General features: G+C 38.3%; 2 protein-coding genes across 2 annotated transcripts; one reads left to right on the plus strand and one right to left on the minus strand.

The window, feature by feature from the left end:
• Positions 1 to 14056: 14056 nt before the first annotated feature.
• On the minus strand, positions 14057 to 27833 carry LOC149138641 (amino acid permease 4-like). The gene is made up of 4 exons (XM_089450434.1): positions 27666 to 27833; positions 27476 to 27569; positions 27212 to 27358; positions 14057 to 14123 (listed from the first exon to the last, which is right to left on the minus strand). Exons 1-4 carry the CDS (start codon positions 27787 to 27789, stop codon positions 14057 to 14059), a joined length of 432 nt encoding a protein of 143 aa, XP_089306560.1. The 5' UTR covers positions 27790 to 27833.
• A 542-nt stretch (positions 27834 to 28375) lies between these two features.
• On the plus strand, positions 28376 to 29734 carry LOC149138642 (putative disease resistance protein At5g63020). Its single transcript, XM_089450435.1, has one exon. It carries the CDS (start codon positions 28376 to 28378, stop codon positions 29732 to 29734), a length of 1359 nt encoding a protein of 452 aa, XP_089306561.1.
• Positions 29735 to 72089: the final 42355 nt, after the last annotated feature.

Genomic DNA, 72089 nt, shown 5'->3' on the forward strand with positions numbered 1-72089 from the left:
GATACAATTAGTTCCTTCCTCAAAATGGCCAAAATTTTGGATCTCAGTATCTTTCAGATGTTGGCATCTCCTTCTAGGAAAAAGGACACAATATTTTTCATGCTTGTTTTGACACGATCTGGATGAGACGATGTAATGTTGGTGTAAAAGTTCTGGAATATATTAAAGATTAAGTTGTTATATTCCAGATTCAGCATGAATGTGCCAAAGCTAAATCTGTCATGAATTTTAAGATTCTATGCTGCTTCTGAAAGGTAGGAAGCATGATGTTGTTCAACCCTTGAAGGGCTTCTACTATCAACTGCAATATCTCCTTCATGATATCATTATTGTAAGGTAGTAACGGTGTTTTAAAAAATATGATCCTGGTGAGACAAGAAGAAACTATGAGCCTGGTTTATTCACAAGGAGTCTCCCATATTTTTTGTTGTATTAATGCATGCATGGATGGTTTGAGAGCCCAACTGAGTTTCTTCCTTTCTAGCTGCCCCACCCTGGAAAAACATGTGTCTAATTCCTCCAACTTATGAAGGTCTATGACTTACTTTGTTTGTTGCAATTCAGATCCAAGTGTGAAGAGAGTAGACCCTCTTCCTTGGCCTTCCTTCACTTCCCATAGATGTTTTGATTGCAGAATGACATAGACTCTTTTCAAGAATGGTTTGTTTCTTTGACCATTAATGTAGTCTAAAGAGGTATTGTTGCATAAAGGACCATATATTCTTACTATTTCATCAAGAAGTTTCTAGGTGTTTTCTAAGGTCTCTTCAAGAGGACCCATATTCTCCCATACCAAAGAAAAAACATATGCAAGAATACACTAATTCATCATAGGGAGATAACATCAACATCCTATCCATCATACCTTCCCAAAAATTTCCATTCAACAAATTGGGATCAAGGATATTATAGTCATGGACTTGAAAGATAATAGCTAGAGCTAATGATTTTTCCACTTTTATATTTTATACACACAATCAAGCTCCTCTTTTATTATTATTATTATGATCTTCTACGATCAAACTCTACTTATTAAACCCTTATATCTCCACCAAATTTGTGTGGCCAACAACATTTTTGGCTTGTATTCCAGGCCCATTCATTCAAACCTTTGAACTGATATTGTGGCGGACTACGCTTTAGAAACGAGGGATTGCGAGGTCGTAGACCCTTTTAATTGTAATAACCTCAAACAACTATTTAAAAAAACATGTGTATGTGCTCTATGGGTATTAGATCTGCAGCTCCTTCGGCCTTGGCCCTCCGTTCTTTGGACTATGTCTTGAGACGGGGAGAATGGCGATGTGAACTCAATAACCTCCACTACGATAGAACCAGACTCGAGTAATGATCCCTGACGTAGTTGCAACATGCCGATATTTGACAGAGAGGATGGTCTCTCATGCCAAACCAGGCAATACTACTGGCGACCCTTACAATGATAGAGTCAATTCATTTCTTGGCGATGGCTCCTCAGCGAATGCCACTCTATGTCGTGACAACAGCTTGATCACAGCTTGACCTGGTATGGCCTATCGACCCTGTGCCTCTCGCTGTGGGGGTTTATGGCTCTTCAGCCCAACTCCAAATGTTAATAAAATAAAATTTGCAGCGTTAATTTTCCAACGTGTCCACTGTATCTGCAATAACCACAACTCTCTATTGGTGTGTGGAGCGTTATGGCTTATCCTCCGTTCAGATCTAGCCTGACGACCTTAACCACAAATTGATCTCGGCAGCGACAACCTCTCTGATGTCCCCATGACCGTGTAGCTCTAATGCTCCTTACGCTTTCTGCTACCCAATGAAACGGGGCTGTGAAGGTGACGCGCTTTCAGTAGAATTCCTCGACCTTGCTGTATGGCTCCCTCGCATCACAAGATTCTTGCAACGTTTGACAACTCCTCTCGATCCGACGACTTTAATTCATAGCACGAATCGTTAATACTGCAGTTCGTCGTAGCTTTGATCAACGATTCCCTCTACTCGACGTCTTCTAATGGCCTCACGACCTTCTAAAGAGCGCTTCCTCTCCTGATGATATATCAGTACCTCTCGGCCCTCCAGAAGACTGAGATCTGCTCCCTTTGATCAAGGCTCTGCACCGTGTTGTAGTTGGGATCAACAATACCATGAATCTTCAACGAAGCACGTAGAATATACCTGGTGATCTCCCTTCGGTGCGCATGGATCCCCTTGATTAGGGTCAATCTGTGGCTCTATGATCCCCTTCAATAATTTGCAGTGTCTGACTTTCCTGGAATGGAGGTTGGCCTCTACATAATCGATGAGATACTGTTATAATGTATTTATTGGATGAAACACAATCTTTGATGATAATTTCAAAGTGGCCCCAACAATCTCTGCGCCCTGTAACAGTCGCCTATACGGTTGTGTGTGGATTTATGTCTTCATCAAGAACTTCACTCTTTTATTTTATTTCCCAAGACAGGCCTTCACTCGCAATATGGTCAAACCAGAGCGGTCTTGACGTCTTTAGGCTCACGAGCCTTGTATAAAATCCTTTGGGCCTCCAGCAGAAGTTGGGAATGCGGTGTATGGCTACTATCACCTCCAGCCATATGGTTTCATGACTTTTCAACTTCAACGAAATGACCCTTGTGGACTTATAAGGGAGCATGCTTCTCCCTATAATGAAGAGATGATGCCTCAACAATGTTTTATGGCCTCTCAATGATAGCCGCTCACACTGTGAATAGATGGATCAGAGCGTTCACAGTCTCTGTGACTAGTGCAAAAACATTCGGAATTCACAACACTACGGTTAGGTGATCCTGTCCGTCCATGAAATTTGCCCTCTGCAATTTTGTGGCGGGGGTGGTTATGCCTTCCTTGAACCCAATCGACCTCTTTGACTTGTCACAACTGGATCAAACTCGTCTTTAATAATCTACAGATATGCAAGAACCCTTAGAACCCTTGATATCTCAAAGATGATTAACGATAAACCAACTAGGGTGATATCAAATACCACTGAAGATGTAAATGCAGGTCAGGGTGAAAATTAATCCCACGGAAGTCGCTTGCATTAAACCTTTATACTGGTAAAATGCATAACCATGGTAAGATCCATAACAACAATTTTTTTAATGAATGTGACACATTTGAAGTGTTCTCATTAAAATGCTCACAATCAAAACATCGGACACAAGGATCTGAAAATGCAACCTCTTATTTATATTAATAACTAAAACAAAGATGTATGCTCATACAAATGATACTGAAGCCCCTACCAATGGCATGTACGACGGGATCAAGCTAGAATTGGCCACACACCAAGTTCCCAACAAACACACAATAAGACAGACAAACTCACGATGATCCCAATGTCTAGCTCCTAACCCCTGTTATAGGCTTAATGGACTTGCTAGAAACCTTATTTATTATTTTCCCTCGAAGGAAAATACCATGAGCAGATACCATGGGAAAATACGATGGTAAATACTATGGGTAGGTTCCGTCCATTTTGACCATATCCAAAAAAGGGAATATTACATGTATAGTAAACCATAGTGAACTATATTGAACCATAGTGGATGACCATGGTTGACGATGGTGGTGTATAGGGAATGGCAAGGTTGGTTGTGATGACCTATAGTCAATGGCCATGGTTCACCATGGTTGAACTATAGAGAACCATGACAAACAATAATGACATATATAGTTGATAGATGATAGTTATAGTCAAGCCATGGTGAAAATCAAACCGTAGTGATGGTTGAACCATGGTCAACCATGGTTGATCATGGGCATCCATAGTAAACCATAGTGACATAAGATTTACAAAGTTTATAAGCGAAAATGATGGTCAAACTATAGTTAATGAAAGTCAACCATATTCAAACCATGGTTAACCATGAACGACAACCATCATATTGGTAACAATAGTCAAATCATGATCAACCATAGACAAATAATAGTCAAAACATGGTCGACCATAGTCAAACCATATTCAAAGTATGGTTAGTTATTTTCATACATAGTCAACCATGATTGAACATAGTCATACCATGGTCAACTAATGGTCAACCATAATCACGCAATGTTGAACCATAATCAATCATGGTCAACCATCATCAACCATCGTCAAGTCATTGTCAACTATGGTCAACCTTACTCAACCATGAAAAAGCTTGGTTATCTTCAATCAACTTTAGTCAACATAATCAACCATCATCAACAATGGTCAACCATAGTTAAGGTGCTCAACAATAGTAAACTATGGTCACCATGGTTGACTATGATTAACCGTGGTTGACCATAATAAATCTTAATTAGTCATAATCAAGTATGGGCAACTATAGTCAACCATGGACAACCTAGGTTAACCTTGTTCAATTACAATCATCTTTGGTAAACTATAGTCACCATAATCAACCTTTGAAAATTATGGTAAATCCATGGTCAACATGACCAACTATGCTTAGTATGGCTAAACATGGTCAACCTAAGTTACTATGGTTAAACATAAGAAACCATAGTCATCCATTATCAACATGGACAAAGATAATGTATCATTAATTGGTAAAACCATGTTCACCATGGTCAACTTGGTCAAGTAATGTTCACCCATAATTAAACCATGCTTATCCATAGTTATATAGTAGTGGAGGAAATGTCCCACTAGTAGTGATGGTTCACATTTTGGGCAATGGAGGCCAGAGGGTACACCCACTTCTCACCTCATAGGAAGAAATACTTGGCAATAGACCACTGTTGTGAAAGAAAAGACAAAGGAAGAAAAACAAACTAGAACATTGTGGTGAAAGAAAAGGCAGAGGAAGAAAAATGAACTAGAACATGATATTCAGATATGAATTAGAGATTAAAATTTCTAAAATTAAGTCCGCAACAAAATATATATTAGATATTGATTTTAATGAGAAAAAATTACATCCACAAAAAACCAGAGGTTGTTGCTCCCTTTATCCACAATAAAACCAAGATTTGCAAAACTTTACCAAGACTTTATTTCATACACAATAAATACAATAATTTACGCACACCGTGAAAGATGAAAACCTTTACACACCCTTAAAAGCTTATATTAAAACATACATTAACCTTTTACATAAATAGTCACAACACAATGCATTAAACTGTTTAATCAATAGTTTCCCAATCTACATTAATCCAAAGCTCAATTTAACCATGCATTTAATAACTATTTTATATGCTCATTAATATTTTCATAGTTTTAATATACTAACTATAGTTTTTAAAACATACATTAACCTTTTATATAAATAGTCACAACACAATGCATTAAATTGTTTAATCAATAGTTTCCCAATCTACATTAATCCAAATCCAAAGCCCAGTTTAACCATGCATTTAATTATTTTATAGGCTCATTAATATTTTCATAGTTTTAGTTTACTAATTATTCTATACGTGTATTAATATTTTCATGGTTTTAGTTTAGGTTATAGGTGCATTAATATTTTCATGGTTTTAGTTTAGGTTTGTAGAGATGAAAATATATGCACTAGTAAAAAAAAATTACTTTCACCTTGGTTCATCTTGAAATAAAAAATTGCTCTTCAATTTGTTTGTTCTCCAAAAATGGTACTTTATAGACATTAAATGGATAATTATTTGTACATAAAAAATAGTGTATTTATGAATATTAAATAGAGTAATTGAGATTATTTCCAATATATAGTAGCAAGATTGTGATAGAAGCCCCTGCTTAAAATTTGGTATCGGAGCTAGTAACGTCTAGTTCTTGAGGCCGGTATTCTATTCTTAAAACTTATATAGAATGGATTTATTCACGAAATCTGTTTCATTCCGTGAATTAGAAGAGAGAGAATCTTTGGCTGAAGAAAATCCATTAAGAGATATGTTTGCTTCTAGTTCGAGTCGCGTCCTAAATCAGTTTGAACTAGAGTATGAAGAAAGTCAGCCAACTGCCCATTGGGAATTACCTGTTATAGCTCCCTCAGAAGTATATAATGATATATCCATGTTTCATTTAAAAGCTGTTACTAGAATCGGCATAAAAGAGTCTATGAGCCAAATCCAAGAAAACTTAGATGTAATCCAGACTATTCCCCTGTTAAACCCTAGATCTCTACAAGTAGAGGCCAAGAGACTCAATACAAAATATTTGCATTTAGGATGCATAAGAGTAGGAATCAGTTCTCTAGTCCACCAGGGACTAAATACTTTTGTGTTAGCTGCTGTTCGTGATCTAACACACAACAAGTATACTGATTCTTTGATTGGCAGAATTGTTGCTCCACTTTCTAATGGCCTAGTCTATTTTGACTATTTTCCAAATTTCTCTATCTATGTTTTTGATGAAACCGTTGACCAAATCCTCCAGCTCCAAATCCAGACCACTGGTTTCAATATGCACCATAAGAGAAATAATATAGCCATTCACACTAAAGGCTGTTTTTTCCATACCAATACTTTATGTCCAGCCATCTGCCATACACCCAGTAGAGATTCCAAGTCAAGTGTAGTTGTTATGACTGATGCTAAAAATCAGAAAATTGAGCATCGGACAATTCGATGGGAGGACTTGACTTTTCCTGAACACTGGGTTGTACAAAATCCCAAGCCTCTGATTCCGAAAAGAATTAGCTCAGCTAACATTAAAGAAAATCAATCTTCTGCAGTCTTATCTTTTCCTAGAAGATCCACTATCGATCGTCAAGGTATTGAGAAAGCCTGTAAAAGTTCAAAATATTACAGGGATCCTTCTCCTGTAGATACTGCATGTTCCAGTTCTTCCTCCTGTAAACATATTTCCCTTTTTGAGTTTGCACAGATTGTTAACTTTGCTTCTTTAGAAGTCAAATGCTTAGAATGCCATAATCATGTCAATTTGCTTACGCTTGCTGAAACTGCAATTCATGCAAATCATAATCCCAGATCTGGCATAGCTCCTCCATCAACCTCTGTAAATCCATGCCCAAATCCTAAATGCTCAGACATTCCTTTCCCTCATGATCAAGAGTCTGATCATGTCCTCATGATGCATGAGATAGTTACTTTGGAAGATGAAGATCCAAGATTCATTGAGATAATGAGTCCTATGAGACCAGCCAAGCCTAGATATGGTCTAGGTTATCTGGAGCAAGCAAAAGGCCTTATACCACCATGTAGATTTGATCCAGTTCCTGATGATTGCAAAAAGCCTGCTGTAATGGAAATGCATAAATTCTTTTCTCTTATGGATGGGTGTTTAAAGTCTGAAATCAGTGCTAAATGGATGAAAGCAATGCTTAATTGGGATTTGTTTACAAATCCCCAAGCAAAAGAATTTGATCAGACTTATACTCCTCAGGAGAAAAATAAATTAGCTGAAGATTGGAAGCACTATATGGACGTAAATAAGTCATGGATATCCTTTTATTCTTGGAAGGATAATATTGCTCCAATAACTGTTTTAACTGGTTCATCATCATCTACTTCAGCTAGTAAACATGCTTGGACTGCATTAGATGGAACTAAAGTAGAGACTCCTTCAAAATTTCCTCCATTTAAAGGAATTGTTATTGGAGAGAACCAAAATGCAGATAAAGCTATTCCTATGGTACAGAAAGATGACAATGCTTTAGGTATTGATGGCAGAATACAGAAGGCAAGTGAGTAGTTAAACTGGACAAACACAACAGTCAAAGGCCTAGAAATGAATATAGCTAAAGTAGTAGAAGTTAAAGAACAAATTGATACTGTTCAAGTATCAATAAATGATGTAAATAAATGTTTGAATAATGTACAGTATGATTCTTCTATTATCAGATCATATACTAGAGAATCTTTGTCAAAAATAGAAGGAGTAGAAGAAAAACTAGTTGATCATCTGGATTCAACTAAAAATCTTATAACTGGTTTGACAAACAAGGTAGAAAAGTTGAACTTGCCAAAAGAAGAAAAACCAGTTCCAAACTCCTTTCTTTTCAAAAGAAATATAAAGATGCAGGATCCTGATGTTATCACTCAGGTTGTTCCCAAAAGTTGTAAGAAAGGGAATACGGCCGAGGTAACCACAGACCAATCTTTTAGATATAGATTCTAGCCAATCTGCATCCAGAAAGGGCTCTCTCTTTATGATTTAGCTTTGTTTTGATATGTGTTAGGCTAGCTATGAAGTTCAAGGGTTTTGTTTTGAGTTTGGTTGGAAAAGTTCAATAGAACAGTGAGGTAAAACTGAAGAGTTTCAGTCCATTGGGCATGATGGAGTCAAATAAGGATAGCTTCCTGGATTCGGTTTCTAACTAAGGATGGTATCACAGAGCAAGGTACTCAAATATGGAACAATTTAAAGGTTGGAATCAGATGGAATGGAGTCAGATGGATGAAGGGCAGTTAAGAATCCTTCATCATATTGACAGAGGGAAAATGGATGATTACTGTTAAGGAGCAATTAAGAATTCCTTAGCAAATACTCAAGAGGAAAGAATCAGGGGAAACAGGAGCAATTAAGAATTCACTGTTTATTCTAATTCTGAAGAAAACATAAAGAATAATAAAGACTGAAAATAGAGTGCAGTCAAGCAAATTCTGAGTTATTCTTTTTCTTTATTATTGAGATCATGAAACATAGATGATATAGTAAACATAGAAACTGTAAAACACAAGTTAGAAAGGACTTATTGATCCATAAGTTGATTCAAGAATTCTGTAACAAGTCCTAAGCATCAATTCCTCATCCAATAGGCCAGACAAAAATGGTTCCAACAACTTTTTTATTCCAAAAATTCTGTATTATAGCAAAGTTTGAGAATACTCGCCAACCAACCCCAAATACTTCGTTTTTGGGGGTATTTATACAAAATATCAAAATATCTTACAAAATATTTGATGGAGATAATATCTAGTTTTTTGACCTAACGTAATTTACAAGAAAAGTATAAAACCGCTAGGGAAAATATCTGATGTTGCACTGAAGGCTGGCTCATTACTTCTGATCTGCTCTACTTTGAATTCTGCACTGATACTCTTTATGGGTGATCTAACAATCTTTATTACTGAACTGGTATTCTTTGACTTTTGATCTGATCTTCTTTAATGCTCCTCTGATACTCCATGATTGTGTTTTTAATCTCTGCTCATTGCTGTCCGGCAAAAAAAAATAAGACTGCAACGTGTCTTCTAAGTGCTTTTCCTCTGGTAAATCATGTTTCTGACTGTTTCATACTGCCTGTAGCCTGTATCCCTATTTATCTCTGTTTCTTCTTCTGCGAGCTCAGGAATCCCTCTGCTTTGTTTCGAACTGTACAAAGAGGAAGAAAAACTGTAAAATGGAGGGTTGACAGTGAGCGAGCTCGTTGCTGGAGCTTTCGTGGTTGGGAGGCGATCTAAAATTTTGAGAATGCGACGTCGGTCGACATCAAAACCCAGAGCGCTGTTTGTAGCAAAAATTATAACAAAATGACTCTTTTTACCCTATTTTGAACGAAAATGATTTTGGCGGGAAATTTTGGTTCAAAGTACGGATGACGTCAGCATAACGTATGGGACAGATGACGTGGCAATACGGATGATGACATGGCGGTATAACGTCAGCAGAGGACAACTGACGTCAGCGAGGTGTCAGCAGGAGGGCAGTAAGTGGTTTACCCGGGACCGCTTATGGCCTAAAGTGGTTTCAGACCCGGGGGGGGGGCGCGAGCAGCGCGGGAGTGTGACATGCATCCTGGTATAGGCGGGGATACCACTAGTCTCTCAGGAATTAATTATTGGCGATGGGGTGGGGCACGATATAGATCTCGGCCGTAGGATGACGGAGCGGTGAACGAACGGTAGACGTAACATGGAGGTGGTAGGATTTTAATGCACGGGCGCAAAACAAATAAACCCAGGTGTTAATGGTATCAGGCACAAGGTTATTGGTTCGGGGAAATGTTTAAGTTATTAATTAACCAAATGTTAATTAACCCTTTGAATGGCGCGCGATGGGTTATTAATAAATCCCAAATAGATCTATTAATTCCCAAAAATAGTGATATGGCTGTATGTCAACTGGGGCGGGAATATTAATACATGGGGATTATTTTATCTATACATATAGTATGGGGTAGGGGAACAAGTTATAAGGGATTTACATAATAAGTTTAGAGTTAATATGAATTTGAAATGAGAGCGCTAAGTTTAAAACATAAAAAACTTAGGCTAAAGGAAAAAAAAGAGTTTATATGAATGAGAAACATGGCTATTAACCCAAGTAAAGTAGGAATTCACTTAGGTCAATTTATGAAATGAGAAGGGATGATTTTAAAGATATTAAGCGGATCTTGATACCTTTGGAGGAAATTAGTAAATGGTTTGGGGAAAAGGGTGAGGGGAGTTTAGTCATGCCTCGCTTGAGCTGCTCCAAGAGTATCTGCTTTGCACTTGTGATAGAAGTAAATTTAACACTTTGAGGGACAAAATTTATCACAAGTCCGATTCTGCAACATCAAAACTGCCTACCCTGCCTACTTTACCTAGCATTTTTTCTTCTTTACATTTGGGTGCACTTAGACTAACAAACTCTTATTAATTTCTTTTTCTTTGCAAGACAAGCCTATCTAAGTCTGCACTTATTTCTTCCAAGGGCTCATATAAAACAGTTGAGCTCCTTTGCTTCTCTTCCTATCTACATATCTGCCAATTTTAAACAGTTTGGACAGATTTTTATTCTCTATCTCTAAAACAGGAAATTTAAACAGGAACTGACCAAGATTAAGCTGTTTGGCCATTCATTGATTGTGGCATGAAGGAACAAATTGCACACAATGCTTTATTTGCAAAAATGAAGTAGTAGTGGCATTTGGACTTGCACACTTTCCTGGTATTTTTATTTGGGGTTCATTTGTTTTCATTTTTTTTCTTTTGACCATTTTTGTTTTCACCCTTTGATTTTTCTCTTAGGGTATACCCTCTTTACATCTTTTAATTTTTTGATTTTTTCATAATATGGAAACCTTTACAGCAAGGAAAGGATGAACATATTATAGAGCTCAACCAGTCAATTATGAAATATGACACCTATAACTATAGGAGTATAACACCTGTCAAGCCTGTCAATAGGTTCCCTGCACTTTTTGCAAAGGAAGTAGGCACCCCTTCAGAATCTGAGGCTACTGAGAAAATAACCATAACATATTTATTTAAGGGTGAAGAAGAAGAGAAAAAGGAAGAGAAAGATTCTGACACACAAATCTTCCCCATTTATGAACCTCTTGAGCATAGGTTCAACAAATATCCAGCACCTGACATTGAAGGCAAAGGTAAGCTCCCTGAAGCTCATACCTTTTTCCCAGATTCCCACAGGGAATGGAATATAGACAACATGAGTGTTGGCCAAATCAGACAGCTCATAGACATGATGTATACTGAATACAAACTTATGTGTCTAAGAGGAAAAAGTGATATTGATGCTTGCAGGACAATCATTTAGTGCTTTACAGGCACACTTCTCAGGTGGTGGGAAACAGAGTCGAATCCAAAACTCATCGCAAAGATGGAAGAAGAAGTTCTAAAAGATGAGAATGGAGACGTCATACACAATTCAGATGGTTCTACTACCAGTAATATGATAGGAGCATTGACATCAATGATCCTTGAACACTGGTGTGGTAGTGAGACAGAAATTGCAGATAAGAATGAAGTCATTCTTATGAATTTGAAATGTCATAAAATGTCTTAGTTTGAAGACTTCCACAGAGATTGGATGCAGAGAATTTATGAAGTCAAAGACTCAAAGAACTTGTTATGGAAACAAGTTTATCTTGCAGCACTGCCATCCAGGTTTGTTGACTATATCAGATTACAAGAAGTCTTTCAATTGCCATTTGAGTCTTATACATGGGGAGAAATATATGCTCATATCACAAAGACTCTGGTTAGTCTTTGTACCAGCTCCAAAGTCAATAAATCTCTGGAAAAACTTTCCAGATTTCCAGACAAAAAGTCCATCTGTAGCAAATATGGACTTACAGCAGATGATCCTTTGGTAAGAAGAAGAAAGGCAAAGAAGAGGGCAAAAAGAGAATACAAAGAAAAGTTCTATAAAGATTGCAGGAAGTATCCAAAGGATAGAAGAAAATATCCTAAGCAATCTAGAGGTCAAACCTCCAGAGGAAAGAAAGGATATTATAAATATGTTCCTCGAACACATTACTATAACCCCTCAAATATTCATCTGCACACTACAAAACAAGAAAAATGGAATAGCCTTACATGTTGGCTATGCGGAAAGACTGGACATACCTCTTCCAGATGTCCAGAAGGTGAAGATTCAAGAAAGAACAGAGGTAAGAAATCACAAGCCTTTGTTCAAAGAGGCAAGCAAGTAAAACAAGAAGGAAGGGGAACAATGCAATGCATGAAATGTGGTTCCCATACTCATAAGACAGAACACTGCCCCAATGTTGTGATCAGAGAAATAGCTCAGCAACATCAGATTGAAGAATCATCCTATGATTCTTTCAGTTCTTCTTCTGCAGAAGAAATACATGCTCACATGCAGCAATGCTCAGATTCTGATTCTTCAGAATGTCCTTGTTTTGACTCAGAAGAATGTGCCTGCCAAGTTCACTATGATTCTGATTCAGAATTCTTTAGTGAGTCGAGTGAAGCAGAAGAAACTTTCAGGCCACAAAAAGAGAAGGTCCTAATGGCCGCTACTGAAGAAGATGAGCTGAAAATTTTAGCTCAGATCTGCAGCATGGAAGAAGGAGAGATGAAGAACCACCTGACTGAAGCATTCATGGACCAACTCAAGTCCAGAATTGCAAAAGATTCAGGTAAGAAATTACTGTTTATTGATGCTTCATCTGAGAGAAATACTAAATCATACCAAAGGCATCAGGAGAAACCTAACAGAGTCAGATCTCTCACTCTGGGAGAAGTAAGCCATGAGATACACAATCTCAAGTCCAAAATCTCTGCAATAAAATATCAGATTGTAGAATTGAAAAAAGGAAAGCAAGTGGCTGATAAGGAAGAAGAAGGAAAAGAAGATTAGCCATGGGATACTGCTCAATACAACAGTAATAATCAAATTGAAATTGCTGAAGGATTCAAAGATCCAAACTTCGGCTTCAAGGAAATGAGGCTCATGACCATTTCCTATCAGCGACATCATATTAAAGTAAATATCTGTATCAAAGGGGAAGTGTTTGAATTAATTGCACTTCTTGATTCAGGAGCAGATATTAATATTCTCAATATAAAGAACATTCCAACAAGATATTGGGTTGCTGTTGAAAGAAAAGTGGTGGGTTTAAGCAATAAAAAGCTTAACTATGAAGTACCCAAAGCATATCTGTCCTTTGAACATCACTGCATTAATTTAAAATTTGCAGTTGCTGATATACCTGTTGATTGCATTCTTGGAAATGTTTTTCTAGCAGCAGTTGAACCTCATGGTTCAATAAAATTGAAAAATGGAAAATATGGATATTTTATATCGGTTCCCACATCTAAAGGAACCAAAAAGAAAATTGAATTGCCATATATTTCAAATCAAAGGATATCCACAATGGTTCAAACTGTGCAGAATTTAGAGAAGGCTGAAGAAAGACTGTCAGATCTAAAAGATCTGAAATCTACTCTCAGAATTGAAGAACAACTCAAACACCCTCAGATCAAAAGAAAAATTGAAGATCTGAGAAAGCTAATAGAAGAAGAATGCTGCTCTGAGGAACCTAATGCATTTTGGCATAGGAAGCAGCACACAATTGAGCTCCCTTACAAGGAAGGCTATGTTGGTAGGCCTTGTAAAAGCAGAGCCATTCCAATGAGTAAAGAATACAGATATCTCTGTGAGAAAGAGATCAAGTAGCTCCTTAACAGAAATCTTATCAGAGAATCAAACAGTCCTTGGAAGTGTTATGGCTTTTATGTCAATAAAAGGGTCGAACAGATCAGAGGAATACCAAGGTTGGTTATAAATTACAAGCCTCTGAATTCAGTCCTAGCTGATGATACCTATCCTATACCCCACAAAGGTGATTTGATCAGAAGGATAGTAGGAGCCAAGATTTTCTCCAAATTTGATTTGAAGGCAGGATTTTGGCAGGTCGCCATTTCAGAACAAGACAAATTCAAGGCCACCTTCAGTATACCAGCAGGCCACTACGAATGGAACGTAATGCCTTTTGGATTAAAGAATGCACCATCAAAGTTCCAAAAGGTAATGGATAATATTTTTAAGCCTTATTTTGATTGGCTTATTGTGTATATAGATGATGTGTTGATATTTTCCAAGAATATTCAAGATCACTTCAAACATGTAAATATTTTTAGAAATTTGGTAAAGCACAATGGCCTTGTACTCAGTGTTAGCGCTTGAAATTTCACCTCAGGCTGAGAAAGGTAAACTCCAAGGCAACATCAAACCACTTAGCCTCGTAGCTAGCCCTACGGGGCAGGAGAGGGCTCTCTCCGGTCTATCTCAGTAAAGATCTTTAATGGGCGAGATGACTAATAGGGAAACACTGATTTTAGGCTAGTAAGCTGATCAAGAGGTTTAATTTGGGATTTTTAAAGTTTTGGTGAAAAATTGGGGAATGGCAATTTCGGGTGCGGGGATTGGACACAGTTTTCGCAGGGAGTTCTTTGGGGCGAGGTAGGAAACAATATTGATGCCTTTGATAGAGATGGATGGATGAGAATGACCGATGAGGAGTTAAGGAGAGCAAGCAATAACCTTGAATTCCCCTTAAACAGTTGAAAACATTGATATTAAGCAAACTTAAAAGCAGAGCATGACAATCATGAGTTCTACTTTAACACTTCATTTGCCTAATTTGCAGAAGGAAAAGTAAGGAAATGATTCACATAACACACTTACAAGTACAAAGAGAAACACACCATCAATACATGTGACCACAAGAATCCCAAAAAGGACTGCAAAACCCTGGTCTTCCTTTGCCAAAAATTGCAGAGATACAGTGAATAATACAATAAGAGCTTCTCCCTCAAGAGTCCAACCCTCCAACCCCTGAAAATGACTAAGAAAATACATAATATAGGCAAGCTAACACCTTTCCTTGCCTCTAGGGGTCGAGCTCATCCTTCTAGGAGCTGTTTCAACCAATTCTAAACTGAGCACTAAAATCTAGGCAGTCAAAACAACTTGCCTCTATAAGCTAGGAAACCAATTCATTCATTTAATTTTCACCTATCTCATGAATGAATCTTCTAGAAGAGATACATAAGTGTAAAAGTGTCATAAAATTACATCATTTACAACAAGGAGGATAAAAATCAACTCCAAAAAGTCAAACATAGTCAAAACTGCGTTTTGCTGAGCTGTAGGCTGAAATCCTGAGCAATTTGCCTGATGGGTCGCGCGCCATTCCTGAACGGGTCGCACGCCTTTGAGAGCACTTTTGGGGAACTTCTAGGTGTCCAAATGGGGCAAGAGTAGGCTTGTTGGAAAGGTTTGGATGTCTACTTTCCAACCCAAGTGGAATTTCTGATTTTGGTGGTCATTTACCCCTCCAAAATTGCAATCTCCCAAGACTGCTTTCTGTGTGTCAAAAATGTGGTAGAAAGTCATTTTTTGCTTGTTTTTTGACTTTCTGGAGGCCCAAAACTTCATAAAATCTCTTGGAAATGGGTGAGCATGTGTAACTTTTCATGAAAAATCCAAAAATGCTGAGTTTTCCTGGAACGGAGTAGCCAAATGAAAGGGTCGCGCGGGGGGTGAGACCCGTTGAGGGGACAAAACCTGTTTTTTGCCTGAAAAAACCAAAAATGACCCAAAATACTCAAAATTTCTTGGAATTTGTGCTGGGGCTGAGCTATTTAGTGCCATGCTCCTTCAAGGAAGCCTCAGCCAAGATATGGAGGGGATCAGACCTTTTCCTTTGTTTTTGTGCTTTGGCCAGCCGTCTTTGGAGCACCTTCATTTTTGCCTTGCATACGTGCATTCGGGCCTAATAGTGGTTTTTCATGTTCCGGAGCAGGCTCAACTTCTGGTGTTGACTCACGGTCATCACTTTGCTCATAGTCGGTTTCGGTTTCTGACATGTTTTCAAGAGCAAAGTGGCTGAAATGTACTGCTGCTTCTGCTCGAATGACCTGCTGTTTTACCCTGTTTGAAATGCTGCTTCAAGGGGACAAATAACACAAGGGAGATGTTAGGGAAGGGAGACTTCTAAGGGGAATTAGGGAAAATACATGAAAAGGGAATTAAGGGAAGGAATCATGACATATACAACATCATACCATTATCATTTGCAAAGATTTTATGGGAAGTAGGGTTTAAGTTTATATTATTGGATTTTAGGGATATGGGTAGGGTGTTGGGCCTTTGATATTTTTTAGTAGGGAGAATAGGTAAAAATGATAAGGGAGATGGTTGGGATGTAGGGAAAAAGTGAGGGGTAAAGAGGATGACCTTGAAAACAGCAAGACAAACCCTAGCCTTACTAACACTTTGAATTTCTTAAGCAAATATACATTGGATTCATTATTTCAAAATGATGACTTTAAAATACATTCTCATGCTTTTCAAGCTTTGGCAAATAATAATCTTGATGATGGGAGGCCTACTTGCAAGCTTGAAAAATTCCGGGGTCATTTGGCAGCTCACTGGCAAATTTCTATGGAGAAATCCCCCACGGGTCGCGTGCCCTCAACGGGTCGCGCCTATGTAATTTCTGAACTGGAATGGGCAGCCTGACGGGTCGCGCTCGCCCAACGGGTCGCGCGCCAGTCTCAATGGGTCGCGCTTTTGCAGGAGCCTTTTGGAGGCCTTCCCGGTGTCAAAATCAGGTGCAGGATAGCTCGTTGGAAAGGTCTTTGAGTCTACTTTCCAACTCAACTATAATTTTTCAATTTGGAGTTCATTTTCCCTATCAAAAATAAAATCTCTCAAGATTGGTCAAAAAGTGCCAAATGAGGCTGCCTCAAGGAAGAGTGCTGTTGCAGTCAACTTTTGAATGCCTTCCTCAACCCCAAATTGAGTTCATGATAGCTCATTGGAAATATATTTGTGTCTAGTTATCATTTTACCCATCAGGAAAATCATTTGGCCAACCAATCTAGGAGAAAACTTAATTTTCCCAAGGTCACTTCAGAGGTGTCTTTGATTCTCCTGAGGCAACGGTATTATTGACATTTCTCTCAAACCATGACACCTGTGCAAAACGTGAAAGAGGTTTTTCTTCCTTTTCATGTTTTGGACAGAAACCTCTCTCAGTTTCCCAAAATTCATCTTTTATTGCTCTGGAACATCATTTGAGTGCGACTTGTCCCGATGTGTGAAACAAGGAATTTTGTCGAAATGGAGCGAAATGAAGGGGATAAGAGGCTTCTAAATTCTTGGGGAAATTTTTGGGAGTGGGGAGGGATGTTAGGAAGTAGGGGAAAGTGGAATTGCAGAGATCGAGTGAGGGGAAGGGGTCCAAAAGGGCAAAACACAGGCCCAACCTAGAAAATTGTCAGGTTGTAGCTAGAAACTAGGGTTTGTGCAAAAATGAGGATTTTGGGGGATCTCAGTGATGGGAAGCATTTGATAAGGTATATGAAGGATAGGGGAAGGTGTATGAACATCTGGATACAATTTTTGCTAATGATTTGACCGTCCAAGAGATATTGCCATCAAAACCCTAGGAGAGGGAAATGAGCTTGCCTAGGTGCGACTGAAGCATGAACAAGATGTAAAATGACTCATTAGACACTGAGATGATAATGAAAACCCTATGAATGATGATAGACTCAGCTGAATGACGACATAGATGGGCATTTGGGCAACTTTGAAAAGAGTGAGAGCAAACCCTAGACCTAATGCCTAGTGACCAAATTTTGCTTGAAGACTCACTGAAATGACAAAATTTGACCTTGACACTTCAAAATCACTTTGTAAGAGCACGTTTGATCACTGGAGGAAGGCTGGAAAGACTGACACTAACATTGGCTCCAATGGGGATGGTAGCTCCTTGGAGGTGCCAAGAACCGCAGACCTCTGGGAGAGCAGACCAGTGCTTTTCAATCATTGGGCAATGGCGTCAAAAACTCAAGCTGAAATGCATGACTGAAAAACGATGACTTGACAACACAAATTGACTCTCACTCAACTAAAAACTAACTCAATACTTAAACGCAACCGACAAACTGGAAATGATGCTCAAAGTGGAGCTTATTCATCAAAACCTACTCTAACAGTTTCATTCATCACCTGATCAAGTGAAATGAAACAACCAATGCAACCAAGTAAGTATGCCGTTTGCTGTTCGAATTCTCCGCAAGTGCTCACTTATGAACAACAAAAGAGAACTACTGAAAGACAACTCCCATGACAACTTGGAAACAGATCCGTTGAATGATATGAATTCTCTATCCGCCTCCAAAAACACTGCATAAGGATCTTGAAGTTCATGCACACTGGGACTTAGCTCATCCAATGGATTACTTCTCTTCTCCTCATACCATGAATGCAAACTTTGATCTGAACCTTGTCACGAGACCTCTGCTGAAAATGACAAAGAAACCGGCTGTTGGATCAAATTCATATCAGCACATGTTTCAAGCTCACATGTAGTCAATGGAGAAAGACTTTGACTGCAAACCTCATCCAAAACATCAGCTATTGGATCATGAAAAACTTGAAAAGACTGCTGCAATGTATCCATTGAAAATGTATGACATCCTTTTAGCTGTTCATCTTTTTCTTGAGAGATTTTATGAAGATTCTGCCTTATAAACTGAAATGCTTCGAAACAAAAGGGTATAGAATCTTCCGGCATCATCAAATCATCTTCCACAGCTTCATCTGTAATCTGCCCTTCAATTTCATTTGGTGGCTGCAAATCTGATGCTACAGGCTGCTCAAGAATTTTGTTATTTGTCTCGTCCTCAACATTAACACTGAGAGATTGCTGATTTGTTATAGGCTGTTCATTTGAAGATTTACTATGCAATCTACCCTTCAAAAACTGAAATGATTCAAAACAGAATGGTACGGAGTCACCTTGAATCATTAAATCATGTGTGTGCACTTCCAAGTCTTCAGCTGCAACTTGACAATCAATGGCTTTCGGGGGTTGCAAATCTGAATATGAGAAGTCTTGAACAAAATTTTCATTGCTCTCAAGATGATTCAAATCAAGACTTGTTGACATTTGATTTCTGATTGCATGGTAGTTATCTCTGATGAACTGAAATGAATCAAAACAAAAAGGCAAAGATTCGCCACTTACTTCAAACTGTGCTGCACTTTCCTCATCACTGTCATAGCTGATATGTGATGGCTGAACATTATATTCGAGCTGCTGAAAATGAACTTCTTCCTCCCACAAAATAGCTGCTTATTTTTCTACAAGATTAGCTTCTTTTTGGAGAACATAATCATCATCATACTGATCAAACCGAGGCAAATCATCGGTATAAAACACATCATCAAGCATACATGTCATATCAACAGTTCTTTCTTCTCCAAGGTGATCTACAAAACAATCATTATCAGATCTTTGACAACTAGGATAAGAAACAAAATGTTTTGGATCAGCAACTTGTTCTTCTTCAATCAGCGAGTCATGAGCTTGAACATCATAATCATTTCTCACGTTGATCTTGTCAATCATCTTTTCCACTGCACTTACCAAAATATCAAGCTTCACCTCTAGAGATGTCGATTCGGCCGGATCTATGTTTTTCATCTCTTCTTCCTTCAACCTTGCCCTTCGGATCAGCAGATGCGCCTCTACATTTACTGCACTGTTTTGCATCTCGTGAAGTGTTGTAATATCCCTTTCTCTCAGCTGAAACTCCATCTCCGGATCAAAGGCACCCGAATAGTGCAAGAGAGCAGATTTAGGAGTAGGCCTTATCTCAACTGGCATTGAATAATAAACTTGATTAAATATGGCTGAAAACTGTTGTACTGTCTCCCCTGGTAGTCTTTTCAGCTGGTTATACTCTTCTACAATCAAGAAAAGGTTCTGTCCGATCATCCACCTATCGAGAAAAACTTTGACAAACTGCTGGAAATCTGAAATGCTCGCATCAGGCAGGGCTTTGAACCAACTCTTCACTTTGGCTTGCAAAGAAAGAGCAAAAAGCCTAATACTGACATCTTCTTCATCAACTTCAAAAAGATCTAGAAAATTCTCAAAATTCTACACATGTTGCTCAGCATTGACATTCTTGCTTTCACTATCAAACCTCGGCAAGTATAGATCATAATTTTTGGGGAAAGCATGGAGAACAGAAGGTAAAACAAGAGGTTTATACCGATCTAGAATTTTACAAGGTGTAGGGGTATGTACAACATGTATAGAATCAGTCTTGGTTTCTTGAGGCTCATCAATTCGAAGATGGTCATCACAAAATTCGGAAAAAGGATCTTGATCAAGCTCAAAGGCATGCAAATCTTTGGTTTTCACACTTTTCAAAGGGAAGGAATCAAATGCAGGCCTGGGATCTTTTCTCAAGCATAGTATACTTTGCAACGCAGTCTTGACATTCTTGGGAAAAGAGAAGAAATAATTTATGACAAAGAACAAAATGTCTTGGATGAAATTCCAACTTGAGTACCTGATCTGTCCATATTGTCCTTTCATGTTTCTGCTGGTCAGGATCATCCTCCAGTGGAGTCTTTGGATCTGATCTCGAAAATGATTTAGAGTCGCCAAGTGAATGATTTCAACCTTTCAAGTGTCTGATCGTTGTCCACCATCAACAATCAGATCTGAACTTGATACATGTACTGGGGTGAAATGCAAATGAAGTGCTGTATTCACAAGCTCACGGAGATTGACTGAATCAGCGTTTATCTACTTCCGCTAATGCAAAGCAAAAGCATTTCGAAGGCTACCTGGCATAACTTCAGGCTCCGTCTAAGACTTATGAAACAAACACATCAATCCACAAACAAGTTTGTTCTCCCCAGTATGGTCGCCAGTATGTTAGCGCTTGAAATTTCACCTCAGGCTGAGAAAGGTAAACTCCAAGGAAACATCAAACCACTTAGCCTCGTAGCTAGCCCTACGGGGCAGGAGAGGGCTCTCTCCGGTCTATCTCAGTAAAGATCTTCAATGGGCGAGATGACCAATAGGGAAACACTGATTTTAGGCTAGTAAACTGATCAAGAGGTTTAATTTTGGATTTTTAAAGTTTTGGTGAAAAATTGGGGAATGGCAATTTCGGGTGCGGGGATTGGACACAGTTTTTGCAGGGAGTTCTTTGGGGCGAGGTAGGAAACAGTATTGATGCCTTTGATAGAGATGGATGGATGAGAATGACCGATGAGGAGTTAAGGAGAGCAAGCAATAACCTTGAATTCCCCTTAAACAGTTGAAAACATTGATATTAAGCAAGCTTAAAAGCAGAGCATGACAGTCATGAGTTCTACTTTAACACTTCATTTGCCTAATTTGCAGAAGGAAAAGTAAGGAAATGATTCACATAACACACTTACAAGTACAAAGAGAAACACACCATCAATACATGTGACCACAAGAATCCCAAAAAGGACTGCAAAACCCTGGTCTTCCTTTGCCAAAAATTGCAGAGATACAGTGAATAATACAATAAGAGCTTCTCCCTCAAGAGTCCAACCCTCCAACCCCTGAAAATGACTAAGAAAATACATAATATAGGCAAGCTGAAACCTTTCCTTGCCTCTAGGGGTCAAGCTCATCCTTCTAGGAGCTGTTTCAACCAATTCTAAACTGAGCACTAAAATCTAGGCAGTCAAAACAACTTGCCTCTATAAGCTAGGAAACCAATTCATTCATTTAATTTTCACCTATCTCATGAATGAATCTTCTAGAAGAGATACATAAGTGTAAAAGTGTCATAAAATTACATCATTTACAACAAGGAGGATAAAAATCAACTCCAAAAAGTCAAACATAGTCAAAACTGCGTTTTGCTGAGCTGTAGGCTGAAATCCTGAGCAATTTGCCTGATGGGTCGCGCGCCATTCCTGAACGGGTCGTGCGCCTTTGAGAGCACTTTTGGGGCACTTCCAGGTGTCCAAATGGGGCAAGAGTAGGCTTGTTGGAAAGGTCTGGATGTCTACTTTCTAACCCAAGTGGAATTTCTAAATTTGGTGGTCATTTACCCCTCAAAAATTGAAATCTCCCAAGACTGCTTTCTGTGTGTCAAAAATGTGGCAGAAAGTCATTTTTTGCTTGTTTTTTGACTTTCTGGAGGCCCAAAACTTCATAAAATCTCTTGGCAATGGGTGAGCATGTGTAACTTTTCATGAAAAATCCAGAAATGCTGAGTTTTCCCGGAACGGAGTAGCCAAATGAAAGGGTCGCGCGGGGGGTGAGACCCGTTGAGGGGACAAAACCTGTTTTTTGCTTGAAAAAACCAAAAATGACCCAAAATACTCAAAATTTCTTGGAATTTGTGCTGGGGCTGAGCTATTTAGTGCCATGCTCCTTCAAGGAAGCCTCAGCCAAGATATGGAGGGGATTGGACCTTTTCCTTCGTATTTGTGCTTTGGCCAGCCGTCTTTGGAGCACCTTCATTTTTGCCTTGCATACGTGCATTCGGGCCCAATAGTGGTTTTTCATGTTCCGGAGCAGGCTCAACTTCTGGTGTTGACTCACGGTCATCACTTTGCTCATAGTCGGTTTCGGTTTCTGACATGGTTTCAAGAGCAAAGTGGCTGAAATGTACTGCTGCTTCTGCTCAAATGACCTGCTGTTTTACCTTGTTTGAAATGCTGCTTCAAGGGGACAAATAACACAAGGGAGATGTTAGGGAAGGGAGACTTCTAAGGGGAATTAGGGAAAATACATGAAAAGGGAATTAAGGGAAGGAATCATGACATATACAACATCATACCATTATCATTTGCAAAGATTTTATGGGAAGTAGGGTTTAAGTTTATATTATTGGATTTTAGGGATATGGGTAGGGTGTTGGGCCTTTGATATTTTTTAGTAGGGAGAATAGGTAAAAATGATAAGGGAGATGGTTGGGATGTAGGGAAAAAGTGGGGGGTAAAGAGGATGACCTTGAAAACAGCAAGACAAACCCTAGCCTTACTAACACTTTGAATTTCTTAAGCAAATATACATTGGATTCATTATTTCAAAATGATGACTTTAAAATACATTCTCATGCTTTTCAAGCTTTGGCAAATAATAATCTTGATGATGGGAGGCCTACCTGCAAGCTTGAAAAATTCCGAGGTCGTTTGGCAGCTCACTGGCAAATTTCTGTGGAGAAATCCCCAACGGGTCGCGCGCACTGCCCAACGGGTCGTGCGCCCTCAACGGGTCGCGCCTGTGTAATTTCTGAACTGGAATGGGCAGCCTGGCGGGTCGCGCTCGCCCAACGGGTCGCGCGCCAGTCTCAATGGGTCGCGCTTTTGCAGGAGCCTTTTGGAGGCCTTCCCGGTGTCAGAATCAGGTGCAGGATAGCTCGTTGGAAAGGTATTTGAGTCGAATTTCCAAACCAGCTAGAATTTTTTAATTTTGAGTTCATTTTCCCTGTCAAAAATCAAATCTCCAAAGACTGGTCAAAAAGTGCCAAATGAGGCTGCCTCAAGGAAGAGTGCTGTTGCAGTCAACTTTTGAATGCCTTCCTCAACCCCAAATTGAGATCATGATAGCTCATTGGAAATATATTTGTGTCTAGTTATCATTTTACCCATCAAGAAAATCATTTGGCCAACCAAGCTAGGAGAAAAATTGATTTTCCCAAGGTCACTTCAGAGGTGTCTTTGATTCTCCTGAGGCAACGGTATTCTTGACATTTCTCTCAAACCATGACACCTGTGCAAAAAGTGAAAGAGGTTTTTCTTCCTTGGCATGTTTTGGATAGAAAAATCTCTCAGTTTCCCAAAATTCATCTTTTATTGCTCTGGAACATCATTTGAGTGCAACTTGTCCCGATGTGTGAAACAAGGAATTTTGTCGAAATGGAGCGAAATGAAGGGGATAAGAGGCTTCTAAATTCTTGGGGAAATTTTTGGGAGTGGGGAGGGATGTTAGGAAGCAGGGGAAAGTGGAATCATGGAGATCGAGTGAGGGGAAGGGGTCCAAAAGGGCAAAACACAGGCCCAACCTAGAAAAATGCCAGGTTGTAGCTAGAAACTAGGGTTTGTGCAAAAATGAGGATTTTGGAGGATCTCAGTGATGGGAAGCATTTGATAAGGTATATGAAGGATAGGGGAAGGTGTATGAACATCTGGATACAAGTTTTGCTAATGATTTGACCGTCCAAGAGATATTTCCATCAAAACCCTAGGAGAGGGAAATGAGCTTGCCTAGGTGCAACTGAAGCATGAACAAGATGTAAAATGACTCATTAGACACTGAGATGATAATGAAAACCCTATGAATGATGATAGACTCAGCTGAATGATGACATAGATGGGCATTTGGGCAACTTTGAAAAGAGTGAGAGCAAACCCTAGACCTAATGCCTAGTGACCAAATTTTGCTTGAAGACTCACTGAAATGACAAAATTTGACCTTGACACTTCAAAATCACTTTGTAAGAGCACGTTTGATCACTGGAGGAAGGCTGGAAAGACTGACACTAACACTCAGCAAGAAAAATATAGAGGTCTTTCAAACCACTGTCAAATTTTTGGGGCATACAATCTCCAATGGATAGATCTCATTGCAAAAACATGCATTGGAGTTTGCAGATAAATTTCCTGATAAAAATCAGTTGTAGAGGTTCTTGGGGTGCCTCAATTATGTCAGTAACTTCTACCAAGATTGTGCAAGTGATAGAAGAATACTGAATAAAAGGTTGAAGAAAAATCCTCCAGAATACTTTGAAACGGGAACTGATACTGTTACCCGTTTCGTAGAGATAGCAAAAAAATGACCCGATTTTCAAAAGTGGTGATGCAGAATACACATGTTTTTTTTAGAACATGGTTTTTGGAACTTTAATTTTTTTTCATGTTCAAGGGTGAAATCAAGTTTTAGAATGGTAGTGATTTTCATGCTGATTTTAAAAAGTGAGTATTCTGCATCACACCCTTTTTTTAAAAGACCTATTTTTTGACTTTTAATTTTCTAGTGTGTGAAATGTAAAAAATTATTTTCTAAATTTGATAGTTTTTGAAATCGTCATTTTATTCATAGTTTCTTGTTCTCTATCTTAATTTTTATTTTTTTTTAGGGGGGTTTTTATTGTTTTGCGTTTTTAAATTAGAAAGTCGATAGTTTGAATTTTAGATAATCTACATATTTATACATCCTTAATTAATTTTTCAATCCACATGAAATAATTGTTTTTAAAAAACAACATTTTTTAACAATGGACATAAAAATAACCATTTTTAACATAAATATAACAAAAAAACTAAACGTTTTGATAATTTTTTGCTAGAATTAACATGTCAAAATCACAATTTTTATACAAAAATATTAACTAAAAATGGTCAAATAATAGTTTTTTTTATGAATTTCATGTCAAAAAAATAATAATAACAACTTTTTTTTTCAAAAAATAATAATTAACTTAAAAATCAATGCGAAAATCACAGTTGTACTTCCATTATTTTTGAGTTCCACCTAGGTTTCCATTGTGTCTTTTCTAAGCCATTTTTCCTTCAGTGTAAGCATGTGTACAAATTTATTTATTTATTTATTAGAAAAAGTCAGAACAACAATTAGAAGCCCCGCTTCACTCTAACAGTGATAATCGTAATAATTAGAAAATATGATGGTATTCAACCTTGATTGAGGAATCCCCATGTATGGTCCATGTATTAGATATAGAATATGGATATGCAAGCATTGAGAAACATTTCTTGTAATTTGAATTGCTCAACTTTTCATTCCTTTTGAGCATGACCTTTTTTTTTTTAATTTTTTCAAATGCACTCAGGAATGCTAAAGTAACAGTGTTTTCTCAAATTTCAAATATAAAATGTTATCCACCCCCAGGACGCCCCACCCCGCCCGACCGGCCTCTTTCTCAGGTATATATATACATCTGATTTCTTAAGTATTTTTGTTTAATGTTACTTAGATTTTAAATTTGTACAATCATATTCCAAGCTTCTAACCCTCGTCTCTACATTCTTCACTATAGTTATGTCATTCAAGAAAAAGGGTTTATTTGGTCATTCCGATGCAGGGCATCCCACATGCTCTAGATTTAATTTGACTTCCTATTCTATAATACTCAAAATTGCTTGAAGTTGACATGACGTCTAACTTATGAATTGAATTTGTTATTTGTAACCTAAGCCAAGGTTTCTTTCTTTTGCTATATTCTAATCCTACATGGGTTTACCATGTATATCATATCATTTATTTTGGCAATTCACCTATATGAAGTTTATTGTATTATTTGTTCACTTCATCGTCGCTTTTGTTATAATTAGGAGATTTATTGTAGGATTTACCATGTATATCATATCATTTATTTTGGCAATTCACCTATATGAAGTTTATTGTATTATTTGTTCACTTCATCGTCGCTTTTGTTATAATTAGGAGATTTATATACATAAAATAGACCAAGAATGTGTATGTATACTTTCGATAAAATAAAATCATTCCCTCTTCGCTTTGGGTGAGGTTACTCCTTCATGATTGTTTGTAGAAACACGACTTGTAAATCATTTCAAAATTTTATATGTGCCATGCTATTTTTTTATATGATTACTTCGGTCGGAATCCCTAACTCTAAATTGATAATTATTAATTATCTATGATACTTTTACATCATCTTGTATTCAGGACCCTGAAGCATTTATGTAATTATCTTTGCATGCTTCACTTTAATAACACTATTATAATACAGTAAAATAAGGATTTACAACACTTCGGGACATTTTTCATGAAATAATAATATTCCTAGAATTTAATAGGCTACTATAGTCATATGATTTATTAATATTTATTAATTTTGCTTTCCCCTACTTCTAGAACCTTATTTAAATTCTGATTACACAATCTTGTATAGTGATTCACGGATACAATTACTTTCGTATGCTAAGTCTGTATGACTTGATTTATTAATATTTATTAATTTTGCTTTCCCCTACTTCTAGAACCTTATTTAAATTCTGATTACACAATCTTGTATAGTGATTCACGGATACAATTACTTTTGTATGCTAAGTCAGAAACTGTATGACTTATGGCGGGTCGATTCCGGGAATCGACCCGCCGCTGGTCGGGCGGGGCGGGGCGGCCCAGGGGTGGCGCTGCGCACCCGCAGCGCCACCCCCGGGCCGCCCCGCCCCGCCCGACCCGCGGCGGGTCGATTCCCGGAATCGACCCGCCAGAAGTCATACAGTTTATACAGTTTTATATGGTCGAAGTCGGGTATCTGAGAAAGTAGGATCTCTGCTACGCCAAAGGCTATCATATATGGATTACTGGACACGTGGCATGGGTCGTCATGTCCATTAGCGCTGAAGCAATTGGACCTCTGAATTGCGCTGTGACATAAAACCAAATAATTTAGTCCAAACTTTATGTAATTGGGGAACATAATTATCAAAATTTGGTTTGCGGTTCACTCAACGAATGATTAAGCTAAACTCGATTTAACTTACGTCATGCTGATGGATGCAGCTATTGTATAGCCGATTGCAGTTCCGAAGAGATTCGCGTACTGAGAGAAACCGCATATCCACACTTGGAAGCCATCTGACAAAGCGCGTAAAGGAACAAATCAGATTTTAAACTTTCCAAAATAACATACCCAAGTTTCAAACTTTTATTTACAGAAGCCTGTAGTCATACCTAGATTGGCTCTCACAGCATCGATATAAGTATAATTTCGCTTTCCCGTGACTGGATCCGGAGACCTGTAGCAGTCCGAAAGCAGGCAGGACGTGTAATATGTGACAAAGGAGAAGGCAAGCATAGCTGCGGGTCCAGCAATCCATCCGAGCTGAGCTGTTGCCCATGCCAATGAATAGAGGAACAATAAGCAACGATTATTCCAATAAGCAACGATTTTCAAGAAGCTTAAGATAGGTGTGCCCGCTGTCTTTGGTCTCAACGACACCTTCTGCGATCCACATATGCACAAGTGGATTCACCTGAAAAGCAGTGGCTTGAGGAAACATGGCACAATACAGAAAGCAGATTTTCAAATTGGCATCGGACAAACAATGGTAACTCCATCGCATTCGCTGAAACAAATCTCGATCAATGCGAGGATGATAAGGAATTGGGGAAACGAAATCCCGTGTCTGCAACTGGCGGAGAGCAAGCTTCCACTCATTTACATCGTTCTTTCCAATCATTGATGAGGCTATCACATTAATGAGGAGGGGTAAACCTTTACACTCCTTGGAGACTTCTTTGGCAATATTCTGTATCTCTTCAGAAATATTATTGTCTCCAGCTCCTTAATCCCACTTCTTAGCCGCCCTCCCTCTGGCCTTCTTATTCAGTTTCTGCGCTCTACGCTCTTCTCAATTTTCGCCCTGCTCCGAAAGACGGCCATGGCAACGGATTTTCTGAGCGGAACCACAGAAAATGCCATAAACACCGTCCTTATTGTTCCTCTCATGCAGCTCATAAATGATGTTATTAACTTGGATGAGAACCGTCTCCTCGTCCGAGAACAGTTAGATCGTATGAAGGGCCTCTTGCAAGATATCAGCTATGAGTTCGACAATCGGCAAAAGAGCCCCCCTAAATCGCTCAGTAATTGTGTGGAAAAGATGGAAGGTGAGGTTAGAAAGGCCAGAGAATTGATCCAAAGCTCGCAACGCCAACAACTCTGTATTGGTATTGATTGTGCCTTTCTTTTTAAGCCCAAATTCTCTAGAAAGATCAGAAAGTGGAAAGCAACTTTTAGTGAGCTCTTTGATGAGCTACGCACAGATTTTTCAGTGCTTTGCAATGCTCAGCAAATTGCCTGCTTCGCACCACGACAGGCGGAGATGCAGATCAAGAGGTTGCTGACAGAAGCTCCCCACGTTAGGAGAATTGGTGTATACGGCACTGCTGGCGTTGGGAAAACAACGTTGCTCACAAAAATCTACAATACCCACAAGGAGGTTAGTGACGTTTTTGATGCTTTCATTTGGGTTACCGTTTCCCTTAATGTTTCAACTCCGGAGTTGCAGGGTCTTATTGCTTCTCAACTCAATTTAGAGCTACCCGACGCTACAGATGTTGATGTGCGGAAGCTGAAACTAGCTGCGCATCTGAAAGCCAGGAATTTTCTTATGGTGTTAGCGGACATTGGGGCCACACTCTATTTTGAGCAACTGGGTGTGGAATTTAACAATGACAAAGCCAGCAAACTCATATTCTCTACTCGCAATAGCGATGTGATTGAAGAAATGAAGACGGACGAGTGCATGAAAATAGAGGCGATGTCCACACGCGAAGGATGGGATTTGTTTTCCAAAGTGGCTTTCAAACAAGGAGCTGGAGACAATAATATTTCTGAAGAGATACAGAATATTGCCAAAGAAGTCTCCAAGGAGTGTAAAGGTTTACCCCTCCTCATTAATGTGATAGCCTCATCAATGATTGGCAAGAACGATGTAAATGAGTGGAAGCTTGCTCTCCGCCAGTTGCAGACATGGGATTTCGTTTCCCCAATTCCTTATCATCCTCGCATTGATCGAGATTTGTTTCAGCGAATGCGATGGAGTTACCATTGTTTGTCCGATGCCAATTCGAAAATCTACTTTCTGTATTGTGCCATGTTTCCTCAAGCCACTGCTTTTCAGGTGAATCCACTTGTGCATATGTGGATCGCAGAAGGTGTCGCTGAGACCAAAGACAGCGGGCACACCTATCTTAAGCTTCTTGAAAATCGTTGCTTATTATTCCAAGTGCAATGAATAGAGGTGTTTATTGCGAAGATGGATAGAGGAAGTGGGCAAACAGTCAAATAGTGAGTCTGTTTTGAAATTACAACTTTGATTTCGCTCTGCAAATTTGTTGGCGTGCCCAACGAGGCGTTAGAGCCACAGACTTGTTCACAAACAACATTTGCGGTTCAATCGTCCAAATTAAGCAAAGTTATAAGCAATAATACCTTTGCGTTTGATGCGGCCATCGTCATCAAAGTTCTTAAGATCCGAAACTTTCCTATTCTCCAGGCGATCGGCTTGTATTGAAACCTCCGCCATATTGCCTTGCAATTCTACTTGCAAGTAGAAACAGGGCGCTGCATCATTGTGGGCCATTGTAACCAACCTCTTCTACCCTCAATCAAAACTACCACAACTTCTGCAACTAAATTCTTGCCTTGTGGGCAGCTATAATCTCTGAACTCTCAGGATGTAATCTCTGAACACTCAGGACCTTTCTCAGTTCCCAAAATCTCCCAAATTGCAGCTCTCAAACGCTCAGGGAAGGCCAGGCCAGGCCAGGCCAGAGCAAAGCAGAGCACAAGTGGAAGTCTTTACTTAAGACCGGCTTGGGACTCCGCGATATTTATGGGTGAGAAGCCCGTGTGGAGTCCAATATATAACCCCAGTAATAGCTCAGGGGTTCTCAGCCGTACTTACTCTTGAGATCCCATACGCAAAGCAAATCGAATCACGACTCAAAGCTCCGACAAATCTCTTAAACAAAACTGTATGACTTCTGGCGGGTCGATTCCCGCCGCCGGTCGGGCGGGGCGGGGCGGCCCGGGGGTGGCACTGCGCGCCCGCAGCGCCACCCCCGGGCCGCCCCGCCCTGCCCGACCGGCGGCGGGTCGATTCCCGGAATCGACCCGCCATAAGGCATACAATTTCTGACTTAGCATACGAAAGTAATTGTATCGTGAATCACTATACAAGATTGTGTAATCAGAATTTAAATAAGGTTCTAGAAGTAGGGGAAAGCAAAATTAATAAATATTAATAAATCAAGTCATACAGTTTCTGACTTAGCATACGAAAGTAATTGTATCCGTGAATCACTATACAAGATTGTGTAATCAGAATTTAAATAAGGTTCTAGAAGTAGGGGAAAGCAAAATTAATAAATATTAATAAATCATATGACTATAGTAGCCTATTAAATTCTAGGAATATTATTATTTCATGAAAAATGTCCCGAAGTGTTGTAAATCCTTATTTTACTGTATTATAATAGTGTTATTAAAGTGAAGCATACAAAGATAATTACATAAATGCTTCAGGGTCCTGAATACAAGATGATGTAAAAGTATCATAGATAATTAATAATTATCAATTTAGAGTTAGGGATTCCGACCGAAGTAATCATATAAACAAACAGCATGGCACATATAAAATTTTGAAATGATTTACAAGTCGTGTTTCTACAAACAATCATGAAGGAGTAACCTCACCCAAAGCGAAGAGGGAATGATTTTATTTTATCGAAAGTATACATACACATTCTTGGTCTATTTTATGTATATAAATCTCCTAATTATAACAAAAGCGATGATGAAGTGAACAAATAATACAATAAACTTCATATAGGTGAATTGCCAAAATAAATGATATGATATACATGGTAAATCCTACAATAAATCTCCTAATTATAACAAAAGCGACGATGAAGTGAACAAATAATACAATAAACTTCATATAGGTGAATTGCCAAAATAAATGATATGATATACATGGTAAACCCATGTAGGATTAGAATATAGCAAAAGAAAGAAACCTTGGCTTAGGTTACAAATAACAAATTCAATTCATAAGTTAGACGTCATGTCAACTTCAAGCAATTTTGAGTATTATAGAATAGGAAGTCAAATTAAATCTAGAGCATGTGGGATGCCCTGCATCGGAATGACCAAATAAACCCTTTTTCTTGAATGATATAACTATAGTGAAGAATGTAGAGACGAGGGTTAGAAGCTTGGAATATGATTGTACAAATTTAAAATCTAAGTAACATTAAACAAAAATACTTAAGAAATCAGATGTATATATATACCCGAGAAAGAGAATAGGAGCTCTCCTTTTCCAGAGCTACCAATGCCAAAGGATATGCAAGTTAGTATTGGATGAGAGTAAAATCTTAAAAGAAAAAAAAAAAACCTATGCCAAAACTAAGAAGAAATTTCTAAAAATGTTTTCAGTGCCATGATCGTGGAGAGTAATGACTGTAAATACCCAAAATGATATATTAGTGATTTTTTAAAAATATAAATCATTTGTGGCAGAGCAAAGAAAATGAACAATGTAGAATATCAAAACCGCAAAAAAAAAACTCTTTATGTGACTTGGTCGTGAGCTCCATAGCTACATATGTTGCTATGGGGTAAGGGTAGGGGGTAGGAGGGGGGTAAGGGTTGGGGGGGGGGTAGGGTAAGGGTAGGGGGGTGGCGGGGGGTAGGGGGTAAGGTAAGGGTGGGCGGTGGGGGTAAGGGTAGGGTGGAGGGGGGTAGGGCGCGAGGCCCATGGGGCCTGCGTTAAGGAAGGGGGGCAGGAGTTGAGATTGGAGGGGAATGGGAGTTAGGGGGTGGGCTTATGGGGAGGAGAGTTGTGGGGTAGGGAAGGAAGAGTTGGGGAAATGGTGCATGGGTGGGTGAGTTGAGGGTAGCAAGGGCTGGCACATGGGTAGGGCAGAAGGGGGAAGAGGGCATGGGTGAATGGGAAAGATCGGTAATGGGTTGGGGGAAGGGGGCATGACGACGACCTACCCACGGTTATCGGGTGATTGAGTTTGAATAATTGTTTAAGATAGTTTATATAACTGATGTATGCATCGTATCTTCAAATAAAATTAATGTTTTCCATATTTTGTTAAATGAAAAGTTATGAAGCATTTTTATGTTGTTGGATTATGTCTTAAGTATGATAAATTTTATTGTTTAAATATCTACAATGCAATATCAAATTCGAGATATAATGTCTGTTTTATTCAGTATACAAATAAAGACTTTTGAATTCATTCAGTGATATAATTTGTTCATAATGTCATGTTTTTTTAGTTTTATAGTTGAAAAAATTTCAATTTCTTTTGTATCTAGCATGTTGTGGTTGAAAACATGTTAAATTTATACTTAGGAAAGAAAAATGATATTCTACCAGAAACATTAATGTGTTTTTTCTTTAAAATTTAACTTTGTTTGAGACATAAAAAATTGGTTTTATTAGCATTTTTTAAAAAGTTTGAAAATTGACCATAAAAAAAAAAATCATTATTCCAGTATCAACACTTTCGTTTTGAAGCTATATTTTGCACGAAAATTTCGTAGTCACTGCCATTTTTAAAACACGTTCAGAATTGACACCTAAAAAAAAAACATCGTTCCAGTATACACACTTTTCGTTTTTAGCACTGTTTTTGATGTTTTTTTGGGGTTTTTTGGCCAGAGCTCTCGTTTTGAGTTTATAGTTCCCGTTTCAAAGTTTACATTGTTCCATACTCAAGCAGTACAAAATATCAAGGCCAAGGTAAAGACACTGCCTATTTTATATGTTGCTGATGATCTTGCATTTAAAATTGTTGAAACATATGCAAGCAACATTAGATGGGGAGGCATTTTAAAGTAGAAAAATAAAGACAATGAAAATAAAGAAATTGAACAAATTGTTCAGTTTGCTTCAGGAGTGTGGAATCCAGCAAAACAAAATTACTCCACAATAGAAAAAGAATTAAAGGCAGCCTGGAATTGCATCAGTAAGTTTGAGGTATATCTCATCAATAAACCATTTTTGTTACGAACTGATGCTTCAGCTTTGCAAAAAGTCCTGACAAAAGACATCAAGAAAGCGAGAGAAGCAAAGTTTGCCAGATGGCAAGTATTATTTGCAAATTTTGATTTTCAGGTTGAACATATTAAAGGTGAAGATAACAGTCTCCCAGATTTTCTCAGTAGAGAATATCTTGAGTCACAGGACCATGTTATGATGATAGTAACTGACTGGGGCCAAAATCAAAAGCAAGAGGTCCTATGCACTATCCCAGACAATCAAGATTGGGAAGAGTACAAAAGAAATTGGAAACCCACATGGAAACTCAGAAATGCAAAGGTGCTGGACGCCAACTTGCAACCTCATACTGACATCCATCATCTTGTGCCAGAACGGAAAGTATATCCTAAAGGAAGCAAGTGGATCCATGACATGATCTACGAAAAAGCAAGAAGAGATGCCACTATTGCACAAGTTTCTTTGCAACAGGATTTCCATGACATCGCAGGTATCTGGTACCATGGAGGACGGAGCACAAGCATACATGAGAGATACTTTTGTATCTATCGAACCAGAGATCTCGCCTGGAATGAACCTAGACACTGGCCAGTCTAGCCACCTGCACTCTGGCCAAGAGGTGATCCTAATATTATTTTTCCTGACACTGCGTACGATTTTGCAGGTTATAAGAAACTTTGGTGGGAATTTCTTAATGTCGATGACAAATAAGAAAATCACTATACAAAGTTAGAATTCAGCACACTGAATTTTCAGAGAAACTAGCAATGTCAATGGTTCAGAGATTGGCGGCGTGACTATGGAGTAAATAGAACCGCAATGGACCCCATATACCATACTGAATATTGCAGAAAGCATTGTGATTTGTGCTTTGAACAGAATATTCTAGAATGCTTTCATCCCATCTATAAAACTGTCAAAGAAATGACAGATAAAGAATGGTCCCCATTCCATGATGTAAACTATTCACTCCAAGAGTACATGCGAGAACATTTAGAGTGGTTAGTTTTAACTAAAATTAAACATCAAATTGTTTTGGGTAAACCCATGATCATCCGCAGGATATACACAAAACCCTGGGATGGATTATTGTATAAAAGAAATAGATTCCCAGAATTGACTGTGTTAGTTCACATGGGCTTTCCATAAAAGTATCCATTGTGTAGATTATGACGTCCAACCACAAGGACTTGATTGTGGTCAAATTTCCCATGGGTTTTGCTGTACTAAAGCTTCCATTGTGTAAATAATTCATGCACTTTGCTTTAAGTCATTTCTCGTGGGCTTTGATAAAAGTATCCACTTTGTTTTGTCGGGATTCTTTCCGTAAGATTTGCTTTTCCGGACCATAATCTTTGTGCGGATTTCGCCTTGGCATTACCTGAAAGCAATGATTTTGTCCACCTTTCGGTCAGTCTACTGATGACCTACAGTAATGCTTGTCCCCTCTCATTTCTATATAATGAGGGTAAGGCTCATTGTGGAGGCATCGGGTCTTAGAGTATTGAGTCTAAGAGTGTCTTAGAGAGTCAGTCTGATCTGAGAAGCCTGCGTATCAGTGTGCTCGGCACTGGTAAGAATCTAAAGTGGTTGGATCATTTAGAAGTTTGTATATGAGTCAAGTCATATTTTGAGGCAGAGCCTATCTTTCGCCAGGTAGCCTTCGGTATTGTTTGTTCCTTGCGAACAACATATAGTTCAATAAATGCGAAGATAGTCAATCTCTGATAAGGAATTTCTCTCTGTAAAAATTTCTGGAATCCATTCTGCAATAAAATGAGTACACCATTTTCCGCATAAAAATACCTTGCACATTTATATTGTCTGTTGTGGTAGTAGTTATCTTTGAGCTTTCATTCGAAGTTCACACGAAGCTCATCAGAGGTTCGCCAAAGGAACGAAGGGATGCCAAGGCCATTGTTAGGCGAGGAAGCCATTGTTGAGGCCATGAGAGCGTGAAAGTTCTGAGTAGGTTCGCGCTGAGTTCACCACTGGTTCACCAGGAGTTGGCTATCAGAGATAATCGAAGAGACAAGGCAAGTAGCAAGCTTGTGACAGAAGCCCCTGCTTAAAATTTGGTATCAGAGCCAGTAACGTCTGGTTCTTGAGGTCAGTATTCTATTCTTAAAACTCATATAGAATGGATTCATTCCGGAAATCTGTTTCATTCCGTGAATTAGAAGAGAGAGAATCTTTGGCTGAAGAAAATCCATTAAGAGATATGTTTGCTTCTAGTTCGAGTCGTGTCCTAAATCAATCTGAACTAGAGTATGAAGAAAGTCAGCCATCTGCCCATTGGGAATTACCTGTTATAGCTCCCTCAGAAGTATATAATGATATATCCATGTTTCATTTAAAAGTTGTTACTAGAATCAGCATAAAAGAGTCTGTGAGCCAAATCCAAGAAAATTCAGATGTAATCCAGACTATTCCCCTATTAAACCCTAAGGCTTTACAAGCAGAGGCCAAGAGACTGAATACAAAATATCTGCATTTAGGATGCATAAGAGTAGGAATCAATCCTCTAGTCCACCAAGGACTAAATACTTTTGTGTTAGCCACTGTTCGTGATCTAACACACAACAAGTATACTGATTCTTTGATTGGCGGAATTGTTGCTCCACTTTCTAATGGCCCAGTCTATTTTGACTGTTTTCCAAATTTCTCTATCTATGTTTTTGATGAAACCATTGACCAAATCCTCCAGCTCCAAATCCAAACCACTGGTTTCAGTATGCACCAGAAGAGAAATAATATAGCCATTCACACTAAAGACTGTTTTTGCCATACCAATACTTTATGGCCAGCCATCCGCCATACACCCAACAGAGATTCCAAGTCAAGTGTCGTTGTTATGACTGATGCTAAAAATCAGAAAATTGAGCATCAAACAATTCGATGGGAAGACTTGACTTTTCCTGAACACTGGGTAGTACAAAATCCCAAGCCTCTGATTCCAAAAAGAATTACCTCAGCTGACATTAAAGAAAACCAATCTTCTGTAGTCTTATCTTTTCCCAGAAGATCCACTATCGATCGTCGAGGTATTGAACAAGCCTGTAAAAGTTCTAAATATTACAAGGATCCTTCTACTGTAGATACTGCATGTTCCAGTTCTTCCTCCTGTAAACATATTTCCCTTTTTGAGTTTGCACAGATTGTTAACTTTGCTTCTTTAGAAGTCAAATGCTTAGAATGCCATAACCATGTCAATTTGCTTACGCTTGCTGAAACTGCGATTCATGAAAATCATAATCCCAGATCTGGCATAGCTCCTCCATCAATCTCTGTAAACCCATGCCCCAATCCTAAATGCTCAAACATTCCTTTCCCTCATGAGCAAGAGTCTGATCATGTCCTCATGATGCATGTGATAGTTATTTTGGAAGATGAAGATCCAGGATTCATTGAGATAATGAGTCCTACGAGACCAACCAAGCCTAGACCATTCCTTTCCCTCATGAGCAAGAGTCTGATCATGTCCTCATGATGCATGTGATAGTTACTTTGGAAGATGAAGATCCAAGATTCATTGAGATAATGAGTCCTATGAGACCAGCCAAGCCTAGATATGGTCTAGGCTTGGCTAGTCTCATAGGACTCATTATCTCAATGAATCTTGGATTTTCATTTACCAAAGTAACTATCACATGCATCATGAGGACATGATCAGACTCTTGATCATGAGGGAAAGGAATGTCTGAGCATTTAGGATTGGGGCATGGATTTACAGAGGTTGATAGAGGAGCTATGCCAGATCTGGGATTATGATTTTCATGAATTGCAGTTTCAGCAAGCATAAGCAAATTCACATGGTTATGGAATTCTAAGCATTTGACTTCTAAAAAAGCAAAGTTGACAATTTGTGCATAAAATAACAAAAAACCTTGGCTTTCCATTAAATATAAGGAAATCCATATTTTATCAATTTATATTTTAAATTTTAAAATATTTTCAAAATTTATAATTTAAATAAAAACAATTTACTTGAATAAATCTTTTTGACTTTAACCGTACTCTCTTTTAAATTTCAAAATATTTCCAAAATTTACCATTTAAATAAAAACAAATTACAAATAATATAGCGAGGAAATGGATGCTTGTGAAATGTATAACCAAATTTTCAAGGGAGCCGTAGCCAAACGGATTACGCATTCCATCAATGAGTTGACGTTAAATTAAAATCAGTTTGACTAAAAATTAAACAATGACTTCTAATATTAACATTATACTATTTTTTTTTAATATTTTCAATTCTATTTAAAACTAAAATAATTGGTTAATCAAGTTGGGTTATTATTGTATAATGATTTTTTTGGGCCACCATGGTATATTTGCTTAGTTTGTCAGTGCATAAGTGCCAACGTACATAATACAGACACCTTGAGAAACAAGACTGAATATTATGCATGTGAGTTTTGAAATTTAACCAGTGGTTACATAGTACTCCAACATAGTAATCAAACAATATATATTTATATCAATCATTAATGGATAAATTAAACAATATGATGTGTGCATGTTTGTGGGGAGGATGACAATATATATCTACTTATCTATTTTTGTTTTCATTACTATTTAAAAAAATGGTTTATAATTTATTTTCACATTTCACTTCTTTAATATTTGTTTTTACTATATGGTTTTATTAATAAAAATGTACAGGTCAATAGATATATCTCATTCTTATATTATATTGTTTTATTTTATTTTTTATATTATATTATATTGGGAAATGTATATGATACCTTATCTATTCAGGTTTTCATTACCATTTTAAAAAAATGGTTTATAATTTATTTTCACATTTCACTTTAATATTTATTTTTATTATATGATTTTATTAATAAAAATGTATAGCTCAATAGATATATCTCATTCTTATATTATATTGTTTTATTTTTAATTTATATTATATTATATTAAGAAATGTATATGATAATTAGAAATTTAAATTGTTTTAATTAATAATTGGAATAATGAATTTAATATAGAATAAATAATCATATTTTTTTATAATATTGATTTAAATTAATTTATTTGGACAAATAATTTAGATTTTTTTTTAATATAATTGAATATTTTTTATATAAAAAATATTGATGTTTCATTTGGAAATTAATATTTAAGAACAATATTATATAACTTTAAATATTTTGATAAGTGTTGGACTCTCACTAGTTGAGTGCATACAATAAAAGTAAACAAAGGAAAATTAATCAACAAATTAATGAAATTAAGAAATTACTCAATGTTACTAAATGACCATCCCATTGATTATTAAACACGTGTTATCATTAATCAAGTTATCGAAACTTGTTCTCCATTTCCAACAACAATAATCATGCAATCCAATATGTGACCCACACTTTATCAAAAATATGCACCACTATAAAGTTACGTACTACAAAGCATATTTCTCTCATATATTAATAATGTATATTTATTTTTATTAATTTTAATAGTGTGAATATACGAAATAACTTTCAATATATTAATGATGTGATGTAATATAATATTAAATTATTTTTAAAACATAGTATCATGAAATAAAAGAACTTGTTTTTTTTGTGATAGTGAAAAGTTAGATAATAAAAACATATTTTTTTAAAATGTTATGTATATGTTTATATTAAAATTTTAAAATATTTGTAATTATATTGATATTTTTAATTTATTAATTCATTGATTTTTTTTTTTTCTAATTTATTATCTACTATTATTTTTAATGGAAATAAAATTCTAAAACAAATTATTCATTTCCTTGTCATTTTTCTTAAAGTCTAATACACCAAAGTTGATCTCGTAAATAGTAATAATCATCATGATTGTGGTCATCAATATTCATATAATTAGCATAATCTTGAAATAGGTAATCAAAAGATTGAGGTGAATTGAGGATGTGCATATAAGTTGAGTTGAGAAATAGCTTTCGTTATTTTCACTTGTATAGTATTGTAAATTAATGACTAAATATCTCATTTGTGGTTATTGAAGCAATTGACTAGTTATCATTGAAGATCTCAATCCTTAGTTACCTTCAATGAGCTAAGACATGAATTCGCTAGAGTAAAGTGCTACCTCTTTCTCTACCATCATCATCTACTTAAAGAAACAATAACATGAAACTTGAGAGACTGATATCTTTGCTTCTAGAAAATATGTGATGAAGATGAATTTTTATAGTCAATAATGGCATATACTACACCATGGAGAGTGAGGGTGGCAAGGGGCCATGTGCACTCATTTTTTCTTAATTTGGTTCATTGATCAAAATATATGAATTTTCTGCTTGTAACATGTTCAAACAGTAGTAAAGTAAAACATGATTTACTAACAAATATCATCTACCATGATTCAATACATATACAACAAGTAGCAAGTTGTCAGTGGGGGAATGTGGCATCTATGTTTCCCTAAGTCAAATGACTCAATGCTTACAACACACTCAAAACAACCCACTAACTCAACACTGCATTACATGGTATCTTATTTTAATATTCTTTTTATTTTGGACAACTCTTTGCTAGACATATATAGGAACTCATTATTGAACTACCCTATTTTTAAAACTTGATCAAATATGAGAATTAGTTTATACCTATAAAAAAATTCAGTCATTAAACTAAATGACAAAAAAAACTCTAATTATACCAACTTGTTTCAATCCAGAATCCTTAGTATCCAGTTTCCTTCGACCTAAATTCTTGTTTATTCACATGACAAGTCAACTACTCGGAAACATGGCACATGTGCAGCGAGAAAGAAGGGTTGCACACTAATAAAGAACGAAGCATAGAAAAAATTATTAAAGCTAAAAGGAAAGATACGTTAACGAAAAGCAAGTTAATATTTATAAATAGTATTTCAATCCAGAATCCTTAGATTCCATAGATTCCATTGCAGAGACGTGTCGAATTCCGATTTCAAGATGCAGTTTCCTTCAACCTAAATTCTTGTTTATTCACATGACAAATCAACTACTCGCAAACATGGCACATGTGCAGCGAGTAAGAAGAGGTGCACACTAATAAAGAACGAAGCATCATCAATCAATCGATGGGATGACCATGAGTATCTGTTTCAGAGTTACCATCTGATGGCGAGGGATTTTTGTGGACACATCAATACTCTTTCCCCCTTCTCTTCCGGGGAACAACTTCATCCTTCCAATTTCTTTTAAGGAAGTAGCCTGTACACTCAGTGGCCTTCCCCATCCGTGGTCTATCTCGTAAACACGAAATTTCGGAGACATGAATGTCATTACAATGTAATCATTACATAAATTTCCAAGAATTGGGTCCATGTTTCCGCTGCCAAGATGAGATTCGACGAAGTCTACAAAATTATTGATGTGCACCTTTGAGGCACAGGAAGAGACGATCTCCGAGAGCAGCAGCAAACACGATATCTTTCTCAATAACTGCTTCGCCGTAGTCCCGGTAATACCCCTGCATACGCAGTTCCCGAAATACGTTGGAGGCAATGGTGGTTTTACACGCCCTCTGAAGTCAATTGGCACTCTAAAATAAGCAAACTCGTTCTCTGGAACTTGTCGAGCTTTCATTATGCCTCTCCAAAACTGCGCATATAACCTGATCACGCCCATTCCATGTATTGTTTTGTTATCACTTTCCATGCATTTTCTTTTTTACATAGGTTCTCATTCTCAAAGTTGGTTGCTTATATATGGAATATATATCTAAAAGAATAATTTGGATTTAATGCTAATGTTGGTTTGTGGTTCCTAATGCATTTTTACAATTGGCAGTCATTAATTTCAATTATTAAAATGCCTTCTTTTATATTTTTCATTTTTACATTGTTTTTCTCATAAAGCAGATATTTTAAGTGTGTTTTTTTTTTCACTTTCTCTACATAGCACAATATAGTAATATGTTAGTCAAGTGAGTATATATAACAATAATGTCTTATAATTCACAATAAACCAAAGCTTAGGACACATAAAATATATTTATAAAGCGCACATAAGTTTCAAGCAACATGCAAATGTACCTGATGTCTTTTGATGTTGCAATATGTCACGCACTTGGTGGAATTTTAAAGAGTTAATATTTCATCCCCTAATAAGATCTTCTTTTAAAAATGTGGTTGTCAAGCATGTGAACAAACTTGATGATTGTAGGTCATATGATATGCCATGCTTTTTATCATGGTGCAATGTAATGCTGATGAGGATGCACCCTTAGAGGCATATGGATTAGATTAAAATGTGAAGGGGACCTTCATTTTGACAATATAGGGTATTTCTCAAACCCTAATGTAGTCAACATAATGAAAGATGAATTGATGTGTTGTCCATCCATACTTGGTTCTTCCACTTATTGCAATGCATATTATAAAAAACTTCAAAGTCATGTGAGACTCTTAATACAACGTTGAAGCAACAAACCCCCAAAACCCTAATGTAATCATAAGGTCGATACCTCAGATGAAACATGATAAATGAATGCAATATCCATCGCGTGAGAGGGCACATCGACAAGGTTTGATAGAAAATGGTCATGGGGAGATTAGATTGAAAACATGATAATAAATCTTAAGGCCTTGTACAAGCACAGGGGGATCCAAAAGTTGGTGATAGGTGAATTTTTTGGGTGGGTGTTGTAGTGGCTACAACAGTTAGCAAACCACTGGTAGAATCTAGAATCTTTACCCACATCCCTATAACATATTTATTTTTGATAATAGTGTAAGGAACTATTGAAGAGACACTATGGGTACTCCTTGAATTTCTTTACCTTATATGAATATTCCCTTCCCCTGTGTCCCAACTAGGTCCTATCATTCTTTACACGCTAAAACAAGATCTCATACATGTAAGTCTTCGATGATGATGCAAAGAGCATGACAAAGGGCTTATTGTATTAAAAAATTTAAAGTAAGTTTCTGTTGTTGCTTCATTACTAGTAGGCATGTTTAGTACCCTGACAGAGTCACTCAAGGAATCAAAAACGTTTCTTCGCTACCACAAGCCCTATTCAGTACCTTGATGAAGTCGCTTGCATCACCTCCTTGCATCGGAAGCCTTTCTCGATCCTTTACCCTTAATTTGATTGATTTCACTTTAGTGTGCACATTCGCATCATTTTCTAGGCGCTTATTTTCACCAAGATGAATGAGATACCCTGACTTATTTATAGTAGGAGAGGTTGTTCATTGTTTGACAAGAATTGAAAGGTTTTTTTTGATTTTAGATTTTTCTCTCATGCTATGCTTCCACATCATATCTCCAACTAACATATGGATAGTGAAAACATATTAAGAAATATTTAGGACCATGTTAGATATAGGGTTTAGGTTGCAGATATAGGTCATTTTAATTGTTTAGGGTTCCCACATGCAACTGTTTATATTTTCCTCGTTAATCGGTTAGACTCATAGGAAGATTGTTAGGGACACGATTTTGATAATTAGTTCTATGAGAGGCTACCTCTTGGGGTAACCACCACAACCATAGGAAACCATTAGGGTCAGGGTTTCAACATTATGGACAAAGTGACCAGGGAATCTCTTCTAGGTTTTCATCAAGTGCAAAGAGGGACAAGGAAAGCTCATCATGACATGCAAGGTATGTAGGGAGCAAGGCTTGTGGAGGCTCATGTAGTGGCATGCAGCATAGAGAGCAAATGTCATACTAGGTCAACAACTAGTGTATGCTTTGTGAGGAGATGAATGCATGATAAAATGCAACAGGAAGAAATACATGTACTATGGGAAGAATCAACTAACTTCAATTAAAAAATCTATGCGATTATCATGTATACAATTTATAAATGGAATGCAAAAGATGAATGCATGCTAAATTCCTAATATCATGCAAAAAATTAAATATCTACAATCAAGAAAACATGGAAAATGCATATCTAAACCTAAAAAACATAAAATGAAAACTCTAATAAGAAAACTCTAAACTAGCCTAAACCTAAACTCCTAATTTAACCAGAGAGGATGTGCCCCTAGAGGCATATGGATTAGGTTAAAAATATGAAGGGGACCTTCATTTCGACAATATAGGGTTCCCAACTCTAATGTAGTCAACACAATGAAAGTTGAATTGAAGTCCTATCCATCCATACCTGGTGCCTCCATTGATTGCAATGCATATTATAGAAAGATAAACTTCAAAGTCACATGAGACTCTTAATGTAGCATTTAAGAAACAAACCCCCAAAACCCTAATGCAATCACAAGGTTGATACTTGAGATGAAACATGATAAATGAATTCAATATGCATTGTGTGAGAGGGCACATCGACAAGGTTTGATAGAAAAGGGTCATGGGGAGATTGACCAATTCAAAACATAATAATAACCCTTAAGGCCTTGTATAAGAATGGGGGGGCCCAAAATTTGGTGATACGTGATTTTTTTGGGTGGGTGTTGTAGCGGCTATAACAACATCATTCAATTTTGGGGCAGTGTGGTTGCTTGTTATCTTGGATTCACTGCTAGCAATCACAGGGCTAAGTTGTGACAAACCCTCCAATATTTATGAAAGAACTAGGCCTGTTGGTCATCGCAATGGTTAAATATAAAGGTATACACAACTACATACCTAATCTTCTGTTGACGGTACTGGACCCGCCAACATGTCAGGGATCTCCCCGGTAAGGAGTCCCAACTAGACCTCATACCTTTTGGAGTAGGAGTCCCAATAGTGGGTAGTAAGGTATCACCTTGACTGTGGTTGCTCGTAGAGGTAAGTAAGATGTCTTTGTTGGAAGCAAGGGCATGACCTTGCAGCAAGTCAAGGAAGGTGCATGAAAGGCTCTAACACACGATAAGGGGGAAGAGTGCACCCCTTAGAAACCTGTGATAGCACGTAGCATGAAAGGGAACACACAAGCATAAAGACACCACGAGCTGGAAAGCATGATAGACGACGATCCAAAGTGATGGATTATATTAACAAAACACTTCGATAAGATTCATACAAATACATACGGAATAGTCCACACATACATGCGTAAATAACAACTACATACATCATTAGAGTAACCAGGATAACCGAACTACAATAATAACATATGCATGAAACGTGCTGGTTCTGTTTTATTAAAAGAGTGAGATCCAATCATACATACAACAATGACTTCCACTAGCCCCGATAGTAGAAAATTATAGTCACTGCTGCTTGCTCCTCCAAATAGATGTACTAGCTTTGCATTTTGGAGAAGCCAAGGCTCGTGACAATACACTCCAAGCTTTCTCTAAGTTATCCCTATAGGAAGCTTGGCTCCCAAAATCCTGTAAAATGAATTATGAGGTTTTATAAATAGAAAATGGTGGGGTGAACCTTGACATTCCCCTTTGTGACTCTTCACCTACCCTCATGACTCTTCACTTACACATGATTGTTACATTCTACTATTTCCACTTGGTCTTTCACTTTTACAACATGTTTACATTACAATATGCACATGTACCTATGTGAGACAAAAATAAGTTTGATTAAGCCATGAAAGACATCACTAAGGCTCAGACAATTGTGGGAAGACTAACTCTTTAACATCCTTTGATGATCGATGGTGGCGAACTGATACCAAGCTTGGTAGTCTGTTATGGTGTCTGCGTGCTCTATAGTGACATCCTTCTAAAAGGGAACTCTTGCCTCCATTACATTCGGGTGCACTGATTTGGCACCTCTTTCCAACTTGGTGGATAACATGCATTGTGGCCTTGAGTGCAACTAGACCAACAACATACTGGTGCATAGTGTTTGTGATCATCTGCAAGTCTGCGCTGGTGGCTATGTGCATCAAGTGATTAAAGTACATGTCTAGCTCCAGTCGGACTTGGTTCTTTGTCTTCGCCTCGGTGAGCATGCCAATGGATGGGATCACATGCATGCACACAATGACATCCATGCTCCTGAACACCTGTGCATGTGAAGCCTGTAAGTTGGTGATGAGCTGCGGGAGTTCCTCATAATTCCAGATATGACTTCGGATGCGTGCCTTCAACTCTACCACCTTTGGCTTCATCATCTTTGGCAAGTATAATGGGGATCCCTTGTACCTCATTGTCCATATCTGCACGTGATCGACAACAGTGTGTAGATCTGACAAGATGCGTGCTCTCCTAGCACAACACTGTTGCCAACCGTTGAGATGGACAACTAACTTATGCACGATGATGAGTCTGAAGTACAACTTCTGCATGACTATCTCGAGAGACGATACTTCATCTAGTATCGCTCTCCTCAACTCTACTCTGGCGTATGTCGTAACTTTCTCTTCTCTCTGCTTGGCCACTTGCAACTCCTTAGCCATGCATGCATTTTCAGCTATCAAGAATCTAACACTCGAGTTGGTGGCTTCAACATATGCTCTTGTAGCATCGACCAATGTAGGTGGATGTTGGCGTACATCAGACACAATCACTCATTCTTCAAACTACATAGGAGATACATGGGCATCTGGAGTAGGCACTCTGCGCGACTAGACAACTCTGTGTTGTGACTTGTGGAAATATATGTTGTGCATCTCTGCTTTTGGATTATCTTCAAGGATTTATGTGTCTCCTTGATCGCTTGGGATTTTCTCTGCTTCCGGATCTGGTGAAGCATGTGGGGTGACCTCATGGTTTTGAGGCATGAGGTCAATGTCCTGATCTAACTTGGGTGGAACCATATCTATGTCCATATGCTCTAACATTTGTTCAATCTCTTGAGCAAAGTCCTGCTCTTGTGACTACCACCCTATCTGCTATGTGCATGTTGTGCCTCCTGCTGTTCCTATTCCTATTGCATTTCCTTCTCTCTTTTGTGCATCTCTTGTTCTTCCCTAAGTTGCTACTTTAACTCTTGCAACTCCGTTTCTGCTTCCTTTAGCTTATGCTTCTCTCTTTGCCTTTGTGTGATCCTCCTGTCGTGTTGTTGCTTCTTCGCCTCAATCTCCAAAGTTTCTCTCAACACAAGTGGGCCTGCTTTGAACTTGTAGCTTTACTCTGCCTTTGCGCTATCAACAACCTTCCTCTTGCCTTTGTCAAGCGTACTTGTGCTGCCCTTTGCTTTTGCTGATGATGTTTCTCTCTGTGATGCTGCTGCCTTCTGCATTGCTAACCATTCTACAACCATGTTGACCGGTTCATTGAGCCTAGAGAAGTTATAGCAGTATGTCCATGGGTCTTACTCAGGCCAATGACACGCCTTGTGGATCCAAGGATGATACACTCTCGCACAATGTTTCTTCACTAAGCCATAAGGGTCATATGGATTGAAACTTCTGGCGCTGAAGGTGAACCTCTTGAATTCCTCGATTTTGGCCTCCGCATGCTTGAGATTCTGGATCTCATACAACTCGATCCCAAAGGAAAAGCGGGCCAAGGTGCTTTCATTAGGGGATTTTTGAGGTCTAAAATGGGCCTCATAAGGAAATTATAAAATAATAGTGGAAATAATAAAATAAGATTAGATTACATCATCAAATTTTAGAGAGAAAATAAAAAACTAATTTTTCAACTCGTATTTTCCACTTATCTCCCTATGGGTTTACTCAAATTTCGAGCGGGAGTATTCGCTGGATGCAAAATTTGATTCCTCATCCAAGGAGTACCCATATTGCATACTTTCGATGGACCCTCCTATACGAAAATTGAGAAATACATGAAAAACGTGATTGCAATCACATTTTTTCATGTGTTTATCATTTTTCGTGTAGCAGGGTCCATCGAAAATATGAAACATGGGTACTCCTTGGATGAGGAATTAAATTTGCATCCAACGAGTACTCCCGCTCAAAATTTGAGTAAAACCTTAGCGAGATAAGTTGAAAATACGAGTTGAAAAAGTAGTTTTATTATTTTATTTTCTGTACTTTTTTACTTCAAAAATGGTGAATCATCCCCCATGGTTGACATCATCATCTTGAATCTTATTAGTTCTTATAAAGTTTATTTTGGTTGTACATTTTTCTTAGGAGGCCCATTTTAGACCTCAAAAATCCCCTAATGCTTCTTCTTATGCAGTCTTGCTGAAAACCCTGTCGAGATATGATATGATACTTCTTGCATGACCAGCTTATCCAAGTCAAAATTTGGTAAAACATGCGGAGCCATCTCCGCACTATACATTCCGATGAAGGTGCCAAGGGTTGAGGCATACCAATATGCTATGTCAATCAATGCCTCCATCATTTCCTGTGACATACAAGGTGGATCATGCTCAAAAATCATCCTGTATACTGTGGTGACGAAGTGGTATGATAATTGTATGATAACTCCATGGAAGTTGCATTCGGAGAACAACCTGCAATAGGTGTGCACAGACGTTTATGAAGGTGTCCATGCCCAACCCAAGCCTGAGAACTGTTGATGGGCATAGATTGCATCAAGTGTGTAAGCAGACATGAATAACTTCGCTTGTTGACCCTTGGGCGGATGTTGAGCTTCTGTTATCTGTTCCTTCAACCTGAGAGCCAACATGTCAGACCAGTTGAAAGGTCTTCCTTTGTTCACCAGCTAATCCAACACAATCACCCAACTCTGCAGGAAGGTCTCTGTACTCTCTTGGCCATATAAGCGGCATGCGAAGATGACCAAGAGCTAATAAGCCTTCCGTAGTATCCTTGTCTTGTACACTTGGTTGGGTGTCGTCCTGAACTTAGATGGCTCTTTCACCCAGCTCTTCAAGATGTCTCTTGAGTTTGCACTATTGCTGGGTCTGGTGAAGGGTGTATCCATCGTGATCACCAGTTATGACAAGTGATACATCTCCTAAAATTACTTCACCCTAAAGGTAGCAAGTTCTGTTCCACTGACACTGCTCAGCGCCATTATCTCTGGATTAATATGAGAGACAATCTAGTGGATCATGTCTGCGCATGGAAATGCGGGATACTTGCATGAAATCCGATACAAGCCAGACTTGTGTATCTTGACATAGACCCTATGGTCTTCCAAATTCTCCTCAAATGTTCTTGAAAATGTGTCATTGATGTCCTGCCATTTCATCTTGATTTCCTTGTCCATGAAAAACTTAGTGTCTTCATAGATGGGCAAGCTCATAGACACTTGCTTAACTGCATCTCTAGTTGCACTCTCAACGGTGTCCTTTGAACCTGCTCTCTTGGAAGCCATTGTACCTGTATTGCTGAGAGACAAACGAACAACTGTGATACCTGGAGACAAAATAACAATCATGGCAAACAATCTGTCAGTTGAAAACCAAAAGAAACTTGAGGACTGACATACAACACACCTGGGTGACTGACTGGGAGGTTTGCAATTTTCGTCGGGAGGCTGGAAGACTAATTTCCAGAACTGTGTAGAACACAACCCATACTGTCAGTGTGCTGGTTGACTGCTAAAACTATGTAGAGCATAGTCTAGCTTGGCCTGCTGAGGACTGAAACTGCTTAGTGCACAATTTCAAAGTTTCAGTCAGCAATGATTGGAACATGGAAAATTACATTAGCGTAATTTCAGGGGTTAGCGGGGCACTGCCTCTTAGAATTGCATAGAGAAAGCCTGGAGGCCAGCGTTGGGAAAGATCTGCACAATTTCTGGGAGGAAGTCAGAGCCTTCACTCTCAGAAATGTGCAATGCAAGCTGGGCAAGGCAAGGTCTGGGCCAAGGCAGCCCAGACTTGTCGACGGGCGACTGAAAACATGAAAAGGAAAAATGCATGTACGAAGTTGAGTGCAGACAAGAGTGAATGATAATGCATGCAAACAGTGAGTGTAGGATTTAGTAAATGAGAAAAAAAGTAAGTGTGTAAAGTGAGTCGCCACAACGGTGACCGTTAGTGCAGAACTAGTGTCATGCATGCAACGACAGTGAGATGCAATGAAAAACCAAAACAATGCTTCTACAAGCTAACATGCATTAAAACGACAACAAATGTTCAACAAAACCAAGAAAACAACACTTACACAAACTGAAATACAAAAAGTGATAGAAAAGCAACAAAAGGCATGAAAAGCGGACTTACTCGAAAAAATATGAGTTGAGTGTGTCGAATTCTCCTAGATGCAATGGGGGATGCTAGAGCTCCATGATTGAAGTGAAGAATGACCTCTGAAGAGTCAAATAAATAGTTTTGATAAGATCGAGGTTTATGACGTGCATGCCACAAATCTAGGAAAAAAATACATTTGGCGGGAGGTTTTCGAAATGTCTTTTGCATGTAACCCCCAGTTGCTAAAAATGGATCCCTAAAATCTAGGGATGCTTTTTTCTTTTTGCATTTTCGGGAAAAAGCAACCCATTCATGCAAGGCAAGATTGGTCAGTTCTGGAGGGAACCAATCAACTTGGGAGCACATGCAACAAATTGCAAGCTTGTGGATGATTTTTGTGTAGTTTTTGGGCTAAGTTGGTATGGATGCCCCTCATGCTTTGTGCAATTTCTGGACTAAAGCTCTGGCTTGAAGTGAAACAATTTGATCTGGTTGGTTGTATGAACACTTCAAGAGGGAACACTGCTTGTTTGCTCTACGCAATTTCCAGAGGGAAGGCTACTTGTTTGCTTTGCGCATTTCTGGAGAGTAGCAGTCTACGTAGATGGTTTGCACAATTTTGGAGAGGAAGGCTGGTTCCCCTCCAGTTCTGCGCAATTTTCCAAGTGAGCCCAACAACCAGAAAATGACCAAGTCCCAGGATTTCAGCTTGTGGGTGGAAGGAAAACGAGCTAGAAAGCACAAGATGATAAGCCACTAAAACTCAACTGAAGCATATGTACCTGGACAATGCAAGACATGCTGCTAAGGGTGGTTGGTAGGGAGGCTCCAAAACAAAGCTAAGTAAAAATTTTGGAGGGTGGTTGTAGCCGCTACAATACTTTGTGACACACTGGTATAACTCCAGCTCTTTGAATGGACTTCGTTTCGTGAAAATAAGGTCTAACTCCTTTGGAAATATTTTTTGGTTCTTAGATCATCATGGTTTCCACACTAGCTTGATTGAAAGATGTAGCACCTGCCATGCTCTTAATCGGTCAGCACACATTCCAAGCCAAGTCAACTTAGTTGTTTTGACTGGGGGTGACGGGTATATTGGTGCACAAGTAATATGATTGTCAAAGTTTAAGTTTCATCTCTAGTGTTGCTCCATTGCCAGCAGGCTTGGACAGTTCCTGAATAGAGTCACACAGGAATACAGGCATCACTCCATTGCCAGCAAGCCTGGTCAGTATCCCAGCAGAGTTACTTGCATCACCTCTCTGCGCATGAAGCCTTTATCTTCTTTCACCTTATTCATTTTTTCAAAAAATTTCACATTTTTGTTTTTTCGCTTTTCATTTTTTTAAGAATTGTGCATAGGCACTTATTTATTTCATAGGCGAAAGAGGGATCTCGACTTATTGAGAGTAGAAGAGTTTTCTCCTTCAGAGAAGTATTTTATATATACCTTTGACATACTTGTTAATATTTTCCCCCTCGCCTTACTTTACTTGACTGATCTGACTGTAAGTTTTAACCCCGTACAAGAATTACCTGCATACGATTTCTAAATATAAAAAATAAACATTGGCCAGAAAATAAAACATATATACATAGAGATTTTCCCCTGGATCCCAAAATCGAGACTACGATATTGATTTTTCATTATGTTCATTTCAATGTTACAATACATATATATACATGTTGAAGCATCCATAAACCCCAATCCATTAACCCTAGATTAGAAAATAATCGTAGTTCCCTTGACCAGATCTACAAAATACCATGGACAGTAAATTATCATGCTCAAACCAAGTGCGAAATCCATTCACAAAACAATAGGTAGGTCCGCCCACCTAATATAGGGTCCAAAAAAAAATTCTCGAGGTGTTACCCTGTACCCCGTGAATGGGGGCTACCGCCCCTCTTCATACCCCTCGACAGGGGGGGTAGCCACCCCCCTTGTGACCCCCTGGAACCACCCCGTGCAACGTACAGGAGGGGCTTCCACCCTGTCGCACGTAGGGTAGTTGTGGAAAAAATATAATACAACCTAACATTCTCTCACTTATTCTTTTCTTTCCACAGGGGGTCAAAAGAGAGCTTAGTCATTGATCCAACCTTGCAACGCCCATTGTTTCTCTACACCAAAATAACTTTTCAGTGCTCACAAAAGTTTTGGCTTGTATTCCATGCCCATTCATTCAAACCTTTGAACTGATATTGTGGCAGACTGCACTCTAGAAATGAGGGATTGCAAGGTTGTAGACCCTTTTAATAACCTCGAACAACTAATTTAAAAAACATGTGTATGTGCTCAATGGGTCTTAGATATGCGGCTCCTTCGGCCCTGGCCCTCCGTTCTTCGGACTCTGTCTTGAGACACAGAGAATGTCAATATCAACTCAATTCCCTCCACTACGATAGAACTAGACTTGAGTAATGATCCCTGACGAAGTTGCAACAGGCCGATATTTGACAAAGAGGATGGTCTCTTGGCATGCCAAACCAATCGATACTATTTGCCACCCTTACAATGATAGAGTCAATTCATTTCTTGGCAATGGCTCCTCAGCGAATGCCACTCTATGTCATGACAACAACTTGATCACAACTTGACCTGGTATGACCTATCGACCCTATTTCTCTCGTTGTGGGGGTTTATGGCTCTTTGACCCAACTCCAAATGTTAATAAAATAAAATTTGCAACATTAATTTGCCAACGTGTCCATTGCGTCTGTAAGAACCACAACTCTCTATTGGTGTGTGGAGTGTTATGGCTTATCCTCGGTTTAGATCTAGCCTGACGGCCTTAACCACAAATTGATCTTGGCAATGATAACCCCTAATGTCCCCATGACTGTGTAGCTCTAATGCTCCTTACGTTTTATGCTACCTAATGAAATGGGGCTATGAAGGTGATGCACTTTCAATAGAATTCCTCAACCTTGCTGTATGGCTCCCTCGCATCACACGATTCTTGCAACTTATGACAACTCCTCTCGATCCGACAATTTTAATTCATAGCATGAATCGTTAATATCGCAGTTTGTCGTAGCTTTGATCAACAATTCCCAATACTCGACATCTTCTAATGGCCTCACGACCTTCTAAAGAGCACTCGCTCTCTTGATGATATTTCAGTACCTCACAACCCTCCATAAGATTGATATTTTCTCCCTTTGATCTAGGCTCTGCACTGTGCTGTAGTTGGGATCAACAATACCATGAATCTTCAACAAAGCACGCAAAATATACTTGGCGATCTCGCTTCGGTGCACATGGATCCCCTTGATTAGGGTCAATCTATGGCTCTATGATCCCCTTCAATAATTTGCAGTGTCTAAATTTCATGGAATGGAGCTTGGCCTCTACATAATCGGTGTGATACTCTTATAAGCTATTGATTGGATGACACACGATCTTTGATGGGAATTTGAATGAGGCCCCAACAATCTCTACGCACTGTAACAGTTGCCTGCATGGTTGTGTATGGATTTATGTCTTAATCAAGAACTTCACTCTTCTATTTTATTTCCCACGAATCCCCTTCACCCATAAATATGGTCAAGTCATAGCGGTCCCGACGTCTGCAGGCTCATTCTTGGGTTGTGTTATATTCTTTCCATGACTAGCCCACGTAGTTAACTGGGGGGTTAGAGGGGGGGCGAAGCCCCCCCTTCGTTGCACCGATTGCACAGCCGGGGGGGGGGGGGGGGTGGTCACAGGGGGTTTGAGGGGTGCAGGTAACCCCACTCTATGGGGTTCGGGGTAGCGCCCCAGAAAATTTTGGTTTTGGAACCTATGTTAGGTTGGGCGGACCCACCTATGGTTTTGTGCATGATTTTCGCACATGTTTTGGACGCGAAGGTTTTTGGTTGATGGTTTGGACGCAATGGTTTTCAGTCCATGGTCTTGGACGCAATGGTTTTCGATCCATGCTATTGGATCTTTGGCATGTATAAATATGTATTATAACATTGAAAGGAATATAATGAAAAATCAAGCTGGTAGTCTTGGTTTGGGATCCAGGGGAAAATATCTGTGTACATGTGTTTTATGTGTTTTGCCCTCGCATTGCTTATTTTATGTGTTTTAGAATTCATATGAAGGTAATTTCTGTACGGGGTTAAAACCTACATTTGGTTTCAGAGCTGTTTTGGCTTCAAGGGGACGCCTTTGTTGTCGAGGGGTTTCACTCGGGCCTGTGGTAGACCCTGTTCAGTGGGAGATCTGCGAGATCGATTCTGGTGGTGAAAGAAGATGGAGAGCAATGGAAAGATATAGATCGAGAAATTTAATGGTTAGAGTTTTGAGTTTTGGAAACTCAAGATGGAGGATCTGTTGGTGGATAAAGATCAGTGGATCACAGTAGATCTGGGTACTAAACCAACGAGAGTGTCTGATGAATAATGGAAGAAGTTGGATCAGAAGGAAAAGAGCACAATACGATTGTGTGTCTTAGATTCAATATTTCTGAATGTATCAGGGGAAGCTACGACAAAGGCTTTGTGGGACAAGTTAGGGACTTTGTACCAATCTAAGTCTCTAGTGAATAAACTGTTCTTGTGGCAAAATCTGTATAACCTGAGGATGAAAGATGGAGACTTGGTGACAGAGCATCTGAATGCATTTAATACTGTGGTAAGTCAGTTAGCATTTGTTGATATTAAAATTTTAGATGAAGATAAGTGCATCAGTATGTTGTGTTCTCTACCAGATTCGTGGGATAGTTTGGTTATTGTAATAGGTAGCAATGCAACTGCCTTGCAGTTTGATGAAATAGTCTCATCCTTGCTGACGGAGGAGATGAGACGGAAAAATATGGAGAGCCAGAATGGTGATGCCTTGTTTTTATGAGGACAGTCCCAGAATAGAAACAAAAATAAGTCATCGAGTGGGAGATCTAAATCTAGAGGGAGATCTAAATCTCCAGGAAAACCTGTAAAGGTGGTGTGCTGGAAATGCGGAAAGGAAGGGCACTACAAAAGGGACTGTAAATCTAAAGCTCCTAATAAAGGAAAGGGATCTGATGATGCTCCTTTTGCAGAGGTGAAAACCACCTCAGATGAAGGTGGGGATGTGTACTTGGTTTCTTCAAGTACACATGTAGATCATGAGGCATGGTTGATTGACTCAAGTGCATCCTTTCACTTCACTCCCCATAGAGAGTGGTTTTGCGAGTATGAAAAATACGATGGTGGTGATGTCTTCTTAGAGGATGATAGGAAGGCTAGAATCGTTGATCACGGAAAAGTAAAGTTGAAGTTGCAAGGTGGAAGGGTTAGAACACTTCCGGGTGTTCTGCATATTCCTGCATTGGCCAGAAATCTGATTTCTGTAAGCAAGTTGGATGATGCAGGTGTAAAAACAGTGTTCGAGAAGGACACCTGCAAGATGGTTCGGGGAGCACTGGTATTGACGCAAGGAGTTCAAATTGGAACTCTGTACAAGCTGCAAGGTAGCACGATTGTTGATGGGTGCAACAGTTCTGTGGTTCCTGAAAGTGGAGCAGAAAATCTAGTGGTCTCTGGAGAGAAGACCATGCTGTGGCATCAAAGGCTTGGACATATTGGAGAGAAGGGCCTTCGAATACTTCATGGTAAAGGTATGGTAGAAGGTATGAGTAATAGCTCTCTGGATTTTGATTTCTGTGAAAATTGTGTATATGGGAAGCAGAATCGGGTGAGTTTCCCCTCTGGTGGTAAGAGGGTGAAACATATATTAGAGCTTGTGCATAGTGATGTGTTTGGACTTGTGAAGGTTCCATCACTGGGTAAGTTTGTGTACTATGTATTATTTATAGATGACTTCTCAAGGAATACATGTATATATTTCCTTAAGAAGAAATTTGAAGTCTTTGATAAGTTTAAAGAATTCAAGGCTCTAGTGGAAAACCAGACAGAGAAGAAGATAAAGGTGCTGAGGATAGATAACGGTGGAGAGTTTTGCAGTAAGGAATTTGAAGAATTCTATAAGAAGTGTGGTATAGCACGACAGAAGACTACTCCATATACACCTCAGCAAAATGGAGTTGCAGAAAGAATGAACAAGACGTTGACAGAAAGGGCAAGAAGCATGCTCAGTGGTGCCGGGTTAAGACAAGAATTTTGGGTAGAGGCGGTGCAGACATCATGTTACCTGGTCAATAGATCACCTTCATCAATGTTGGAGGATAAAACTTCACAAGAGGTATGGACTGGTAACAAAACCCTCTCTTTCACATTTGAGGGTATTTGGATGTGATGCATATGTACATGTTCCAAAGGAGAAACGAACCAAGTTGGATAGTAAATCTGAAAAGTGCATCTTTATTGGGTATAAGGATGGTTTAAAGGGTTATAAGCTTTGGAACCCAGTAACAAGGAAGGTTGGGTATAGTCGAGATGTGCTGTTCAGATAGGTGAAAGATGTTATTAAACATGAAGTGCAACCAAAGGAACCTGAGAAGATAGAGTTTGAGCTAAAGGAGGAAGAATCAGACTCTACAACAGAGGAGGAATTAGAAGATGAAGAGCCACAAACTCCTGGTGTGAGAAGATCAATTTGAGAAAGAAGGCAACTAGAAAGGTATAGTCCATCTGTTTTCTGTTCAAATTTTGCTTTATCTATTACTGATGATGATCCCAGAACTGTGAAGGAAGCAGTAGATTCAGAGGATGGAAAACTTTGGAAAGAAGCCATGGTTGATGAAATGACATCTTTGCACAAAAATGAGGCTTGGGATCTGGTGGAGTTGCTAGCTGAAGGAAACCCATTGGCAGCAAATGGGTGTTCAAGAAGAAGACAAATGCCGAAGGAAAGGTGGAGAAATACAAAGCTCGGTTGGTAGCAAAAGGTTATTCCTAGGTGCCGGGAATTGATTTTGGTGATATTTTTTCTCCTGTTGCCAAGGTAACTTCTATTAGATTACTTTTATCTGTTGCTGCTGCTTTTGATTTTGAGGTAGAACAGATGGATGTGAAGACAACATTTCTTCATGGGGATTTGGAAGAGGAAATCTACATGAAGCAACCTGAAGGCTTTGTAGTGAAGGGTAAGAAAGAACTGGTATGCAAGTTAAAGAAGTCTCTGTATGGGTTAAAACAGTCACCAAGGATGTGGTATCGGAAATTTGATACATTTGTACGGGGACTTGGCTTCACCAGAAGAAAAGAATATCACTGTGTGTATTTTAAATTAATTGGTGACCGTGTTATTTATTTGGTTTTGTATGTGGATGATATGTTGCTGGTCGGAAATGACAAAGAAATTATCCAGGATTTGAAGACCCAATTTTCCTCCAAATTCGACATGAAAGATCTTGCTGCTACAAACTATATTTTGGGCATGGAAATTAAAAGAGATCAGGCAAAGAGGAAGCTCTAGTTAAACCAGAGGAAGTATGTCGAGACAATATTGCAGAGATTTAATATGCATGATAGTAAACCGGTGAAGGTTCCTATTCCTGTAGGTGTAAAGTTATCTGTTGAATAGTGTCCCAAGACATAAGAAGAGGAAGAGGACATGTCCCATGTTCCATATGCAAGTGCAGTCGGTAGCCTGATGTATGCAATGGTCTGTACTAGACTAGACATTGCACATGCAGTGGGAGTATTGAGCAGGTTTATGTCAAAACCAAGAAAGGAGAAGTGGACAACAGTGAAGCGGGTTTTCAAGTATTTGCGTGGCACTAGTGATTATGGTTTGTGCTACTAAGGAAGACCAGGATTGGACAGAGTGTTGGATATTCGTGGCTTTGTTGATGCAGACTTATATAGTATTGCAAATTAATGATTAAATATCTCATTTGTGGTTATTGGAGAAATTGACTAGTTATCATTGAAGATCTCATCCTTAGTTGCCTTCAATGAGCTAGGACTTGAATTCACTAGAGTAAAGTGCTACCTCTATCTCTACTATCATCATCTACTTAAAGAAATAATAATATGACAAGTGAGAGATTGATGCCTTTGCTCCTAGAAAATATGTGATGAAGATGAATTTTTATAGTCAATAATGGCATATACTACACCATGGAGAGTAAGGGTGGCAAAGGGCCATGTGGTCTCATTTTTTCGTGATTTAGTTCATTAATCAAAATATATGCATTTTCCACTTGTAACATGTTCAAATAGTAGTAAAGTAAAACATGACTTACAAACAAATATCATCTACCATGATTTAATACATATACAACAAGTAGCAAGTTGTAAGTGAGGGAATGTGGCATCTATGCTTCCCTAAGTCAAATGACTCAATGCTTACAACACACTCAAACAACCAATTAACTCAACATTGCATAACACACTGAAAACAACCAATTAACTCAACATTGCATTACATGGTATCTTATTTCAATTCTCTTTTTATTTTGGACAACACTTTGCTAGATATATAAAAACTCATTATTAAATTACCCTGTTTTTTAGCACTTAATCAAATATGAAAATTAATTTATACCCATTAAAATTTAATAATTAAACTAAATGACAAATCTAGAATCCTTAGTATCGAGTTTCCTTCGAGCTAAATTCTTGTTTATTCACATGACAAGTCAACTACTCGCAAACATGGCACACGTGTAGCGAGAAAGAAGAGTTGCACACTAATAAAGAATGAAGCATAAAACAAATTCTTAAAGCTAAAAGGAAAGATACGTTAACGAAAATCAAGTTAATATATATAAATATTATTTCAGTCCATGAGAATCCTTAGATTCTATTGCATAGACGTGTCGAATTCCGATTTCAGGATGCAGTTTCCTTCAACCTAAATTCTTGTTTATCCACATGACAAATCAACTGCTCGCAAATATGGCACATGTGCAGCGAGAAAGAAGAGGTGCACATTAATAAAGAACGAAGCATCATCAATCAATCGCGGGGATGACCATGAGTATCTGTTTCAGAGTTTCCATCTGATGGCGAGGGAGTTTTGTGGACACATCAATACTCTTTCCCCCTTCTCTTCCGGGGAACAATTTCATCCTTCCAATTTCTTTCAAGGACGCGGCCTGTACACTCAGTGGCCTTCCCCATCCGTGGTCTATCTCGTAAACACGAAATTTCGGAGACATGAATGGCATTACAATGTAATCATTACATAAATTTTCATAGATAGATATATATATATATATATATATATATATATATATATATATATATATATATATATGTGCGCCAATTACGAGAAACCATTCTAAGAGATAAGAAACCTGATAAGTGAAAACAAACCAAGTCAAAAATGGCTACCAGGACCAACCTTCAGAATCAGAGAAACTAAACTAATAATGAGAATGATACGAGGCTCACAATGACACCCACTAATTGATATCAAAATCTGCCCAACCTCATGAACCATTGAGGCAATGAACAGGAGAAGTGGCCAACTTCTCTAATTCAGAATAGGAAAAAATCTCCATTGTTACTAAAAATATCAAACCATTTTCCTAATAGAAAAAAAGAAAATAACCACGAGTTTCAAGAAGCCCAATTGGAAAACAAAGAATGTCTTAATGAAAAACTCTTAGAGGAACCACATCCAAATAGAAAAATATTCCCCTTGACTATAAAAAATGCAACAACCTCAACAATAAATGGAGCCCACTAGGAAATGAAGCCCTATAAATGGTTTTGGATGATTCTCTGAACGGAAGTGTTGACCAAGGAAAAAAAAAAAAACCTTCAAGTTTCAAACCATCCCACACCTATTGCATCTAATTTCTAAAAACAACCGTTCATCCTCCATAATTTCTTCCTTAGAACACACAAATAATGAATGAGTAGAAACAGACATTCTCACAACTTCTTGCCTTAGTGTCTTGTAAATATTGATCAAATTTTGTAGCTTGGCCATCTTAGACCAAGCCAACAAAACTACTATGATTCTGAGATTCAACACCTTAGAATCACATCCACATCTAATCCAAAGAAGCCTGGCTCTAGAAATTATACATTATATTTATTAAAAAATTTAAGTATTATTCTCCTCTTTCCTTTCATAAAATTTAAACAAGGTGCAACTCTAATTAATCACGTACGGAACTGAGCCAACTAAGAACTTTTAGAAATTAATGTGTAGATTCAATACTGCTCTTGAAATTTACTAAATCACAAGACTTGAAGCTACTCTATTGATCCATGGAAGCAAATTCACCATCTAGAACAAGAATTATAGACATGTAAAAGGAAGCATCACACATGGACAAAGATTTATCCAGGGGAAAGAACCTACTGAAAACCCCTTACTATCGATATTGTATTAATCAAAGAATAAAGAAGAAATACAATGCTTGGTCAAGCCTGAGAACACCCTGCAAGTGTATAGTTTATCCCTCTGCCTGTCTGACTGAACCTAGCCCAACACTTAGCCAATTTCAAGCCTTCCCAAGCTCCTATTTCCTTGTGTCGTTCCCTTGGGAAATTGCCTCTATTTTTTAGGAATTTCACAGAAAGGAATTATGCAATATCCTTAGGTCAATATTTGACTACATGCACCACCTATACACCTGGGAATATGCTACAAATGATAGTACAATGCCTTGGAATCTCCATCTCAACTGGGTAACTCGAATTATTTGCATGCAACCATTATTTTGGGTTGATTAATCAGTTAACTAGTTGATCACTAAGAGTGGTTGAAGTTCCACTTCCACAACTTGACCTCCACTAGTGCTTTTGACAATTAGAACTAGTTAAAATAACAATACCTCAAATTAACTAAAATATATTGTTACAAATTAGAAATCAATCATTGTTAGAAAAATTGGAAAGAAAAGAAAGAATTGAATTAATCAACAGCTTAGGTGAGAAAGTTGCACCTGGAGGTTTCATAAATTAGAGCGTAAACTCTCATATTCAATTAACCAAAGATGAGACAATAAATACATCTCAAAAGAATAGGGAGGTGAGAACAAACTCCTACAACCTAGGAACTAATCCTAACTTAAGGAGTTACATTACAACCATGTAACAATTTCTCCATTAATACAATATAATATTAATTATTTTCAACTCTCCTCCTTAATCGAGAAATGATTATCTTGAAGTTATAACATCCCCCTAAACAATTAAAACTTCACTTTCCCAAGAGGCTTTGTAAAAATATCAGCCATATTGTCACATGTTTTACAATATTTAATAAAAATTTCTTTTGACTAGACTTTTTCTCTAACAAAGTGAAATTGAGTATCTATGTGTTTCATGTTCTTATGAAACATTGGGTTGTTCGCCAGCTTAATGGAAATCTGGTTGTCACATTTGATGACGGTCGTTTCTTTCTGCTCCTCCTGCATCATGGAGAAGCCTCCTTAACCAGATAGCTTCACATGTCGCTGAGCATACTGCTTGGTACTCAGATTCAGCTGAAGATAAAGACACAATGCTCTGCTTTTTACTGCTCCATGCTATGACCCCAGATCCAACACTAAATGCATAACCTGTGATAGATCTTCGATCATCCAGGTTTCCTGCCCAAGCAGAGTTTGAAAAACCTGCTAAAGTAACATCAGATTTATCAGTGTATAAAATTCCATAATCACAAGTACCATGAAGATACCTCAATACACTTTTTTCCTCTACCCAATGACTTTCACGAGGTTTAGACATAAATTGGCTCAGCACACTAACAGAGAATGCTAAGTTTGGTCTAGTTGTAGTCAAATATATTAGACTGCCAACTAGTTTCATGTATGAAGTGGAATCCACCTCCTTAGAGCCATCGTCACTGCACAATTTCAGGTTCTGCTGCAAAGTTATTGATGGTGTCTTACACTGTTCCATTCTGAACTTTTTGAGCAGCCCTCTAACATACTTCCCTTGAGTAAGGAAAGTCTGCCCAGAGTCTCTCCACACTTCCAGACCTAGACAATAATGTAAACTTCTGAGGTCTTTCATCTCAAAAACCTATGACATCTGTAATTTGATTTCTTTGATTAATGCATTTTCATTACCTGTTATAATCATGCCATCCACATACAAGGAAATAAAAATTATCTATCCCCGTTCATCATACATGGTATATAGATTTGATCCATTCTTACTCCTATGAAAACCATGCTGTAAGAAAAATGAATCAATCTTCTCGTACCAATACCTGGGTGCCTATTTTAAACCATAAAGGGCCTTTTTCAATATACAAACTAAATGCTCCTGCCCTTGTTTAACAAACCCTTCAGGCTGCATTAAATAAATATCTTCCTTTAACTCACCCTTTAAAAATGTAGACTTAACATCTAACTGGTGTAGCTTCCATTGATGTTTTGTAGCTACAACAATTTACATTCTAATAGTATTCAGTTTGGCTACAGGAGAAAAGGTTTCTTCATAGTCAGTTCCCTCTTTCTGTGAATAACCCTTTGCTACCAGTCTAGCTTTAAACTTTTCTATACTCCCATCTGCATTAAATTTAGGTTTGTAGAGCCACTTGCAACCTATGGGTATTTTTCCTTCAGGCTATTCAACTAGTTCCCAAGTATTATTTCTGATTATAGATTCAAATTCTTCATTCATTGTGACCCTCCACTCATGAGATTGACTAGCTTATTTATAATTTGTGGGTTCTATAACATTTAAAATGTTTGACATTAAAGCATAGTCTTTCAATTTGGCTGGTAGTTGAGTCTGCCTATTTCATCTTCTCGGTAAGGGACTCACCTCAAATATGTCTGCTTCAGACCTTAGTGGGTTCAACTTGCTGATTGCATCACCTGCCTCTTCCTCTTTCTATTGTTGTTGTTGTTGTTGTTGCGGTTGCATGTCTCACTGCTTTCTTCCATCAACAATGGAATGTGCCACTATTCAAGGCTATTCTCCTTATTTCCTTCCTTAGCCTTCTCATGAAATAACACATCTCGACTTGCAAAAACTTTATGAGTCAAAGGATTAAACAACTTATAAGCTTTAAACTCAGTGCAGTATCCTACAAAGATGCATTTCGTGGCCTTAGGATCTAACTTCTTCCTATCATCCTTGGGAATATGGGCAAAGGATTTTGACCCAAAAACCTTTAAATGATTCACTGCAAGCTTATATCCATAAAGTGCTTCAAAAGGAGTTTTAAAATTGAGACATTTAGTTGGACTCCTATTTTTCAAGTATACTACAGTGTTAATGGCTTCAACCCAAAAACCATTAGATAGACCCTTACCTTGAAGCATACTTCGTGCGCACTCCACAAGGGTTATGTTCTTTCATTTTGCAACTCCATTCTACTGCAGAGTGTGAGGTATTGTGAACTGTTGAATAATCCCATGATTCCTACAAAATTTCATGAACTCTCCCAATTTGTATTCTCCCCCTTGATCAGAGCGGAGAATCTTAATGAATTTCCCTGTCTGCTTCTCCACCATATTCTTGGATTCTCTAAAGCATTGAAATGTATGACTCTTCTTACTAATAAAATATACCCACGAGAATCTAGTGCAATCATTAGTAAAGAGTAGAAAATAATATGCACCACCTAGTGAGCTAGGCTGCATAGGTCCACATATATCTGTATGCACAAGCTCCAAAATATCTCTTTTCTTCTTATTAGCATTCAAGGAAACTCTTCCCTATGCATTTTCCCTAATGCACATCCATCACAATCTAAATGAACATTCTGAAAAGCAGGTAGTCCATCAACCATACCTTTTCTTTGTAGCAACATGAGATCTTGTAGATTAAGATGACTGAATCTTTGATTCCAAAGATTCTTGGCTGTCAGTCATGTTGAAGCCAGATCTTGGTGTGGCATGCTCTTGAAATTCAACCTATACAGGCCTCCCACACGCACTCCTGATGTAATTGCTTCCTTCTTTCTGTCCTTTATGACATAGTATGATCTGAAGAATTTGACTTGCAGGTCGGGATCTGCCATCATTGAAACAAAGATCAAGTTCTTAGTGATCCCGGGTACATACATAAATTTTTAAATATATCTGATATTACCATCAGGCAACATCATCGGAATATCAGTGTACCCCTTAATCTGATAACCTTTGTCATCACCTAGATATATGTTAGCTCCACAAGTAGTTTCTTCAAAATTTTCGAACCAATGCCTATTACCTATCATATGTGATGATGCGCCTGAATCTACGAACCATATTTCGGCCTCATCCTCCTCAAGAGCTAAAAGAGCATAATCAACTATGAATAATCGGAGATCATGACTGTGACCTTCATCGGCAAAGTGCCTTGTGTGTTTTCTCTATTTATTTCTAGCCTCATCTTCCTGTTTCTTGAAGTAAAACTTAGCTAAATGACCGGCTTTCCCACAATAAAATAATTTAATGTCAGATTTGTTACCATTGTTAATTGGAGACATACCTCTAAATGGTCTCTTCTGAAAAATGCCACCGCCTTTCTGTCCCTGTGTTTGTTTCCCTTTGTATGGCTTCTTCTTCACCATCAGAGCAAGATCGACACTCTGTGGTCTCAAATTCCACTGCCTCTCTTCTTCCTATATCAGGATTCCTATTAGCTCTTCAAATGCAAGGGCTTTCTCCATTGCAGATAAGCCTGTGATGAACATTTGGTATTCATTCGTCATCCTGTTCAATGTAATTATGACAAGATCAGAATTAGACACCTTCTCCCCGATGTCACCCAATCTGTCCTTTAGGTCCTTGACCCGTGCAATGAATCCAGTAACAGATTCATTCTCCTCCATCCTCATGGAAAACAACTTGCCTTTGAGCGACAAGACGCGATTGGTGTTCTGTGTTTGGTAAAGGTTCTTGAGTGTAGTCCATATCTCACTGGATGATTTACAGTCTCTAATATGTGGAATAATGTTGTCTTTAATAGACATCTTCAATAAGACTTTCACCTTATTCTCCCTTTTATCCCAATCCTGTATTAGTGTTGTCATACCTCCTTCTGAAATGGTCGGCTTCTACTCATTGCTGGTGACGATCGACCAAGCGCTCGATCCCTCAAGCAACGTCTGTAGCTTGAATTTCCAATTGGTATAATTGTCCCATCGGGTTTGTTAGTCATGTTGAGATAAGCTTCTGCGAAATTGTTCATTTTCGACTAATTGGATTCCAAATTCCTCGATCTTAAGTTGATTCTAACCAAGTGAACAATTACCAACTACGGTAAAAACAAAGAATCTTAGAACATACAAGAACCTTTGAATTGATTACGGATCTATCTGATCTACCACTAATTCACCCAAACTGCCTCCTATTTGGTCAATCTTCCACCAATCTACCACGATCTCTACGTTTGCATCTCAAATCCACCACCACACTGACAAAATCTCAAGCTCATAACCATAAAAAACACGCCATCTCCCTTTCTCCCTGAACAAACGTGATTTTTGGGGGTGATGAAGAAATTTGCTCTAAGTAAATATCACATCATCGTGGGTTTGATCTTCATATCCGCGATGATCATCACTTCTGTCATGCTAAAAAACATGATGACTGCTTTGTGCTTAGCTGGAGGTATGTTGAGACCTATGAGAAAGAAAAATTTCTCCTGTGAGTAAGGTATGTCACTCCCGACCACCTAGACTCCGAAAATGTGAACACTGAGGCTCCTCTGTTTCCACTAGGGCACTATAGCCAGGAAGGCTCTGTAGCCACTAGGGATCTAATGTAGCCAATAAGGCTCTGCACATAAATCAGGCTCACCAGATCTAAGCTATGATACCATGTTAGAAAAACTAGAAAGAAAAGAAAGAATTGAATAAACCAGCAGCTCACAGGTGAGTAAGTTGGGTCTGGAAGCTACATAAACTGGAGCATACACTCTCATATTCAATTAACCAAATATGAGACAATAAATACATCTCAAAAGAATAGGGAGGTGAGAACAAACTCCTACAACCTTGGAACTAATCCCAACTTAAGGAGTTATGTTACAACCATGTTACCATTTCTCCATTAATACAATATAATATTAATTATTTTCAACTATCATGTAGAACTGAAATCAAGATTCTCCAACTCAAATTTACTGAGTTAACTAAGTGACAATAGCCATGTCACCTCAGTTGACTGCCTCCAAGTATTCTGCTGAAATAGAAATTTGAACTTTAATCTAGTTTGACCAAGGAAAAGTCAAAATTATTTTTTCTTGCTTCATTTTCAACACTCCCTCTCAGTAAGAAATGGATTATCGACCACCCCTATCCTACACCTGTGGAACTCGAATTTGCCTCTTGATAAGGCCTTTGTCAAAATATTTTCATCTTGTTCCTCTGTCAAAATGCACTGCAACAACATAATCTGCCTCCGCACACAATCCCGTAGATGGTGATACCGAATATCAATATGCTTGGATCGATCATGAAAAATATGATTCTCAGAGAGTTTGATGCAACTATAATTATCACAATAAATCATAGTAGGATCCATCATCTGAACAAACAAGCTAACAAGTATCTTCCTCATCCAGATCACCTCACATGTTGTTGGACTTGCTGTTATGTATTCTTCTTCTGCTGAGTTGAGTGCCACTGCTCTCTACTTCTTTTCGTACCAAGAAACTTCTACATACCCAACACTGAATATTGCACCTGACATGTTCTTTCGGTCTAGTGGACTTCCCTCCCAATTTGCATCGGTGAGGCCACATAACTTCACCCCCTTTTTCCATATGTACCAAAGTCAAAACTGGGTAGTACCTCTAAGGTACCGTAGGACATGTTTAGCTACCCTCCAAAATATTTTGGTTGGACTAACCATAGCTTGACTAAGCTGGTTAACTGCATAACATATGTTTGGTCATGTTTTCACAAGATACATGAGTGAACCCACCAACTGCCAGTAAATAGTCGCATCCACTTCCTCACCTGAAGTGACATCCTCTTTCCTCCAGTTGGCCACTAGAGGAGTCTCCATGGGTTTGCACCTGTCCATGTGGAACCTCTGAAGTATATCATGGAAATATTTTCCATGAGAGAAAAACAATTCCCCATCACCTTTCCATACTTCCAATCCAAGGAAGTAGTGCATGAAGCCCATTTCCTTCATCTCTAACTCTCTTGCAAGGTATTCCTTGCAAGATCTGATCACCTGCTCATCACTAATAAGGACCAAGTCATTGACATATAAAAAAAAAATAAAAAATTTACTTCTACCAAAATATGATAGAGATTTGCATTTGCTTCACTTTTTTTGAAGCCCAAACTGGTGAGATAGTTATCGATCCTGGTGTATGTGCTTGCTTGATACCATACAACGCTTGCTTGAGTCTACACACATTGGACTCTCAGTCACAAGTCTCGAAGCCTTCTGGTTGCTCGATATACACCTCCTCCTCAATAACTCCATTGAAGAATGCTATTTTCATATCCATCTGGTGGATCTTCCACCCCACATGTGCAGCCAAAGCAAGGATTGATCTAATGGATGAGTACCTTGCTATAGGAGAAAATGTATCCTCATAGTCAATCCCCTCCACCTAAGAGTACCCCTTGGCCACAAATCTAGCCTTATACTTTTCTGTGCTTCCATCTGGTACCTGCTTCACTTTAAAGATCCATCTCGAACCCACAATTGATTTGTCTCCTAGTCTTGGGAACACAACCCAAACATTGTTCTTCACAATGGATTTGTACTTCTCCACTATTGCATAAATCCATGCTGGTTTATCTACTTCTTCCTTGAAAGATGATGGCTCAATCTCTACTAGTTCAGTCATAAGAGACATGTATCTAATGTACTGATCTGGTGACCTTCTTTTCTTATGCTAATTTGAAGGAGCACCCACATTCTCCCTCGCATCCTAGACAAGTCTCTCATCTTCTCTAGTTCTCTTCCTTCCTTCTCTGGATGGTTCTGCTTGAGTGGCTGTCTCCACTCTCTGTTCCTCAAGATGTGGTTGCTCCATAACATCCTGAGGCTCCTCCTTTGGAGCTAAAAGCCCCTCCTCTGGTGCGATCTAAAGCTCCCTCTCAAGAGAGCACCACATGGCTTTGTCTTCATCAAATTTGACATCCCATCGCACAAATCTCATCCAAAGGAATGGAAAATACACATAGTAGGTGTAGGGAGTGTCTTTGTGAGCCATAAATACCCCCAACTCTATTGTCGTCTCCAACTAATTCCTTGACTTTTTGGAGACATGGAAATAGACAAAGGCTCAAAATATCCTGAAGTGTGACACATTCGGCTTCCTCCTCGAGAAAGCCTCCTCCAGTGTGATCATGCCAAGAATCCGATGAGGACTCCTGTTCTGCAATTGCACTGTTGTGTTGCATGATTCAACCCACAAGTGTAGATGTAGTCTTTGGTCATGCAACATTGCCCATGATGCTCCCACAATTCTTTTGTTCTTCCTCTCATCCACCCCATTCTATTGTGGGTTATGGGGTGTTATAAACTCTCATTGAGTGCCTTCTTTTGTACAAATTTTTTTAAACTCATTCGACACATACTAACCTCCATTATCACTCCCGAGAGCCTTCACCTTATTATCTGTTTCTTTCTCCACCAGTGCCTTGAACTCTAAGAATGATCCAAATCTTGGGGGGAGGCCCCCAAGATCTAAAAGATTGAAATGGATCTTGTGGGGGAGGCCCTCAAGATTTGAAGAATTGCAATGCTAGAAAAAAAATGATAGAACACCCAGTAAATAAAACCACAAAGAAACTTTTTATTAAAACCAATAATAACTATAAAGGCTACATTGTGGCAGACCATATGTCCTTCTACAAAATGCGACTCGTTATTTATAGTATTTTTCAGTTACAATACCATGGGTCAATTCCATGGGTGAATGAATACCATGGGTGGATGTCACAATACCATGGGTTAATTCCATGGGTGGATGAATACCATGGGTGGATGTTACAATACCATGGGTCAATTCCATGGGTGAATGAATACCATGGGTGGATGTCACAATACCATGGGAAAATACCATGGGTGAATGAATACCATGGGTGGATAAATACCATGAGTGGATGCCACTTACAATACCATGGGTAAATTCCATGGGTGGATGAATAACATGGGTGGATGAATACCATGGGTTGATGCCATTTTCCATTTGGATCAAAGAACTTGGAGAAGGTCTCGTCCTTCTTCCACATGAAGAAGATCCAATGCTTCCACGAATAATAATCAATAAAGATAATAAAATACTTGTGCCTAGAAGTGAAGGCTATCGAAAAAATTCCACAAACATCAGAGTGGATCCTTTCAAGGACTACATGTGCTCTATTGTCCCAATCATGGAAAGTGGATTTTTTGTACATCACCAAGGTACACCCTTTAAATTTGTCATACTTCTCTAGTGCTCCTTTGGGGATTCTTGTGGTAATCTATTGCATGATCTTCAAAGCACCATGATGTAAATGGCCAATTATTCTATACCAAAGTTCATCAACATCGTGGCTTTGCACTTTTTCTGTTTTTGTGCTCAATGCAACATAATCCTTCATATCTAACTTGTAGAGGCTCTTCACCTAAACCTCGATATGCTTCACCTGTCTAGTGGCTATGTGTCTCAAGAATGCATTTCCTTTCCTGAAGATCACATTGTAGCCATAATCTTCCAAAACTGCAACGGGGAAACGATTCTTCTTTAGACGTGGTAAAACATCACATCCTTGAGCTTGAGAGGCGAGTCAGACTCCTTCTAAAAGGTGATGATACGAATCCTGTCACATTGTACCTTTCATCATATCCCATCTTTATGTGCATTTGGAGATCCTTCTCCTCCAAATCACTGAAAAAATATTTGTTCCTTATCAAATGGAATGAGGCACCATTGTCTAGATACCACACACTTCCCATCATCGTGCTAGCCATGCATGAAATGAGAGAAAATTCAACCCCAAATTCATGACAATGAAAGCACTTGATTTGTACAAGTCCTTCTTGTTGCCCCTTTGACCCAATTTTGATTTGGATTGGGATTTATTCCCTTTCCCTTTATTTTTCTTTCCAACTAAGGCACAATTCTCCTCATCCTCACCCTTGGATGAAGTCTTGTCTCTGGTATTCCACCTTATTTCTTCCTGCACCAAGTCAGGCCATAAGTGTTTCGGACTTGGTAGTTTGTCTCTACTATTTACCAAATATTGATAGTTATGCCAACTATTGGGAAGGACCAAAAGGGCTAGAGCTACCAAGTCTTATACAGGGACATTAACACCGATCTTGCCAAGTTCATCACGACACTGTGTAAACCTACTCAAGTATTGTAGAATTGTGTCATTCTTTTGCATCTTTATACTTCGAAGCTTGTCCTTGAGTGCCAGCTTCCTATGGTCACTATTATTCTCGAACAACTCTGTTAGTGTCTTCCACATTGTAAATGAAGTCTCTTTTCCATGGAGATTTGAGACAATATGATCCCGTCCTCCCTCCAATATGATTCTCCTCACTTTGGCCACATCTTTCTTCCATTGAGCAAGATTATGGGCATGAGATGCTTGGGGTTTTTCTACATCTGTTTTGATGTATTCTAGTAGCCCATTATTATCCAATATTGTCTCCATGTGGTCCTTCCATGCAACAAATTTTGAGGTGCCTTCCAAGGCATACTCAAGCCTGAGTCCATTGAAATCCATCTTTTCAGTCCTGAAGAAAACCCGCAACACTGATCTTCAAATTTGAACCTCTTGCAATGACAACTTCGAAATATCTGTTCTATAGTGATTCCAACTCTAATACCATGTAGAAATTAATGTGTATATTCAATAATGCTCATGAAATTTACTAAATACCAAGACTTGAAGCTACTCTACTAATTTGCGGAAAAAAGATCACCATCTAGAACAAGAATGATAGACATGCAAAAGGAAACATCACACATGCACAAATATTTATCTAGGGGAGAGAAACTGCTCAAAACCCCTTACTATCTATATTGCATTAATAAGAAAATAAAGAAGAAGTACAATGTTTTCTCAAGCCCAAGCACACCTTTCAAGTGTATAATCTTTCCCTTTATCTGACTAACTAAACCTGGACCAACACTTAGTCAATTTCAAGCCTTCCCAACCTCCTATTTCCTTGCGTTCTTCCCTTGGGAAATTGCCCCTATTTTATAGGAATTTCACACCAAGGAATTTCACAATAGCTTGAGGTCAATATCTAACTGCATGCACCACCTGTACACATGGGAGTATGCTACAACTAATAGTACACTATCTTGAAAACTCCATCTCAACTAGGTAACTCAAATTCTATGCATGCAAAAAATATTTTGGGTTGATTAATCGATTAACTAGTTGATCACTAAGTGTGGTTGAATTTCCACTTCCATAACTTGACCTCCACTAGTTCTTATGACAGTTACAACTAGTTAAACTGACAATAACTCAAATTAGCTGAAACAGATTTTTACAAATTAGCAATCAATCATGTAGAACTGAACTCAAGATTCTCCAACTAGAATTTACTGAGTTAACTGAGTGACAAGAGCCATGTCACTTCTGTTAACTACCTCCAAGTATTTTGTTGGAATAGAAATTCAAATTTTAATCTAGTATGACCAAGGAAAAGTCAAAACTAGATTTTCTTGGTGCATTTTCAACAAAACACGTCCACTCAGGTAATACTAAATGATCACATTTCTAATAATTTTCAAGCCATCGAAGGAAATTTCAATCTAATTCTGTCAACATTTTACAATATATATGAATCATTTGGAATGTGACCACCACATGGAACATTCTATCAGAACCTTGTTTGACACAACAATAAACATCAGATCACCAACAAACTACATACCTTAGCAAGAAATTTCACTACATATATGCCTTCAACATTTTCGATTGATAAAGTTTGTATCTTGATAATCACTAAAAAATTACATCAACAAGAGCTTGCACAATTTGTTATGCATTAAAAAAGAAAACATCTGAAACATCTAACTATGCTAATGAATAAACGAATCTGATTTCCACAAAGAAACAAAAGAAACCTACCTAGATCCACATTACTACATGAAGCTAGCATTGCTAAGAGTATTGGCTAGTAGTATGGTATTAAACTGATTAGTTTGTTTGTGGCCATAGATGGGTTTCGATTTCCATTGACTAAACGAAAATAAATTCTCTTACGAAATGCTCATTCTTTTATTAAAATAATCTAAATTACAAGGACAATGATGAATATTACGCCAGAGTTATACAAACATTGAAGGAAAAAAAAGGCTAATGTAACCATAAACAATAGTACAAAAGATCAAGAGAAACTTACAATAATTTTTGAGACTTACATAATAGAACATAGTCAGTGAAGTTGTGACAATTTTTATCAATTCAACAAGGTCCAAAAGTTTGAAATCCTCTCTGATACCATGTGTATGGGTCTAAAAATAAATATTTCTTATCAGAGAAGCAAATTTTACATAAAATATATCAAATTAAATACAAGTATGTGTCTAGTTCTCCCCTCTAATGTTGATCCTTGGCTGACATTGCTTAAAGTCCCCTGCTTTCATGACTGAACTAAATGATGACTCCCTACCTATCTGGGATCAACCTCTCAAGTTCCTAGACTTGGAGGACTTTGAGATCAAAGTATTCTAGTCCCGTGGCCTAAACTCCAAGAAAAATGCTTAAGTTTCCAAATTTTTTTCAGTTGAAAATCAAGCTCCAGGCTTGTTCCTCAATTCGTACCACTCCTCCTTCTCTGTAACCTTTGTTTTCATCCCCTCTCCTTTCATCCATCAACAAAAAAATATCCCTCCATCTTCACTCTCTTTCCTCCTTTTATAATTGATGTTGCT

The sequence above is a fragment of the Pinus tabuliformis genome, chromosome X (assembly GCF_031772625.1).
Source record: "Pinus tabuliformis cultivar Carrire ecotype Pingquan chromosome X, CPIR1, whole genome shotgun sequence".
NCBI classification, from domain to species: Eukaryota; Viridiplantae; Streptophyta; class Pinopsida; order Pinales; family Pinaceae; genus Pinus; species Pinus tabuliformis.

What these genes read in the sequence shown, in the direction of transcription:
- LOC149138641 (XM_089450434.1), bottom strand. Translation starts at nt 27,789, where the DNA reads ATGCTTGCCTTCTCCTTTGTCACATATTACACGTCCTGCCTGCTTTCG. An exon ending in TGCTGTGAGAGCCAATCTAG is followed by an intron (nt 27,570 to 27,665) that starts GTATGACTACAG and finishes GCGCTTTGTCAG; the next exon opens with ATGGCTTCCAAGTGTGGATA. An exon ending in CATATAAAACTGTATAAACT is followed by an intron (nt 14,124 to 27,211) that starts GTATGACTTCTG and finishes TTAATCCAAAAG; the next exon opens with GCATTACGTTCCATTCGTAG.
- LOC149138642 (XM_089450435.1), top strand. Translation starts at nt 28,376, where the DNA reads ATGGCAACGGATTTTCTGAGCGGAACCACAGAAAATGCCATAAACACC.